This window comes from Saccoglossus kowalevskii, chromosome 20 (genome assembly GCF_978046115.1).
Source record: "Saccoglossus kowalevskii chromosome 20, keSacKowa6.1, whole genome shotgun sequence".
NCBI classification, from domain to species: Eukaryota; Metazoa; Hemichordata; class Enteropneusta; family Harrimaniidae; genus Saccoglossus; species Saccoglossus kowalevskii.
The window spans coordinates 9,121,334-9,178,662 of NC_140660.1; the positions used below are offsets into that span (position 1 = coordinate 9,121,334).

General features: G+C 36.4%; 1 protein-coding gene across 1 annotated transcript; it reads right to left on the reverse strand.

Annotated features, from left to right (window-relative positions):
* Window positions 1–636: 636 nt before the first annotated feature.
* On the reverse strand, window positions 637–47,463 carry LOC100376596 (dolichyl-diphosphooligosaccharide--protein glycosyltransferase subunit STT3B-like). The gene is made up of 18 exons (XM_085494602.1): window positions 47,288–47,463; window positions 40,078–40,186; window positions 39,030–39,139; window positions 38,618–38,706; window positions 28,552–28,640; window positions 27,291–27,356; window positions 24,639–24,738; window positions 21,098–21,196; window positions 19,494–19,640; window positions 15,567–15,615; window positions 14,986–15,140; window positions 14,188–14,411; window positions 13,750–13,937; window positions 10,457–10,628; window positions 7,965–8,138; window positions 5,959–6,072; window positions 4,879–5,091; window positions 637–4,008 (listed from the first exon to the last, which is right to left on the reverse strand). The coding sequence occupies exons 1-18, from the start codon at window positions 47,461–47,463 to the stop codon at window positions 3,922–3,924; spliced, it is 2,361 nt and encodes a 786-aa protein (XP_085350728.1). The 3' UTR covers window positions 637–3,921.
* Between the last annotated feature and the right edge of the window lie 9,866 nt (window positions 47,464–57,329).

The following is a 57,329-nucleotide window of genomic DNA, read 5'->3' on the forward strand; positions in this document are numbered from 1 at the left end:
CATATAAGTGTGTTCCGTTCATCCATGTATAACTCGTAGTTTTTTTCTAATACCATATCATTATACAGTAGAAGTAACATTGCAATCTCGTTTGTTTGTGTGTTAAATGATATGTACGTTTAATTGCCCAATATACTGACCACATAGTAGCTTGAATTAATAATATTCTTATTCACTAAACGTCTAACTTTAGGTTTATTCAAACAGATCTAGACTAAAACAACATAGACCGTGGTTATTCCCACTACTGTATGATCTTAGTCACATTATCACAACTGATACAAATACTACACAGGGTCCATAGCACCAAGAGCCAAATGATTTCCAAGAATTTTCCAGACCTTTTCCCAAACTTTATTGCAAGACACTTTGACCCTTAAATTCAGACCAACATCATCATCAAAGTTCCGAGGATATAATAGTTCCCTGGAGAAAACGGGTCTTTCTAAAATGTATTAATAACTATGAGGAAATTTAAAGACTTTTGAAAGATTTTTTTATTTTTCCTGTAATTTAGAGACAATCAAAGACTTTCAAGACCTCAAAAAATCAATAGACTTTCTAAGGATTTTCCCAATGATATAGACCCTGCTACATAACCAAACTAGAATTTGAAAAGAATTAACAAACTTCATATTTATGGAAACTTGTTTTTTTTTAATATATCTAGTGTACATTTCGTTACAAGAAACAAAAGTTGTACATTCCTCCAGATTCATTTAACCAAAAACCTCTCCATTTTCCCAGCAGAAATAATATTTCCCTATAAAAAACATAACTGTAAATTTTACCCCCAAATTATAACACATACACCTAAGCAAAGAGACAACAAAGAAAGCAAAGTCACCTAAAATTATTATTGGGATGTGCGTTTTGCTCCATTATATTCAGAAACACACTTAATTTTGTTTATATTTGTGAGACAATGTATCTAAATGGGATCTCATGTTTCATAAAAACAATAGGCCTTTTGTGGAGCGAGATATCATGTAGACCAAGACCTCTTGATGGTTGAGATATTATGTTGAGTGAGATATTGTGTGCAGTTTCACTTCTTGTAAAATGAAATATCCTGATTCCAGAGATCTCTCGCTGAATGACATCTCATGTTGAAAGGAATTTCATGTGCAGTGTTAGATCTCATGGTCAGTGAAATTTTGTGTTGGAATGTGTGTAGTGAGACGTAATATGGAAGTAGTGCAAGATTTCCACTGTCCCATTAATAACAATTTTGTTTCAAACTGACGATTTATGTTTTTATGATCAAATGTTTTCACAGGCTTCATTATGTATAATGATTTATATATCATATTTACATACCAGAATATATGAATTTTTCTCCTGGACACAGGATTTGCGCGAGTGTCTCGGCAAGATGAGTCCCACTTACAATATTTTAAGAAATTGAAATTTGACCCTGGATAACTTTATTAGAGATTGGACCCCAGCTTGCCTGATAAACTGGGTCCCTCTTCAATAGTTGGAGTCCGGGAAGCAAAATATGGTGTTAACACAATCCATGTGGACATTTTACAAATATAGGGAAATACAAAGAATAAGTTGATACTCATTTTTCAAATTTTTAAGAAAAGAAAAGCAAAGCCATCTATGCCATCACTATTTCATCACTCAAGTGTGAATAAACAATTCATGGTGAAAAAAAAGACAATAGATAATTTTCTGCCGCTAAGATTCTGCGTTGTGTGTGAACTCAGGAAAAAAACAGGACAAACAAAGGTCATAGCGTCCTAGTGGCATCAAAACATGGGATTTTCTGAACACAAAACTATATTTCCAAGGCATTTTTCTGTTATACACATTCGATGATGGTAAATTTTGATGAAGTAAACGATATTTCAATGGTACATTGCTTTTTAATGGTAAGTATTTTGACATTGAACTATTTAAAAAAGTCAAATTCAAGTTAAAAGTTAAATCATTTAATTTTTTGCGACAGACCGATCTGTATCTTTCACACATTACGCAGAGTAAACTAATTTTAGCACACACAAAATACAGGACATGTCAGGCGAGATATCAATGGCGTTTTGTGTGTATAGTGACAATAATGAACCAGAAAGTGAATGAAGACAACTGCGAAAAAACTGAAACAGATTTGTGAAAACGTAATCCATAATAAAGAAGCACTTTGTCACCGATTTTGCCTGACCTCTAAAGGTCACACATCCTGGTACTTTCAGGGGAGTAGTTTAAAATTTAAAATACTTTATTTCAATTTCTAGCATGATAAACTGAACCCTAATGACAGTGTATCTGAACCTATGAAGAACGCGGATGTGTGACCTCTAGTAGTCAGGCATGAAACTAAGAAAATGATTTATTTTCAACGATTTTGTGGTTTTACAAAAAACAGTGATTGGTGAAACTCCTCAACCATTTTTCATTTCGCTAAAACTAAAAATGACCAGTGCAAGGAAAGTACAATGATGCATTGTCACAAATATATGCAAATATAGTCAGTTCGTTAAACAAATCAGAAATCAAAACAGACCTATTTTAAATGGAATACATAGTACCACAGAAATTTGCTGGGATAAAAAAATCTGGTCGCCCTGGACAACCACTTTTGTGATGTAACAACCAATTGGGCCATGAAAATAAATCCAAAAATCTTACATAATAGTACTCAGTTCAGTGTAAAATTGTCAAACAAGTAAATCATATTTTCACTGAAAAGTTTTTAACATTTTTTTTATCTGTACATGTACATACGGTGCCAACAAATGTTCAGATTTGTTTGTAAAAGATGATAACACATTTCGCTCTGGGACAACTAGTTTTTTAGAGTGGAAACCAAATACCGTAAAATCTGTATCTGTGGCTACTATTAGGGTTGAGGCTTCTATCCTCATTCCAAATAGTAGCTGCACATACAGTCTTTATGAACAATTGAGAACCAACAATTTACCATTTCTCAGATGTTTAAGTGCTCCATTATAAGACACATCCCCTCTGTTGCATTGTAACATTTTAATAGAAGCCATGACTGTAAAATCTGTATTAGAAGCTGCAGCTTCTATTAAAATAGTATATTGCAACAGAGGGGATGCAGCTTCTATTAGAGCATCTACACTTGTGAGAAATGATAAATTTTCGATTCTCAATTATTCAAATATAATGGGTGCGACTTCTATTAGAGATGCGGCTTCTAATACAGATTTTACGGTAATACAGATTTTACGGTAATATAGATTATTGTTTTTGACCCTTACATTTGATGACTTTGTTGAAAAAGCTTTTCTTTATAGTTTTAATGCGACAAAGGAGAAATAACCTCATGATTTTTGTAAAAAGTACATTTTAATGGCTTGAGATCCAGTGTGGTGTATGATACCAGAAAAGTAGGAAACTCAATTTGTGTGGTCTCCGTTATTCAAATGCTACAGTCATCACACAGCGTGTATTCAAATTTCATGTGAACAAAACAATGTATTTTATGCACATTGCAAATGTTGCCATGAGTCCCATATCGAATATGACACGGCATGATGACTGTAGCGATTTGACCTCAAGGGATGTGTTGAATTACACGTTTGAACGCATAAAAGATTAAAAAAATATTTTACTTCCAAACCCTGTGTGTAGCTTCGAAAAATATGATAATTTTGGTAGATCAGCCTGATTATTATACAGCAGGGAATTTCTATCTTTCTATCAAAATACCATAGCTATGAATACAAATGAGGTGATTAACATATATGCAAATTAGTTGGGTATTTTCCCAAGAAGAGCAATGGTAGCAGCACGCGGAGAAAATACCAAACATGAGTTCCTCTCATTGCACAATATTACCCGAAAGAATGGAAATCTACAATCAAATGACAATTTTTAACAACATAGGGGGTCCTCAAAGGTTTACAATGAATAAGGACGACTTATCCACACTGTTTTCCCACTCAATTACTTCTTAGATTTACTTTTAAGCTTCCTTTTTCCTTTCTTGATTACAGGTTTATTTTTAACGTAGCCACGCTTCTTCTTGTTTGTCTGAAAAAAGTTTGATGAAAAAGAAAAAAAAAATTAAAATTTTGAAAATATGTTACATTAATTTACTGATTTCCATCGACAACTAATTTTGTAAATTCTTCCAACTGACAAAATTTTACAATCTTAAGACAGTCGCTCAAATAAACCTGGCGCTGATGCAATAAATTTCTGTCACCTCCATATTGTCCACTGCAATTCAGCGGTCCCACCAAGTGGGGGAGAAAAGGTTCTCTCTACCAGGATGTGGAGTTGTTGATAATTCTAAATTAAAATGGAGCATTCTATGGCTTTCTTGGGGCCAAAATTACTATCCGACAGGTCCCAGTTGGAGACTGTGGCCACACTTGATCCCTGGTCAATCAGAATTTTATGGTTACCAGAGGATCTGCTCCCCAGGCACTGCGCCCCTGTTCCTTTGTTTAAAACAACCCTGCAACTAGTTAGGTCAAACCACTTTTACGAGGGGTGTGTTGTTTGCCTGAATTGATTGATTGTGTCCCGAATTCAAATTTCATTTATCCTTTCCACCACCAGTTCCCTCTTTTCATCACAAATTCAAAAATGATTCTGTATATAGTCTGCACTTTCCTTCAGAAGATTGGGATGAAAATAACCAAATTTCTTGAGTAAAAAATGAATATTTACTCAAATTGTGTCCGTTGGCTCCAAAAAATAGGGTTCATTTCTAGAAATATTGAAGAATATGAGAAAAAAGTGCAGAAAAATTTGGGCGAAAAGTCTGGTGGTAAAAAGGTTGAACAATGCATTTTACACATGTTGCATATGTCGCTATGGATTCAATATTCAATATGCCAGCAAAAAATAAGCAGTTTACAGTATTTTTTATATGCAAATGATTAAAAGTTTCACCTTTTTTGATGTAAATCGTGTTCTTGGTTTGATTCTAGAATTCCTGACTGGTTTCCTGAGTGGAATTCTGTTGTCTAATTCTTTGACTTTATAGATGCGGACCAGCCAGTGTTCAGAAGTGTACGCTTCCTCCAAGTGCTTGAAGTCGATGTCTTTGTTGCCGATTTCCACATTACGCGTTCTGTCGAATCCTGGCGGAGAGCGGAAATCAAGCTGCAATGAAGCAAAACTTGTGTTTATTTAACAAAATATGTAACTCGGTAAATTTACGTCTGAATTTACTCAACTTGTCGCCATAAGCTGAGTGAGCGATTCATCACTATGTGTTACCAGTTATTGTGCATATCAATTCCTGAATAAGCGATAGAGGTGATGTAATTCTATTTTTATATGCGTAACCTAAATAACAACGGGCGAGGGTAGGATAAAAATATAAAGGATCAAAATGATAGACAAAACTTCAGACGAAGACAGCTGTATATTTGAAACAGTTTTTCTAACATAAAAAATGTGAATTACCAGTGGAAAAGAATTATTTTTGTATAAAAAACGAACTGAAAAGAAGGTGGTATGCTTGCGTTTTGCTGAGTAAATATGATCATGACATAGTTTTTCAACCAAAATATTATGCTGAATACTCGTAGTGTGCAAATTTTCAGAAGGTGATTAGTTAAACATGTTAGTTGAAAGAACTTGTATTTGAGAGGGGGGTTTTTACACTGCGAGTTGGAGACACAGATGAGCGGTGTACCATGACTCTATTGGTAAAAATATGTCCTACTTTCCGGTTTGTTGACCACAGGTCACACACTATGCAGAAGCACACCAACGATAAATATGCAAACATTATCATTTCAGGAATCAGAAATGGTTGATGTAACAAAGATTTACCATGTCAATGCAATGTTTTTCCTCAAGCATTATAGACTAGGAAACCAATATATTCAATTACCATAAAATTAAATAAAAGAAGTGATCTATTGTTATGCAAATTTATTTTTAGTGAAGTTTATTATTATTAACCTTATTAATCCAACAGGGTCTTAAATGTTACCACAATGGCACATAGGAGCTACTAACCTGCATTTCTCCAAATCTGTAGTAACACAGTTTATACATTAAACAATTTAATAATGTTGGAGATCCAGCACTGTCCACACGAAATTCACCGTTGGGCGTGTAATAGTCACTCTCCTGCAATACACAAGAAATACAATTATGAATCAAAGAAAGCTTAGAAAGAACTCCCGTGTGCTGAGAGTATTGAATACACATTAAAAATTAATTCAAAATTACTTGTACACGAGATATTGATGGAAAAGCTGAAAACTAATTATGTAAATCAGGTAACTAATATGAACAGAACAAAAAAATTATGAATTATTAACAAATTTTAACCCAAAATTAATCAGGCCTGTCTATTGTCCTAGAGTATTTATGTACCAAATTTTATTCAAATGTGATGATCAGTAATTGAGATATCAGTGTTAATAAATTAAGTTAATTGGGTGATTAATAAGCATAAATATTTACCAAAAACTAATTGGGTCTCTGCATAGTTCTCTTTAAAAGTTTCATTAAAATCCAATTTGTGGTTCTTTATATGTCAGTGGAACATTATGCAAATTAGGTAATTAATATTCAATTAAAACTAATCAGGTCTCTGCATAGTCCTAGAAGATCTATGTAGCAAGTCTAATTGAAATATGATGATTAGTACTTGAGATATCAGGCAAAAAAGCTGAAAATTAACTAATTATGCTAATAAGGTAATTAATATGCACAAATATTTACCCAAAAACTATCAGGTTTGTGCAGTGTCCTATGACATCTATGTACTAAGTGTCATTGAAATGTGATGATTACTACTTGAAATTTCAAAAGCTGAAAATTAATTAATTATGCAAATTAGGTAATTAATATGGACTGATATTACCCTAAAAACTATCAGGTTTGTGCAGTGTCCTATGACATCTATGTACCAAGTATTATTGAAATGTGATGATTAGTACTTGAGATATCAGTGGAAAAGCCAAAAATTGATTAATCATTATGCAAATTAGGTAATTAATATTGCACAGATTTTTACCCAAAACTAATCAAATCTGCACATTAGTTTGGAGCATCTATGTGCCAAGTTTCATCAAAATCCAATGAGTGGTTCTTTAGATATCAGTGGAACAGTCATGGACCAGCTAAAAATCAACTAATTATCATGCAAATTGGGTAATTAATATGCAAATTAATGGTAGTGTATGCGTCAGTTTTAATCCGAGCAACTTTTTTCTTTTTCAATCTTGGTGAAGTGCACCCACCACATGGGGAAAAGTTTTGTTTTGTTTTTAGATTATTTACTAAATTGAACCAGATTCGACATCATTTTTTATCTCTGGGACGAGAACAAGCTTTTTTTAGCAACATTCGGTTGACCAGCAAAAAGGCTGACATTTAATTTCACTACTAGTATTTTGATATTTTGAGCAATTTCACCGAGTTTTAAGTAAACAAACCTGGCAGAGAAACAAATGCTATTCTACAAGTTCACATAGATTTTCATTTGAGAATCTCACTTGTCAATGAAAATATCAAAATATAAAACCAGGGAATAATTAATGTGTTCACAGTAAACAACAAGCAACGTGTTGTCCTACAAGAAATATTTTACAAAAGGACACTATCTGGATATAATAATAATATTTTGTCCTAATTCATTTTGAATGTTTTAATGTATAATATGACCTAAAATTCACGATTGTGATATATGGCGAGTGCCACATGTGGAGCAGGATGTGCTCACTCTTTTCGAAACACCTGACATCACCTCTTGGTTTGTGTCTTGAGGTCCATGTTTCACCGATTTGACAGTGTGTTGTTTGTTTTGTTTGTTTGTCCCCTTGTGTGTTCTCGGATTTGTAAATATTGCCTTTTGACATTGATTGTTTGGCTTATAGTTGGGTACTGTTGCTTGGATTTTTTCAATATTTTATAAAATTGTTGATTCAAACCCCCCTTCATACACATGGTAGCCTAGCAACCGGAAAACTCCAGGAACTTTGAGAACGACAAACTGGTTTATTATAACTCACCTTAATATCTTGTGGGTGTTCCCCTTCAGCTATTCGAACCATCCACAAGAACTTGTTGATGTCGTCTCCAGAGTAACCAATCACACCACCAAATATAACCAATACGTAGTTGACGTCAAGCATTCGCATGATTTCGTAAGCTTTCGGTTCGGTGGATGACATGGCTTTACCAACCTATGTAAGATAATAAACAATATAATTTTAACGAAAAACATTTTATTAAGTTGCATGTAATACAAGGCTAATGCAGGCATAAGAAAACTACGTACAACAACGTTGTCACCCGACATGTACATAAATTGATGCAACCGCATACAGTAATACAGTTAGCATAATTTGAGGTATCCAATCAAAGGCTAATTTTCAATTTACTGCAAGATTTGGTGAATTTTGAGAAAAATGCAGACCAAACATCTGCCGCAAAAATCAAATGATTTGATTTTCATTTCAGTTGCAATTTGTTTTTTATAGCTGAATATCGAAATTTCGATCATGGAGCGGGAATTACTTTCTTTACTTTACTTTTTACGTACTTTTACTTCATCAAAATTAACTATCACATAGCACATTAATAAGCATGGAAATATACCCAAAATATTTCTGACTTTTTGACGCCATTAAAACACTATGATTATTGTTTATCCTGTTTTTACGTTCGATTTCACACATAATGTTGTTCTCACATTGAACGGGAAGTGGTCTATTATTCACTCAACTAATAGTATTATGCAGGCGTGAGAAAACTATGTACAACGACAGCGTTAATCGACATGTACCGTAAAATTCGTAATAGAAGCCGCACTTTTATTAGAAGCCGCACCCCGACTTTGCTACAATGTATCAAGTCAAAAATTACAACAATTGAAACTTGCAAAACCCTGTAATAGAAGCCGCATTGGCTTTTTGAGACTTGTCAATTATTGTGTGCATCGCACCGCTGTGTTGACAGTTACCGCTGACGGCCAAAAGATCCGCCCTTTGATTATTTTCAAAGGTAAACGGCGACTGGACGACCTCACACGCAGAGAGATAACGGTAGAAGTTCAAGAAAAGGGATACATCAATGAATCTCGTAAGTATTTTTTTTTATTTTGTTCGTGCATGAAGCTAAAAAAAGTTGTCTTGGGCCCGGTTCTCATGATCATGTCCTGATACACTACACTGTACCGTCCGTGTATCATTGCGTGTACATTTGGGTTTGTTCACTGTTTGTAAATGTGATCAATAAGATTCAAGATGACTGCCGCTCTGTGTTTCCACATAAAATATTTTTCTTTTTTTCTCTTATAAATCTGTTTTCCATGGTTCCCAGTCAATATTATGCATGACCGGATCGAGTCACGTCATATCAAAAGCCATGGCGTGCCATTCAAGATGGCTGCCACCTTGTAAACGTTGTGATTACGTTTTTCTTTTGTTTTTCGCATCATTATTTGCTATCTAGTTTAATCATCATTCCACGGAGTTAGCGGAATTTTTTTTTTATTTCCATGTTTTGCCTGTAGTTAATTATTTTTTATTCTTTACTTCAGTTTGTTTACCGTGGATTTGAAACACATTTCCGAGACGGAACGATGACTCTCGGCGGCTGCTTATATGGGACTCATGTAGCGTACACCTCACGCCCGCTGTCAAAGAGGAATTGTATTCTCGGAACGTGGACATTGCAGTGATTCCGGGAGGATTAACATCACTTCTTCAACCGCTAGATGTGGGCGTAAATAAGCCACTCAAAGACTATATGCACGCCGAGTGGGATGAATGGATGAAGACGGGCGAAGCACTGTTCACACCGGCTGGTAAAAGAAAGGCCCCTGCTAAGAAGACGGTACTTGAGTGGGTCGTCTCGTCGTGGAACAAAGTTACGCCCCAAACTGTCATCAATTCATTCAAGAAGACGGGCATATCTAATGCACTTGATGGCAGTGAGGACAACTTGGTGTACGAAGATCTCGAGGCAGACGACGAGGCAGTTGGAGAAGAGATCGCCGAGATATTTTATAGCGACAATGAAGACGATGACGAGTTCCTTGGATTTTAGCCAAATCTCCGTGGTTTTCAGGGCCACCACATCCTCCAAAAAGAGTTATACCGCTATCATGTGTGTGTGTGTGTTTGTATGTTATATAGTATTTATTGAATAGTTTGTTTCTTGAGTAAATATTTATTGAATATCACTGAAAATTGCCCTTGATTTAAACATTTGTAGCTCCATGATTTAAAGTAAAAACTTCATACATTGTTGCAGTTTGGAATTTGCGTGCATCTCATTAGCATATTATTAACTAATTTGCATATTTCACGTCCTGGCACTTTAAGATTTTAGACAATGCTTCAATAGAAGCCGCACCCGGACTTCACCACTTTTCCTGGGGAGGGCAGCCATTTTCTTTTTAATAGAAGCCGCGGCTTCTATTACGAATTTTACGGTACATAGATCAATGCAACCACATCGATCTTTTCAAAACAATGAGCAAGTTGAATAAACTTACCAGTGCTATATGGCTATTATTCCACGTGTTGTTGTCGACTAGCGTCGTTTTGTTACCCATTCCAGCGATTTGATACCCATAATCCCACCATGACATCACTCTCGCATTGTCGTCGGTATTCTCGCGTAACCAATAATAAGCTTCACGGAAGTCATCTAATATATTCCTTGATCTGAACAGGAATGATACAAGACATGAATAATTATTTGGTGATCTTCAATACCTGACTAATAATAGTCATGCTGTATTTTTGAGTCCCTATAGTTATTTTTTGTTGTTGTTTGAATGTTTTTCTACAAGGCGACAGTTACGGACTTTGAATGTCACTGTTGTCTGCCCTGACTTTTTTTTTGTATGTGCAAATTGCAAATAAGAGTGCTGAAGCTATATTTATGTTTGGGACTAAATGAGAGGACTGTGAGCTATATCTTTATCAAACGGAAATTCAATGCGCTATCAACCAGGCTCAGTCGAACACAAGCACCTGCGGATCTTAACCAAGGTTCCCCCAAAGTCGCATTCGTTAGTAAAAGTTATTTTTTATTGTGGTGCTTATTGCAAGTGCATGTGTGCAGACCAGTCTCACAAATTTAATACGGCATGTTTAGAAGGCAGGGCAGACTGTACTATGATTTATGCTGCAGAGTAAACACTCAGCTCTGGTAATCAAATGTAGAACCAGTCTGATGTGAGAAGAACCACTGCTGTTATTTGCTTTCTTGAGAATGCAAATGTAAATGCATTACACCAATTGCAAAGTCGAAATTGCTTAAGTCTGTTTTGTACCCGACAACCACTTTTACCACGAGTTGACCAACTTGACCCAACTCACTTGACTCCCCCTTCTAAAGATTTGATCAGATAACTTGAGTTGACAAGGATCGGTGAAATTTTGATGTAAAAAGCGATTGGTCAAGGCTCATAATTAGACTTGGACCTCTTCCATATCAGAGGTCTGACATGCCAACCCACCCCCCCACCCCCCCACCCTCACCAAAAAAAAACAAAAAACGATCAGTCTCAGTAACATGAACACGGTTCTGAAACTATCCCAGGTATTCGGGTCCCAATTAAAACACACGAACTCGGGATAAAGCTCTGAATCCCGAACACATTCTAAACAATGGTAAAATTTGCTATGTGGCAATTTCCGCAAGATCGAGTTGATTTTTTGGGCTACGACCCAGGAGGTAAGAAGCTCTTCTTGGAGTGCCTTCTACTCCATTCAAACTACACTAAGAAATGAACAAGGCACGCACGAGTGGAACGCAATTACAGTTGAAAATGACGCAATGAAGGCCTAGAGAAGTGGTCTAATGCGTCAGAGTTTTTTTTTTCGAAAGGTACAAAAAGAACACAGGGCCCCCAATAAGTAAAATTTTATCCTACCAGACACAACGTCTTACTGTTTCCAACAGTCACAAAAGGAGTACCTCAAAAAACTCTGACGCTGACTAAACCCCACCGCTTTGCTCAGATGCACACTCGGTGCGGAGAAAACAGCGAGTGAAGATGGGTCAAGATGGCTCTGGCCTTGGTCACATGTTGCATGACGGGGAAGAAAATCTATGGGGGTAAATGTGGACCAGCCTGGTAGAACGTGAATACACACCTGACATTGACTTTGAATCACACAGGTTGATATGGATTATTATGCAGATTAGTAAAAAGTATAATTATATACAATCCAATAATTCCAAAAATACTTGCACACACAAACAAGCAAAAATGATCTTTTTAGGTCATCTGTAGTTATCCAGGCTCATATAAAACCCTGAAACCCGGACAACGGTATATACAATGAACAAGCAGCCTATCGGCTGAGATAGCTCCGCTGTTGGCAATGCACATTTCAATTAAAGAACTGAAGATATCATTAGAAAATGAACAATATGTATAGTATCAAAGCAATGGGACTTGTTGTTTTCAACAAGAATTCAAAAATATCATTTTTCACCATAAATGATTGTGGTTTTTAACAAGAAGAAAATATCACTTTTTACCAAAAATGACAAAAATATTCACCAAAATTAGAGAATCAAAGATATCATTATAAAATGAACAAATCTGAGAGAGGTCCACATGTAGTACCTATATTTGTAATATCAAAGCAATTGGATTTGCGGTTTTTAACAAGAAGTCGAAATGATCACTTTTTACCAAAAATGACAAAAATATTCACCAAAATTAGAGAATTTACGATATCATTACAAAATGAACAAATTTGAGAGAGATCCACGTGTAGTACCTATATATGTAATATCAAAGCAATTGGACTTGTGATTTTTAACAAGAAGTTGAAAATATCACTTTTTACCAAAAATGACAAAAATATTCACCCAAATTAGAGAATTGAAGATATCATTACAAAATGAACAAATCTGAGAGAGGTCTACATGTAGTACCTATATACGTAATATCAAAGCAATTGGACTTGTGGTTTTTAACAAGAAGTTGAAAATATCACTTTTTACCAAAAATGACAAAAATATTCACCAAAATTAGAAAATTAAAGATATCATTACAAAATGAACAAATCTGAGAGAGGTCCACATGTAGTACCTAAATATGTAATATCAAAGCAATTGGACAAGAAGTCGAAAATATCACTTTTTACCAAAAATGACAAAAATATTCACCAAAATTAGAGAATTGAAGATATGATCATGAAATGAACAAATCTGAGAGAGGTCTACCTAAGGTACATATACACCAAGTATCAAAGCATTCAGGCTTGTAGTTTTCAAATATAAGTCAAAAAAGTAAAACAATGACACAGACAACGGACGACGGCGGCGGATGACGGACAATCACTCATATGACAAAGTCGACAGTGGAGCTAAAAAATGATTTACTCATTCATCGATTATGAGCTGTGTCCGAATCGTAAAATATAATTTTTGCCGATTTTAGTTAACTTTTAGCTCAGCACACATTCTCAATGTCAGTGTACCCGTGTTTCGGCCCCTCTATATCATGACCATCAGGTTGTGACTCAATCAGTGCACCCAAAGCATCCCCATCAATGTCAGTTTTTGTCTGTGCATGAGATTCACATATATTCAACAATTTGGCATGATAGAGCTTGTAGTTTTTAAGAAGAAGTCGAAAAAGTAAAACATTGACACGGACGACGACGGACAATCACTCATATGATAAGCTCCGCTCGACAAAGATGACAGCGGAGCTAAAAAAGTTCAACACTATGATGGCAAACTATGTAATATGCATTTCTGATGTGTCATGTACACAGTGGATATATGCACGTTATACACGTGATAAAGTTCACTTACCCGTCATTGTTATACGATGCCAATACGATACTAGGACTGGAATATGCATTACTTGTGACCCACGTGCAATGCACTGCAAACATCATCAACATCATTATTATCGCCATGACAACAATACCCTTCAGATTCGTACCAAGGCCTTCGCTGTCCTCAGCTGGACTAGACTTTATCTTGCGTATTTTTCCAGCCTGAAATACATACACATCGTAAATCATCAGTACATCGCCCACATGCATTTTATTAGCAGCCTTTAAACTGTTAATTTGAAAAATGGTATAATTATATAATTTTGCAAATTTGAAAGTCCACCACCAGAACGCAATCTATTTATTATAAAAGTGCAAATGACAGAAAAATCCCTGCAATACGAGTTCTCAGTGTATTCAATGTATTAGAAAACCAGAAAATGCTGAAAACAACTGGAATGGCCAAATTTACCTTATCGTAAAGATTTTTCCTGTTTCTCCTCTCAGTGTCATCCTCTTCATCCTCGTCAGCGCTATCTTCATCACTTTCTTTTTTGGGAGTATCGTCAAGGAGATAATGGTCTAATGTTTTTGAAAATGCGATTGCCGCTAAGACGACCACAACAGGAGTCAGCGTCAGCATAAGACGTACCATCACACCAGCAAAGTAGACAGCACTGATAGCATATAACACAACTAGAAGAAAAAAAATTAATTCACTTTTCCTGTTGACTCAAAATTTTTGCCGAAAAAATTGTTGTCAACAGTGAGCTCTCTAGACATTTGAGGCAAAATATTGAACATTATGCAACCAAACATAGTTAGATTTGTCGCCATAGAAATAATTAATTCATAGAAAAAAAAATATACTTTCTCTTGGTAACATATTACATCGTAATTGTGAAAATAAGGCAGGAATAAGGCACCTCGGCTCCTTTAAAAATGACTAATTGTTGAAAGGGAGCACATCTAACTATCATACTCTCCCTCTTGCTTGACAAATCGAACGAGGAATGTTGCCGTACAGTTTGAAATGCTGCTACGCATAGTTGAAGCCCAAATTGACTCCCCAACATTTCTATTTAACCTTTTTGGCTCACAAAAGTCACAAGTCACTGTATTAGACAAAAAAAAATTCAACAATTCAAAAAATTCAAAATTCAAAAATTCAAAAAATTCAACAATCTTTTTTAGAGAGCATACCAGCCAGCAATGTGTTCAAAGAGATTAACATGTATGTAAAAAAAACTATTTCTAGAAAAATACTTACTGAAAACTCTCTCGTTGTTGATATTTTTAATAACAAACCACAATCCAGCGGGGAACGCACATATTAGTATGTGAAGGTCAAAGAAAAACGACACCCACGTTGTCGGTTGATGTTCGGATACAGACGCTATAATAGGAATGTGAATCTTAGCATACCTGCAAAAAATCATCATAAAAAATTCATTCAACCAGAAATAACTGTTTTGATTTTGTGAGAGAAAATTTTCGGGTTAGAAATATAGCGAAGTTGCTAATGGCTTAGGACTTGTTTTTTGGCATTCAAGTAGCATTGTTCTTGTCGTCTAATTTTCCTGACCTCAGTAACAATCTAATTGAAAAATAGTGAACTTACAATTTTATTTTGGTTGACGAAATGCTTCAGTAAAAATGAAATCCAGTGAATATACCTTTTTTCCTACATTTAAAATTCAACCCATCAAAAATCAAGGAAAATAAATTTCCCACTTAAACACCCACAAAGTCCCTTCATTCTGTTTTTGCAGGCTGCACTTTTCACAAATTTTGCAGGATCTTGCAATGAACAAAAAATAACTTAGTGACGTAATGTTTATGTCAACTTACCCAGTGTCGTAAAGTGAATAGAATCGTCCACTCCAGGGGGCGACATAACCTGAAAACAAAAATACAAACACCATTAAAAATTACTGCATTATCAATGCGTACAGTATCGCCTTCTCCTCGTAAGCCATGTTCCACAAACAGGGTTTTTATAAACCAGGGAACAGGGGCGCAGTGCCCTGATACTCTCGGTTGGCACCCTCTTACCAAATTGCCAATTGAACTTTCAAGTCATGAATATATTTCTTGAGCCGCACACTTCTGTGCTGCCGTACAACATGAAATCTTTCCCAAATATATTCTTCTCCATGAAAACTTCCCAGCAACACCAGCTGACAATGTAATGACTAAAATTATTCCAAAATTATTTCAATGGTGATAATTACACCGTTAAAACGACACAGAAACCTTCCGATATGACCTTTTCAGGTTGATCGCCTCTGTGTGCTGTATTTTTTTGAGAAAAACCCCTATACATGTACAACCCCGCATTATGAGCACTTTCGTGTCTGTGTCTTCTCATTAGACACTCAGTGTATGTACAGTACATCGAGGCAGGAAAGACGGACTTAACATCCAAGCTGGCTATTAGGGTGGCTTTTCATAAAAGTATCATTGTCATCAACAATTACAAATGTGTTTGTTTTTTTAAATGTTTTTTGTGCTGGGCAACAGTTCCGGACATTGAATGTCACTGTTGTCTCACCTGACTTTTTTTTTGTAAGTGCAAATTGCAAGTGCTAGTGCTGACACATGAAGTCATATTCATGTTTTGAGACTACATGACAGGGCTGTGTGGCTATCTCTCTATCGAATGGCAATTTTAATGTGCTATCCTGGTGTCAACCAGGCTCGGTCGAACACAAGCACCTTCGGACCTTAACCAAGGTTCCCCAAAGTCGCATTCGTTAATGAATGAATCTCGGCCAGTGGAATTGGCCTTCCCATTGAGTCTGTGGTACACTCACCCAGGGTCGGGGTCGACCCTTTGATGTTCAGCCTAAGGTAGGATTTGAACTTAAGTCTACCACCATGCTATCAGTGACAATTGCAATGTTACTACCGTTAAAGTCCTAATATAAACCGCATACGTAATAGTAACCGCACCCCCAATTTCGGCTTCGGGGTTAAAGAGTTCTTAACAAAAATTGAAAACTTCAAAAGTACCTATTACTAACCGCACCCCCAATTCAACAAGACCGTGACTGACTTCATTGTTTCAACCAGCTGTTCCAAAACGGCATTGTTCCTAATCCTATTCATTTGTTTCGACAACATGCCAAAAAATATTCACACCTATTTATTGTTCAGCGGTGATAAGATGTCAGACCACCAGCGGTCAGACAGGCAAGGAAACTGCTTTTGTTCTGGCGGCGACCTCTGTCAATACTCTTTCTGAATACGTCTGCGTTTCGTAAGTTTTAGACAATGAGCTTTTATCACCGTAAAAGTGTTAAACTGAGCATTGAAGAATAATTTATCTTTCGAAAATAAATAATTTCTTGATTTAAAAAAAAAATCATGCCGTTTTCCCATGGAAATCAAAGGCAAAAGATCGCGCTACATTATCGGTAAATCTCTTCCGTGTTGCGTTCACCATGAGGTCGCTGAACTGTCATTAACATATTCAAATGAGCTATGTAATTTAGACACGTGGGCACCATCCAGCATTTTGATTGGTTAATTAGCGACTTGACCTATCCGGTCAATAATACGTCACGTGAGCATTCAAAAACATGCTGGATATCGTATCGGCTGTTTACATGTGACTGAAATCATTCGCTTACGGGGAAACTAAGTTGAATTTTACTTGCATTTTATAAAAATTCAACGAATTTATTTGTCGTGCGTTATTGTAATCACTACTAAATAATAATCACCAATATCAACACTTCGAAAACAAGTAAGTTATTCACTTGTGACCCGCAGCATGGCCGGATCGAGCTACCGTTATGTGATCATTTGCTACTAAGCAGTGCATTCGTGTTTTTATTTGAAACTTCTGTTAGAATATACTTTTCGTTACCAAGAAAATTAAAAAAATAAATGCATATTACATTAAAAATACTGAGTATTTTTTGTATCGTGTGGAATTTTTTTTTGATTGACTGTAATTTTTCAACATTTCGTAACGCCTATTTTAGAACCAAAATAAGGCCTTTCACTCTTCCCCGACGCCTATTCAAGAGATTGTATGGTGTATTGTTTGTTTTGTGCACGTGTTGTGGACAAAAAATGACCACGCCCATTTAGTGATTGCAATATGTACGTAATAGAAACCGCACCCCGAACTTGAGCTTTTGATCCCAATTTTTAAATTGATACATTGTAATATAAACCGCGGTTTATAATAGGACTTTAACGGTAATATTTAGGCAGATTATTCTGGAAAATTTAGATCTTTCAAAAGCAAGATAAGCTTAAAAATACACTCAGACTGTACTGTAGATATAGTATACTAAATCACTAAAGTTCTACAGTCATTGCACTGTGTTGTGTTTGATATGGGTCCCATAATGATGTACTGTAAAAGGATTAATTATTTACTGGGTTTTAATTTTGCTTATTTCGCTGACTGGAAAATGCGCTAAATTAATATGTGAATATGTAAAATTTAGCATAGAATACATTATCTATCGGTAAATGATAAAACCGTGAATTTAAAACCCACTGAATATGCCTGAAATGCTAAATCATTGAAATTTAAACCCAGTGAAAATTAGTCATTTTACAGTATACAACACATGTAGAATACAATGACTGTAGCACATTTATGCAAGTGCATGTAACAGAGCAATAGACCATTTTCCGTTCACTGCGAGAATCGCGCGTTATGCGTTAAATCGAACGTAAAAACAGGACAAACAAAGGTCATAGCGTCGTAGTGGTGTTAAACATCGCGTGGGATTCGACAAACGCGAAAGTATTTCGGGGACATTTCCATGCTTAATAATGTGCTGTCCACATTTGATGATAGGCAATTTCGATTAAGTAAGGGTATTCGGAAGCAATATTCCTGTCGAATATCGGTTGGTCGACGTGAGCTCCGAAATAAAGAAATTCAAGTTCAAAATCAAATCGTTTGATTTTTGCGGCAGACGTTCGACGCGCGTCTTTCATGCATCTCGTGATCTTGCAGTTCAACAGAAAATCACCTATTACACCACATGTACCCAATTTATCTGACAGATCACCCACTGCAAAATATCGCCCTCGGGTGACGTTTCAGCACCTGGACGATCTTTTGATGCCTCCACATGCTCATAGTTACGTTTATGTCGTTTGAAGTTAACTTTTCTTGAAATAGTATTTCAGCAATTAGTAGAATCAGCAAATTAATAGATTTTACGGTACCGAGTGTAGATTGTACTTTTTATGAGAATGCCAATCTGATGTGAAAACAGTTAATTGTACAAAACAATGTTGAAAAAAGTTCCAAAACATCCCCCTGGGACATGTTTCAGTTCTGGTGACCTCCCACAATATGACCCACTATCCAAAACATCGCCCAGAACTATCCTTCAACAATATAAGATAAGTCTGAGATACAGTTCTGCTTTGATGCAATTTTATGTATGATAACCACTGGACATGCCACAAAGACAGAACAACACACAAAGTAGTTCTGTTAATTTCCACCATCCGGTGGTCATATTTTCTTCGCATACATGCAAATTTTTGAAAAAATCAGCAGATCTGAAATGTTCATTCATGCAACCCAATCACATGATAGGATTTTTTCATAGGATATTGGTTAATTTGCATAAATTAGCATAACAATGATTCTTAGGTATTCCAATCAGAAAATTTGGGATTTACACCCGCATTCACTCATGTGATAAAATCTAGTGCTTTTATTTTTGCCCCAATTTGATTGGGTCACTAATTTGCATAATCAAGTTCAACAACTATCAGTTTGATTTTACTCACCTGCATACGTTAGGTACACAACACAAAGAAACAAGACTCCAGCTACTGAGCTAATTGCAAAGAAAAACAATGACTTGAATTCTTGTTTCGTTAAAAAATCTTGAACATACTTGAGAGCGGCATAGGCCTGGATCAAAGCAAATGTGCCTGCAATAAAAGAGAAGAAACTAGTAAGTTCAACGCAATTGGCGATTTTTCGTTACTGTAAAATACTTTATTTTAGCTGGAATTAATTTTCGCTGAAAAGACTTTTTGGGTGTTTTGTATGGAATTTATTTTCACCGATTTTTGACGAGTTGAATGTTAAATATAGAAAAAAAGGTATATTCGCTGGATTTTATTCCTTCAGCGAAAATAGCAAAAATTAATTTCAAGCGAAAATAAAGTATTTTACAGTATATGTGAAATTGAACGTACAACCAGGACTAACAAATGTCATAGCATCGTAGTGGCATCAAAACAACGTGCGGGATTCGAGAAACATGAAACTAATTTTTGGGCATTTCCTCGCTTAAATAATGCGCTATATGACAATGGTCCATTTTGATGAAGTAAGAGTATCTCAATGTTATACTCCTCTCTTGGAAAGATAGGAGTTTGAAATTGAAAAATATCCAAGCTCAAAATCAAATCATTTAGTTTTTTTGGCAGATGTTCAAACCACACGCATTACACAAGATCCCATAATTGAACTGAAAGTAAAACATTGAAAATCACATTGAAAACCAACAGTTTGCCAGAGTAATAGCCCAACCATAATTATTACAATTGCAACTAATTATTTCTGATCTGAACATACTATTGTAATTGTACCTATCAGCCCTAACCTAACTCATCCCAATCGCCCCAAAATCAATTGTATATGCCCCCTTGAGATGATTATAGGTATCCTTGAGAGGAGCAATATACAATTAAATAGAGGAGCAGTGGAGGGTAGAGGTGGGGAGTACAAAAGTAACTTTTTCCCCCTTTTTAACGACATGCCCATATTTTAATGGCCTTAATTTTTGTAGCCATTTCACAAGGATAGGAAACTGGAAAACATACAACATATCAATATTCAGACTCCGGTATTAGTAACATTGTTGCCAAAACTATACACACGTTATTTAAACCAAACATGGCTATGGCTATTCATCATGTAATTTTTTTCATCCTTACTAATAAATTAATCTATAACAAGAAAATATTTTACTTGTTTGATTTCTTTATGACTGATGTTCAGCATCTCATGAATATTCATGACCCAATAACCTAACATACATGAATATTCATGAGCTGATTAATATTTTAACACTCATGAATATTCATGACTCTACTTACCTAGAGTCTCATAAATATTCATGTACTGAACAACCTATGGCTTCTCATGAATATTCATGACCTGAATAGCATCTCATGAATATTCATGACCTGAATAGCATCTCATGAATATTCATGGCCTGAATAGCATCTCATGAATATTCATGGCCTGAATAGCATCTCATGAATATTCATGACCTGAATAGCATCTGGCATCTGATAAATATTCAAGACCTTATTAACATCTAACAAGTACAGCATACAAAACGCCTCAGAGAATAAAATAGTTGTTGTTTACTTACCTGCTGCAGCCATGTGCTCACTGGTTCTAACTGGTTGAAATCCAACAAATGGTACTTGCATTGATAGTAGTGTACCCAGTATATAAAATGTTGTATAAGCTGGAAAAGATCACATGATAGAAAACGTCACATGAACATTTTTGTTTACTGCTTAGTGAAAATTGGATCTAAACTCTACTTTAAGTTGATAATCTTTCTTTCGTGTTTAGCACTGAGCTCCCTTGTTCAGTACAACAGCAAATATTCTGTTGGTGTCCAGAGAGGGAACAGCGAACACGCCTTTACAAAGAAAACATGATTACTCTATAGATTATTTAAACCGCGGGTCTGGGTGTATAAAAGGAAAGATGGCCGCCACTTTTCAGTATGCAAATGACACTCAAGCGTGAAACAACTCTTCGGGGTGCTCCGCAAAATCACTCTTTTCGGCAATCTTAACGCCTGTGGTGCTTTATATTCATGTCGTACACAAACATGAATATGTCCGCGATACAACTGCGATGTTAATTTACGAGTTCTGTGCGATGTCAGTGTGAATTCCGCGTAAAAGCGACGGAAAAGCATGATTCAAACAGTCGTTTTGACTGCTCAAACTGGCTGTCAGTCATGGGTTTATGCAAATGTAAGGTGTTAATCCCGAGTTGTTTGTTCAATCTCTAGGTATGTTTATGTAATTACGGAGTTGATCATGTAAGTGATATCGTGGAGCTAATAAGAAATGATATGCTGTGAGCTGTTTGTCCGTCCGCTCATCTCAGGGGACATCGTCGGCGCTTCACGAAGCGGTCCGACCCGCGCGAGTGCGAATCGCACGAGCTGGGGTGTGTGCGAGAGGAGAGAGACTTTGAGTAAACATACCAAAAATTTATGTAGTGTGTGTGCGCAAAGAAAGACATTCGCGATTACAGGGCTGGGAAAATAAAAAAAATGGTTTACACTCCGATATCGATGAAAAGAGTCGAGGGAGTTCCAAATACGTCCCCGACAATATGTCGAATATGCTTCTCAAATTTCTTTTCGTTCTCGAAATAAATAAATTGAAAGGTCTCACAAAAAATTATAATGTTCCCTGAAACATGTCCCCGCAGTGAAATATTTAGCCCTTTTTGTCACGTACTAGTATGAGCCGCGCATATATTTAGGTATGTTTGGCGTCTGACCCGTGCCGCACAGCCGTATACGTATAATGAAGTTTTGTTTGCTTTTTTTTGACGTTGCAAAACGTCATTATTGCCTAGCCGACAAGACACATTGTGGCAAACGTTGTACGACAACTACATTGTGTAGGTCATTCAAATAAACTACAGTTATTTCATGATGCAAGGAATTGGCAATACGGTAGTTCTCTTTTTGGAATATTTGTTGGCCCTGAAAAGGGCCGTTTGGTTCGTTTGTATCAATGAAAGACACATATTTTTTCAGTACCAGAGATGACCCATATAAGGCACGCCTGGGAGATTGGGATACAGTCCGCGTATCTGTCTTATAACACACTCCAGCATCACTTCTCTTTGTGTGACCACAACGTCATCAGCCATCATAAGTTGTGACTTGCGCTGGATGTATCTTTCGTCAGTCCACGCATTTCGTTGTCCGAGCATCGTCCAATACTTTTTGAAATAAACGACGCCTAATAGCAGCATTGTTGTCACACGGACCCTGGCCATTTCCCAACCAATCTTGCCTGTTTGTTGTCACACAAGGTTGACTAAGACAAAACCCACACTCGTTTTGCCCGACGACTCTCTCAACAACCAGATCAGGCTCCAATCCACTATCATCTAAATCTAGTTCTTCCTCCGCCTGGTTCTCGTAAACTAAATCCCAATCAGAGTGGGAGAATAGAGCGCGTATCGCGGCCTCTTGTGCTTCCGAGACACGTATCGTTATTTTGTGCATGTTGGCTGTTACACGGTAAAGGTGCAATCAAATGTCCAGCCAAACACGTACACTTGACTTCAAGTACGCGAAGTTCTGCTATGCTTCCGGAAACAAGTGCAAATGGGTATAAACAATAGTTTCCCTTTTTGGACAATACGATTTCCTGACAGTGGACGTTAGAAGTGTGAGACAACATCACAACTTTGCCTATTTAGATTGTTAATAATAACTGGCTTGTTGCAACTACGTACTCATTATATTTATAAATAAACCCATGGCAACATAGCACAGTACGTAGTATGAATACATCACGCTCGTAATGTACGGGTTGTGAATGAATAAATACATTGTATAAAAAGGTCGCACTTGTAACATATTAGTACAATTAGTAGCAAGAAAGCAAAGGCATGAGCTCAATTCAGAGAGAACCTTACAATGCCGTAACGCCATTTACAGAAATTGTGCTTTACAGTCGACCACAAGCGAAACAAACACAGAAAACGGCTTTCAAAAGAGTGCGTAGGCCCAGTGAACGTCGAACAACGGGATTCAGCAAGTCCTTTCAAATCAGATTATAGCGTAATGCACGATGTTAGCTTACGGAATTAACGCCTTCAGTTGAAATGTAAGCAACTGGGCGGACCATGCAAATTACATTTCCCATGATACACTGGCGCAATTCCTGGGATTGCGGAGCCGCGCTTTAAAAACTCACATGTAATATTAGGTTTTGAGGAGTCCAAACAAGTACACTAAATGAACCAAAAAACATGCGTTTAGAGACATACCTACGCAGGATTTGATTTGCCGGTATTTAATCCATTTTTAAGACCTTGTCTACTCTATTGACATTGGCTCTTGAGATGACTGGTAGCAGACGTTCAAAATTGGCAGATCATAGTTTTGTCTGATAGCAGGGATTTTATATTCACTGAAGACAGATATCTAGGTATTTTATGAAATTATTTTGTGTAGTATATTATGTGTAATGTATGCATGAACTGAAGTATATGCTATACTTTAAGGATATAATACTGTAAAATACTTTATTTTCGCTGGAAAGGCTTTTTGGACGTTTTGTATGGAATTTATTTTCACTGATTTTTGATGAGTTTAATGTGAATTATAGGAAAAAAAAGTATATTCGCTGGATTTTAATTTCACAGAATCATCCCTTCAGCGAAAATAGCGAAAATAAATTCCAAGCGAAAATAAAGTATTCTACAGTTCTTTGACATCGATTGTACAGCAATAAGTCTTATGAAATCTCATATGCAGGTCAATCAAATTTATTTGAATGGTTTTTATTCAATAGCATCACAGAGCAGTGTACAACCAAGACGAATAAGTAAACCAGTAAATAATGCTAAATAAACGGCATGGTAAATACTATGCCAAATCAAAGTAAACATGTACTGCATGCATAACTCAAACCAACGCTTACATACGGCAACTAATCACCTAGCTTCACGTCAGGTCAGGTCAGGTCACGTCTTCCCCTCAGCCACTCGGCAGTTATTTTGGGTTTGTGATTTGAATACCTAACATTGACCAGTCAGGCCCTAGTCGGTTAATTTAGGTGGACAATTGGAGTTATAGGGCAAAGTTAATTAACAATGAATAAAAAATAAATCTTATTAACCTAATAAGTTCTACTCACCTACGTATATTTTTTCAGAATATCTACCCATTAATAAAAGTATAAAAACATGTAATGGTATCAGATTTATGATAAAAACATATCCACCCCATGCAGACACCTGTAGAGAAAAACAGTCAAACTGTTAATGCCTTGGTCTATCAGAATATTGTACACAAATTATGCTTAAAAAAAATAATATTTCTGGTCAGCGTGCTCACTTAAAACATTAAAAAAAGTGCCGTCGATATTTTTTTCCTCATTTATTTCACCACTGCATAGCGCCCTCTTTTGACGAATTGATAAAACCTGCAAAATTTGTACTTCGTCAAATAGTTTAGCAAAAAAAGAAACAATCGCCAATTGAAAAACACTGACCAGAAATGTGTTTTTTCCAAGGCCTTAGTTGGGAAATTTTCTCCAATAAGAAGGGCTTTAAACCTTGACTAATCAAACTGTTATGTTCATAAACCAATTAAAAAGGCAGCTGTTGTCCCGCCATTTAATTTTGTGAGACCTTAATTTTTACAAGACAAGTTGAAGTTGTGGCTCAGGGATTTCCATAAAATTTATTTCCAAGAAATGTTCCCCACTGCAGTAATGACAAAACTAAACGTCCTCGATACTGTGAAGACAATTAACTTTGTTTAGCGAACTTAAAAGCAAGTATATTCTCACAATGAGATGGTTGGCACATAAGCTAAATTAAGATCATGTTAATTCATGCATGGAGTGAAATTCACTAAAATGGCATGAAATTATTTCAAAGTGTTTAGCAGTACTGTAAAACCATTTATTTTCACTGTCATTTAATTTCACTATTTTGATGTTTTGACCAAATTCACTGTGTTTTAATTTCACAAACTTATCAAGGAAACAATGAGTTTTGTTATTATCTCGCGTGTTCACAAACATTTAATGTATCAAGTTTTATTTATCAGTGAAAATAACAAAATTAAAACCAAGTGAATAATTAATGCATTTACAGTACATTGTATGCATGAAGTTGATACAAAAGTCACATTGTCTCAAGTAATATCTCTGATCTTGGGTTTGCAGTCACTTGTCAAACACCATTTTTTTAGAACAAGAATCTATTTTTCAAAATAATTAACAATAATCAGGGTTCTCCCCAGGGCTTTTTAGCTCCGAGGTCCGTGGCGCTATACCTGTGAATCTCGGCGCTTCACTTGGGACCTCGGCGCTATGTGTTCCCACCTCGGCGCTTGATTTCATATTTGACATGCCAATATCAGATGTGAAAAATCTTTGTTTGCCGCGTCGGTCGGCCCCGACCGTCACTCAAAATTAGTGTCCACCACGGAAATGCTTCCGACGAGGACTATTGTCTGATTGTTAGTATAATTACGTACCGACCAACACGCATCCTGTCAGTCGTGGATTATAATTTATAAACAATAGACCTAGTCGCACGATACGTAGCGGCTAGTCAAATTTGTGGAATTAGCACCTCTTTGTTTGTAAGTAAATACTTTCTGCGATAGACACAGTCTTTAGATTGAAAGCTAAAATTATTTCAAAATCAATTCCACCTCGATATAACATGGTCAAATCGGAGTTCACGATCAGTTCACGCTACTCAAGAAAAAAACGTGTTTATTGCGTGATTTGGTAAAATACATTTGAACTGTTATCATTGCGAATCATGTAAAAACTCTTCTTTCAAGACCTAATTTACCTTTTAAAAATTGCAAATCACCTATTTCGAAAGCTATCATGCAGTTGTCAATTGAAATCGATGCCAACACATCGTGCTCCGACATCGCTTTACTTCCGCAATGTAATCTTTATGATCACTACCATTCGGAAAACTTCGGGTTCTACGGGCATTACCATGCAGCATTTTGATTGGTTAATGGCATTCTTGACCCATCGGGTCAAAGGACACATGCTAATGTTTCACAAACATCATGGCGGGTCTGGGTTTTTTTACCGAAGCGATCAAGTGATCAAAAATAATCGCTCCCGATAAAAATAAGTCGGATTTTACTTACATTTCATATCAAAAAAAAAAAAAGTTAAATTTGTTGAGGAATTATTGCTATAACTGGTGTATAACATGGCCAAGTAAGTTATGTCACGTCGTAACTTTGATGATCGTTTTGAAGCTTTATTTGTTCGCTCATTACTGTAATTGTAAACGTTTTAGAAGTTGATGGTACGAATAATAAATTACAACAATACGTCAATTAATTACGTGATCGATTTTTTGAAGGAGAATGTTTTTGGAGTGAATAAAATTATGAGATTCGTGAACATAAATCTGGCTTAACGTGTTGAATGCGTTTCTCTCAAGGTTTTACAAAACAATTAAATTGCAACAATAATTTATTTGTGTTTTTAGTCTGCAGCATTTGTATTTCGAGAATGTTTCAAACTCTTCTAAATTGTGAAACATAATGTGTTGATTCCATTAAAAAAAGATTTGCCCTGTGACTGAGCTCACTAATATTCATAATTGTAAATAATTTCTGTTAATCAATGAAGGAAAGATATGTAAATGATATGCAAATTATTATGCAAAGTAGCCCCGGCGCTATGCATTTTTTCTGGGGAGAACCCTGATAATCAGTGAATTTAAATTGCAAACAATTCTAAGAACTACAAATAATAATGAGCATGATATAAAAAAATAATGTATGATTTACTGACCATGTAAAAGTACGAGAACGCCGTCATCGCCGCCCAAAACACTGATCCAGTCTTCACTGATTTTACCTGCAGAATAAAAGGCAGATAAAAAAAGGGCAAACAACTTAGATGACAATCAAGAATATCTCAGAATAATGCTCCAGTCAATGTCAACCCTAACTCCTCCCACCCCGGGCGATACGGGACAAATGTGGTACATTAGACGGCGTTTACCGCCAAACTGTGGCCGTGAAGGTGGGGGTAATACTGTGAAATACTTTATTTTAGCTGGAAAAACTTTTTGGGTGTTTTGTGTGGATTTTATTTTCACTGATTATTGAAGAGTTGAATGTAAAATATAGGGAAAAAAAATTATATTCGCTGGATTTTATTTTTGCTGAATCATTCCTTCAGCGAAAATAGCGAAAATTAATTCCAAGCGAAAATAAAGTATTTTACAGTAGCCGTGTTTCGTGTCCCGTCATCGCTAGCTGCACATGTGTATACGTTCATTGAGTACTTTGGACATGCTTTGTCAGTTTTCATTCAAATTTAGTACATAGATCATACATGTTAGGATACATGTCCTGCGGGAAGTGGTAATAGTGGGGGAAATGTGGGGAGTTTGTTTTGGGTGGAGATTTGCCTATCCTTCTTGCCCCAGGAGGTGGGGAATTTGGCAAATTTTACAACAATAATTTCCAAATCCCCCACTACATCCTGAGGTGGGGGAGGGTGGGAGTTGACAATGACTGGAGCATAAAAGACAAGCAAATAATAATGTGGATTGAATAAGGTACTGTACACAAGCTAAATTGTCTGTTAGATATCGTAGTAAACTTGTAAATAACATGATATACAAGATAATTAGGCCGAAACAAAAAAAACAGTTTTGCTTCTCAACATTACATGCACCAGCCTGAAAACTGCACCTCACATTTTTTCCTCCAATTTCACATAGAGTACTAATGAAGTGCGCCACCAATGGCAGAATGGGGAAATGTTTGTTTTAAAACATCAGAGAATGTTTTAATAAATGCTACATTGAAATAATAAATGTTAAATAATGAAAGCATATCTTCTTGTTGCGATATTCAATAATCATAAAACAAAAACAAATTAAATCACATCACATTTTTCAATTTTATTTGCATTGAAAAGCAAAAACTTTTTTTTTTATCTAAAGAAAAGGAAGTTGTTATAATGTTGATTTCACTGAAATCATGCACTGGTGCAGCCATCTTAATGATTAATGTATTGTTGTCATGACAACGGTACTTACCCAAAGGTAGTATGTGAACTGGAGGGCAAAGATAGCTATACCTTCATTATCAAAAGAACCCGCCACGGATCGCGAAATATATCCAGGCACTGAAAATAAATAAAAATTAATTAAAATGTGACATAATATTAGTGTGAACACTTGACGTTTAGTTGGGACCACGACAGAACCAGAACTTGAACTGGACGTGTATGATACACAGTTTATGTTGAAGTTAAAAGTTCCGCCACAGAATTGTGCATTCGTTTGGCAAACATGCTGTACAACTGCAGTACTCCACTGACGAGATGACTTTTGTTGACAGCGGTTGTCGCTGAGCTGCATGCTACAACTTCGTGTGTGATGTTGCTTGCTGGTCGTGGATTGACTGAGTCTTGATTACCGGTTAAAATGTTGCTCTTTTGGCGTTGGTAATTTTTATTTGGAACTGAGTAACGCCGCAACGTCGCCAGCAGAAACCTGGTATCTCGATTGCTGATGGTTGCGGCTGCAAAGTAATCGCCGATTTTAATGCTGGTGGATCTTCAAAGTTTATAAAACTCAGTTTCCAGGTGGTCAACATACATTAAGTTCTCCCAATCGTAGTATTCCATGTGATGTACACCTAACACGTCAAAAATGTTGCCTGACATTTGAATCGAACAAAAATAGCAGACAAAAATGTGTTTACAAAATAAAAATAGTTCAATAGCCGAAGGAAATACCATGTTCATTTGCATATCCGAAATACCGAAAACATTATTGCATGGGTGATATGCAAATTAGTTTTTGTCAAAATAAGTGACTGGCTGAAGGTACCATTACTGGTGTTCGAATTTCATTTCACTCGGCAAGTATATTCATGCACCACAAGTAAAAAATATTGTACTTCTTAATATTGTTTATTTCTGCTATGTTTCGAAAAACGGTACTCCTGAAGGGACTACTTTGTTTGTTCTCAGACCTCATTTGCATATGAAGTGTTGAAATACTGATTTTGATTTCAGGGACGAATCAAAATAAACTGCAGTACATATGTAATAATATGTTCTACGCTAAATTTTACATATTCACTAGGTTTTAATTTAGCGCATTTTCCAGTCAGCGAAATAAGCAAAATTAAAACCCAGTGAATAATTAACCCTTCTACAGTATATGATCTTTGTGTCTGGAGACATTAACATAATATATATAAATATATTGGCTTCTCTAACTCTTTGATAAATGAGGCTGTATTTCCAAGAAATGGCAATCGACACATCTAAATATATAAAGATGGTTTCCCATGAATCTTTGCTGCAATTCCGGGAACTATTTTGATATTTGAACCTATACACAGACTTTCCAGTGAAAACAATATTTTAAATTTACATTTTTATACATATACCAGCAATAGCATTAAAAACCATTTCAATTTCATAAAAATTATTCCCACTTTATATTATATGCAGAATATCTCCCACTGATCACAATGAAAAATGATAAAATCAGTTGCCATGGCAACAAATCCTGAAATATTGGAGTATAGAAGCTAGCTTGCACTGAAGAGTTGTATATAATCACAAATAAAAATCAAAAAATAAAAATAATTAATTAATAATTATAAACCAATCAAGGCCCTATGGCTTGTTAAGGCAGTTTAAATACATCATTTAAATAAATTGCGCCCTCTACTGATGACGTCAATGGGTGAAGGCATCGTTTTGAAGCCCATTGTCATGAATAATTTCAACTTATTCTTTTTGTGGTGTCTGAAAATTTTACTGTAAATGCATTAATTATTCACTGGTTAATTTCGCTATCTGATAAGTAAAATCCGCTAAATTAAATCTAAGAGAACATGTAAAATAAAAATAAAACTTAAAAGTTTCCTTGACAAAATTTAGTGACTTTATTCATTGTATTTTTCAGTGCTTTATTTCTTGTAATTATTTTTAGAGTATTAAAGCCAGGAGCTTTAACTCAATATTTTGGTGTATGTGTATTTCATTTCCAGCACTATTGTCTTGTCTACCCAATTCTAGCAGCGAAATAACCCCCTGTCCAGTGTGAGTTCAGTGGGTGGCCTTCTCAATTGTGATAAGCAGGCCTTACACTGTGACAGTGAATATGCTTAAAAAATCAAAATGCATCTAGTGAAATTAAATATCAGAGAAAATAAATGGTTTTACAGTATTAATATGAGACATATACAGACAGGTTACTCTGCAGTTTAGATACATGTCAGTTTTTAAAGCAATCTAAGCTTATATATATTTTTTTTTCTTCTATAAAAATGCTAAGGTCAGACTTTTTTTATTCCTTATTTCTCGAGTTTTTATAAGGTAATTTTTTTGAGGAGGGCGAAAAAAAAATAAAATTAATTCTTTTTTTCCATTAGATTTGTGTGATTCTCAAAGAATTGTAAGTGAGGTCATTGACGGAGAGAAGAAATGAAATAAAATTCTATTCTATGTATAACCTTGTTTTTCATCTGATACTCCCACGAAAATGCAACTTTGGTTTGTTATGCGGCGAGCAGGAAAAAAATGAAGATAAAAGTTGTTTTTTTTTGTAAATTTTTGCACTTACAAGTCGCGGGCGCGAGAAATTACGCTGACATAAAATTTAATTTTTATTTCATTTTCAGCTCCTGTTCATTTGGCATGTTCGCGAAACAAGGGATAATAAAAGTCTGGCCTGATTAAACTTAAAAAATATTTTATCAACATTTATAAAAAATATCATATTCTGAATTTTTTTTAAATTTCAGAAAAGTTCTCACTACTTTTTTCTATGTCAAGAAAAATAATAATTTGGAAATATTTATGTTGTGGTTTTGACTGAAAGGACTTGATGAAACAAAGCATAGGAACTATTGATATGATGTTTGATTGATCTGAATCTTGTATCGCTATGGTAACATAAATGCACCCTTTCAAACGGCGACATCCCACGTCATATCTCACGTTATTAATTCACCAACTGTCAACAACATCTCAAGTATGCATATTTCATTGACCTCATCACCACTGTTTTCAACTTGTGTCCATCCATCAAGTAGTTCCTCATATAAAAATTTGTTAACATTAAAAATTAGATATTTTCACGAAATTTTAATAAAAATATATTAAGCTTTATAATTCCAACCAGTATGTTTTAGAGAAATAAAAAATTTAAATATGAGAAAATTTGTTGAAATATTTTGGCGGGAAAACAGTTTGGCTGTAGGTGAGATGAAATGAATCATTATTTTTTCTTATCATACTTTTCCCACTCTGTAATAATATTCATATTTTATGGAATATAAAGAGTTTTATGAATAAAGAAAAAGTATTACGTTTAATTTCTTTTCAAATTTTAGCATAAATTTTTAAAATACAAAAATATTAATAAAAGATAACGATACTGTAAAATACTTTATTTTAGCTGGAATTAATTTTCTCTGAAAAGACATTGTGGATGTTTTGGTAGGAAATTTATTTTCACTAATTTTTGTCGAGTTAAATGTAAAATACAGAAAAAAAAATTATATTTGCTGAATTTTGTTTTCACTGAATTCCAAGCAAAAAATAAAGAAATTAGTAGGAAGTAAAATTGTACTGCAGTATTTTAGTATTTCAGTATAAGCCACTCCGGTTCTTTGTTTTTGCTTTTTGTTTTTGTGTACGTGACATTTTATTTTAGAAGGATATATACTGTATCATATACTGTAAAAGGATTAATTATTCACTGGGTTTTAATTTTGCTTATTTCGCTGACTGGAAAATGTGCTAAATTAAAACCAAGTGAATATGTAAAGTTTAGCATAAAACACATTATCTAAATGATAAAACCGTGAATTTAAAACCTACTGAATATGCCTGAAATGCTAAATCAGCAAAACTTAAACCCAGTGAAAATTAATCATTTTACAGTAATATAAATATGACGTCACTATATTCAGTTCTGAGAAAAGGAAGTGAAAATACTGTACAAGGCAGCTGTAACTTAACTCCTGCGATGGCTCCCGGCAAGATTTGCCATTTCATAAAAACTTGTATTTTTCTCAATACATTGTCTGTTGAATATGTTTTTTTCCCCATTCAATTTGGGTTTCTGTGATGGCTTTCCAGCAGACGATAATTTTTTTCTATTTTTTTTTTTTTATTTATTTTTATTGTGCCAGGCGACAGGTTTGGACATTGAATGTCACTTTTTTTGTACATGTACAGTACAGTTCTCGCGGAAGCTTTGGCTTTTGTGGCATCATTGTCGCCTACGCATGGCTTCATTGTCGCCTCAGCATCGCATCATTGTGGCATCAGCTTCGCGTCATTGAAAATTGAAGCTGTGTTCGCCTCGCTATTTTGTGGCATCATCGTGGCCTCAGCTTCGCAGTCTCATGGCATCAACATGGCATCAGCTTCAATTTATTATGACATGAGTATGACCTCATTATTTGCACGCAGAAGGGCAGTAGACAAAAACATGTACAGAAGTTCGATATGTAATCGATTTGAAATTCAAGGCGAATAAAATAATATGATCAAGAGTAAAATGACATTTTAAAAAGATATCTTGTTTAATTATTTTAGTGTTGCGAGTATTGGGCACCAAAAACTTTGCGAAGTACATTACAATCGGCAAGGTGACGAGTTTCATATTGACTGGCAGGAAAATCGTGATAAATTCAAATCACACGATGCAATCGTCGTTCTGATACAACACAATTTGCTGTATACGAAGTGAAACTGTTCTTGTCATAAAATTTACCTTTTTTCGCTCATTTTATTTGCTGCTAGAAGAGCAGATTCAGATTCCTCATTTCGGTGGTATTTTTCTATGTTTCGTTTAGTTTTAGCCGAGTCCGACCCCATGCCCGGACTACTAAAACATGCAATACACACGTACGCCGCCTGGTGCGTCGGCGTCGTCGCCAGTCATCTTGATACAAAGTTCCAAAACAAGTGCGTACATTTCCAACATATGATTGGATGGTTGTGGTGGCATCGGTCTGGTAAAATTTGACAACCAATTCTCAAAGTTAAGTCACGATCAGTGATCTGAGCTCAGTCTATACGTACTTTAAAAGTATTCTCACAAATATATTTTCGAATGAAAACGAGCCACATGCCCTGTAAAAAATCGAATAGCGCTTGACATGCAGAAATAATTTATTGGGCTTCAGAAAAAAACGTGTCCATTTAGTGTGGCCGTAAATATTTGGTGACCAGCCGATGAACAATTTGAAAATCATGATTCACACGGAAGTCCTTCGATACTGAAAATCATCGACCCCAGGCTGGTTTACCTTATTTCCCAACTTGTAAAACTGATTTGTATCTCAGCCCTGTTTTTTTTTTCTTTTTTTTCTTTTTTTGAACTGAGGTAAAATCCCATCCGTTTGTCAAAATATACCGATGTTTTTCAGTGAATAATTGCGAAGCCTGTCACAGCACAAAAAAAGAATTGTGAATCGACGATGGAGATTGGATGGTACGACGACCCTTCAATTTGCGTTAAATATGTTTTGTTACAACATCATTGATTGGCTGAGAGTCACCTGATCGGAGCACGACCTGGGTCACAGAACCATATTTGTCCGTATTATCAACAGGACTTTGCGAGAAAACCACACCCACATTTTCAACCCTTTTAGCGCGGAAGTTGCCAACAAATGTCGAAAACTCGTGAATTTTATGAATTCGAATAAAATAAAGCTAGCGATTCGTAAGACTGGTTAATAATATATCCCCCAATGCTCTTCGATTTTTTTATTTCAAGGTGAGAAATGAATACTAGTAGTTGAAGTTCCATCGATTTCAAGGCGACTATTTAACCGCGACAACTCTACGCTCTGTTGTAGTTTCGCAAGGTAAAACAAAAATACAATAAATAGTACTTGTTTAATTATTTGGTTGTACAGCCCGCAAATTACGAGACATGATCCCCATGAACTGCGATAAATAAATGCTGATTGTGTTGAATGACGGACGTCGGGACCGTTTGGAGAAACAAATTACGGTCGGTAGACATTTCAAACAAATGAAATTATTAACGAAAGACGAGATTTTTCTAGGTATTTACGATCATACGGTCATATCAAATATATACAAAATTGACAAATACACAAAGAGGTGTAATAGTAGGTCATTTTTATTTTAGCCTTAGAAATATTTTCTTTCACTCAGTCCACGTCCATGCGTGGGAATTCTATTTAGCTTCATGGTCCTTCGGCTTGTCTTCTGCTTGGGGGGAAACAACAATAATTATACAAATCGTAAACTCAACACAATCAGGAAAAGAAACCCAGACAACCATGTTGTACTTCTGTTGAATACATTTTGTAGCAGTGCGTCACGTCGGAATATTGTCTAAAATAAAATATTCAATCCCAGCCAAATCTAGGTCAAAGGGTCAGATTGCGTGCATATAATTATAGATAGTTAAAACAAAAAGTATTTGAACTTTTGACGGTTGTTCAACATCTATGCACGGTTACTAAACTAGTAACCGTGATCTATGAAAACCAGAAAATTTTTAGTAGTCCGAATTTTTGCACGGTCGAAAATAAAACGGAAATTGACCGGTCAAAAGCGGAAGCGGTCAAGAGGTTTGGAGGAAATGAGTACAGTACTTCTTTGTTTGATGAAGCGATGCTGATGCCACATTGTCGCCATAATGAGGCCACAATGAAGCCAAGCGATAATCGCCTAACTTTTTAATGTCGCGACATTGAAGCGATGCTGAAGCCATAACAATGCCATAATGATGCGATGCTGAAGCGAAGGTGAAGCTGAAGTGAAGCCAAAGCTTCCGCGAGAACTGTACTGTATGTGCAAGATTGCAAGTGTTGACACATTTTTGCCACAAAAGCCATAATCATGTTTGGGACTACATGAACCAATTAAAGAGAATTAAGTTAAAAAAGCTTAAAATCCATTGAATTCCTAGATTTGTATTTTTTTTAAATGTAATTCAAGATTAAACTAAACTATTTCCTAACAGAATCTCTAACACTGGCTTCCTCCCCTGGCTCTCATTATTCATCAACCTCACATGCCCTGCCTTCTTACAATAGTAACAAAAAGGTCTTCCCCATACTCTCTTGTTCTCAGCTGTTTTAGGTGTTAGAGACTGACTTTTAGTACTCTCACTACTACATATGTAGCTCCAGCGCAAGTCGTTCTCTGCCTGAGCAAACTGAACAAATGTCTGCCCACTGGTACGCTGCAAATGCCTAAATCTCTGTCTATAAGCTTCAGGCACTAACTCATAGGCCAACTGAACTACAGTTTTCACAGACTCATAATCCTGCTTGTGTGTCTTTTTTATCACAAGTCATTGTCAATGACACGTCCCCGTTCCGTTCATATTTGAGTGACATATACATTCAAAGCAGATCATGACCGAAATGCACCTGCATATGTACAACACATTGTGCTAAATCTGAACAAAATCCATCCATGCATGACTGAGATCCGGTTCTGGAATTGTGAAAATACGTGATTTTGATGCATTTTCGGCCTTAAAATGGCCATCATTTCGCTATTGTTAAGCAGATCATGAAACAAAGGCACATATCTATTTGTGACATGATGTACCATGTGTGTGTGAAGTTTGAACTTGATCAATCCAGACATGTCTTGGATACGGATCCAGAACTGAATTCTTTAACAAAATGGCCGCCAGTCGGCCATTTCAAACTTGATCCGAAAAAAAAAGACGTGCATCAAGGTCCTATTATGTTTAATGTATGTACCAAATTTGAACAAAATCCATCCATGCATAACTGAGATACGGGTCCGGAATGGTGAAAATGTGCGATTTCAATGCATTTTCGGCCTTAAAGCGGCCTCCATTTGGCTATCGTTAATGAGATCATGAAACAAATGCACATACATATTTGTGACATGATGTACCTTGTGTGTGTGAAGTTTGAACTCGATCAATCCAAGCATGTCTCGGATACGGATCCAGAACTGAATTCTTTAAAACAAAATGGCCGCCAGTCGGCTATTTCGAACTTGATCCGGAAAAAAAAATGACGTGCATCAAGGTCCTATTATGTTTAATGTATGTACCAAATTTGAATGAAATCCATCCATGCATAACTGAGATCCGTGTCCGGAATGGTGAAAATGTGCGATTTCAATGCATTTTCGGCCTTAAAGTGGCCGCCATTTGGCTATCGTTAATGAGATCATGAAACAAATGCACATACATATTTGTGACATGATGTACCTTGTGTGTGTGAAGTTTGAACTTGATCAATCCAGACATGTCTCGGATACGGATCCAGAACTGAATTCTTTAAAACAAAATGGCCGCCAGTCGGCCATTTCGAACTTGATCCGAAAAAAAAAATGACGTGCATCAAGGTCCTATTATGTTTAATGTATGTACCAAATTTGAATGAAATCCGTCCATGCATAACTGAGATCCGGGTCCGGAATGGTGAAAATGTGCAATTTCAATGCATTTTCGACCTTAAAGCGGCCGCCATTTGGCTATCGTTAATGAGATCATGAAACAAATGCACATACATATTTGTGACATGATGTACCTTGTGTGTGTGAAGTTTGAACTCGATCAATCCAAGCATGTCTCAGATACGGATCCAGAACTGAATTCTTTAAAACAAAATGGCCGCCAGTCGGCTATTTCGAACCCGATCCAAAAAAAAAAAAGACGTGCATCAAGGTCCTATTATGTTTAATGTATGTACCAAATTTAAACAAAATCTGTCCATGCATAACTGAGATCCAGGTCCGGAATGGTGAAAATGTGCGATTTTGATGCATTTTCAGCCTTAAAATGGCCGCTATTCGGCTATCTTAATCGGATCATGAAAAAAATGCATGTGCATATGTCCCATATAATGTGTGATGTATGAGTGAAGTTTGAACTTAATCGGTCCATGCATGTTCGAGATACAGGTGATCACGGACGCACGGACGCACGGACGCACGGACGGACGGACGGACGCACACAGGGCAAACCATAAGTCCCCGAACGGGGACTAATAATGGCAATTTAATGCGCTATCCTGGCATCAATCAGGTTCGAACGAACACAAGCACTTGCCTTAACCAAGGTTCCCCCAAAGTCGCATTCGTTAGTGAATGAATCTCAGTCAGTGGAATTGGGCTTCTCAGAGTTTTTGGTGTTTAACCTGAGGTACATGTACGATTTGAACTTGGGTCTACCGAACATGAGTCTGATGCGACAACCACAATGCTACCAGTGATTTCAATAATTTAATCTTAGATTGCTTTCAAAACTACTACATATCTAAGTTGCGTAGAGTCATCTGTCTGCATATGTCTAAAATTAGTAACATTGGTAAATACTACAATAAATCAATTGAAATTATTTATGAAAAGAATGATCAGTTTACAAATTATAATTTTTGTTATGAAAGGGCAAAGCCAGCTGATAGCCAAATTAGAAGCTGATTTACTGTAGATACATGGTAGTCTCGAAAACTAAAACAGCTTATAGCTAACTAAATGTTAATGGGCGGTGGTCGTCGCATCGCATCCTGTTCAATATGAGACTCAGAGATGTATACAACACATGTAAAATACATTGTATTGTGCGGTATGTGGCCTAGTATAATGTGTGGCATGGCATGGCATTACATGGATTGGCATTACATGGATTGGCATTACATGGATTGGCATTACATGGATTGGCATTACATGGATTGGCATTACATGGATTGGCATTACATGGATTGGCATTACATGGCATGGCATTACATGGATTGGCATATTGTGGTGTGGCATTACATGGATTGGCATTACATGGATTGGCATTACATGGATTGGCATTACATGGATTGGCATTACATGGATTGGCATTACATGGATTGGCATTACATGGATTGGCATTACATGGATTGGCATTACATGGATTGGCATTACATGGCATGGCATTACATGGATTGGCATATTGTGGTGTGGCATTACATGGATTGGCATTACATGGATTGGCATTACATGGCATGGCATTACATGGATTGGCATATTGTGGTGTGGCATTGCATAACATGAAGTTGCATTGTGTGGTGTAGCATAATTTAGTGTGTTGTTGGATGTAAATACTGTTCTATTCAACTTACCTATTGAGATGAATGCTGCTGCTAGAAGTCCAGCACTGGCGTTCCATAATTCTTTAGTTAGCAAGTACGTGGCTAGTGCTGTTAAACCACTGAAATAATGAAAAAATATGATTATACTACACAGTTCAGTATTTACTACAACTTCCAAGTGCAACAAAGTTCAAACTACACAATGTACAAAATTAGTATATTGATAGAAAAGTCCTTTCTCGTCATAGTTTAGGGGAGTCAACTTGTGACTGGAATAGTGGTGCTAAGAATACACACATATCTCTGATGTGATAGGTCTAATATTTACCTGAATAGTGGAACTAAGTACACACATATCTCTGATGTAATAGGTCAAATTTTTACCTGAATAGTGGTGCTAAGAATATATGCATATCTCTGATGTGATAGGTCAAATATTTACCTGAATAGTGGTGCTAAGAATACACACATATCTCTGATGTGCACTGGTATATTCAATGCATTCAACACCCAATGGATGCCGCCAGCCGTCATCATCAAACCGGGATAGACCTGAAAAAAAACAATATCATAAATAGTTGACCAGACAGACAGAATGGAAATTAATAATCTCCATTATGGACTTCATCTGCATCAAAAAAATTAAAATAGTTAAATATATAACTCGTTCTTATATCGAGGTCATCACTAAAAAGAAACTTTTGTTGAGAATAAATTATCAGTATTGTATTTGTGCCTAGAAAACAAATTGTGGTATATAAACCCATCAAAGGCCCTATCCTCGGGGGCGAAGCTACGTCACGGACGTTCTACGTTGCTAAGACGCGCACCACTGCACCACGTATTTCTATTGGCTTTGTGCGTGCTGCTGTGGAACGCCGGTGGAGCCGGTGAAAACTCGAAAAAACAACACAAACTCAACTGTGAAGTAATCCTGAACAACCAAATTTATATATGTTACACACGTAGGGCTAATCTTGTTACACTGTTCAGGGGACTCTCAACAACCATTGCAAAGTACCGTTTTCTGCGAGTTTTGGGTCTTTGTTTTCACCGCGAGGGTTGCCAGGCGGTAGAAAATGCCCGGATGTCTGCCCCCGAGGATAATCTGTTAACACATCATTTCCCTAAATCATGCCCTCTATCAACGGAACGCTTCGTAAAAACTTCCGCATATCTAAACTACGCAGACTAATCCTTACAAATATGTCTCATATTAGCAACATAGGTGAATATCACATGTACTAAAAATCAGTTGAAACTATTAGTGACAATGACACTTATTTCAAATATTATAATTTGTTATGAAAGGGCAAAGCCAATTGATAGTCAGATTAGAGGTAAAGTTATGCCAGGACTGTATGGTAACTTGACCACAGACATACCTGTCATTTCGTAAGTGCATGCATTACGCAAAGAGCTATTACAGTATCCGTAAAAGCTATTACAGAACGGACGCTAAATAAACATTGTGTCTTTTAGCTACTCACCGTTCCACCAACGATTCTTCCGAGTGGATACCATGCTCTCTCATCAAACCAATTTAGAAAATTATAAAAACCATTTGTCACTAGATGATGCGTTGATCGGTAATTGAACCTGAAATGAATCAAAATGATACGTATTTACATAAAAATTGTGTGTTGTGTTGTGTGGTCTTCATAAAATCTCTCAGTACTTACTAGACAACTTTGAATTTCTCCAAAATGGCTCTACCATATAGAGATGCAAGTTTACTGTTCTAACAAAATCAATGTGTGACCATCTTCCTATCATAATGGCATTATGGTAATTTAATGCATACATACACACAATGCATGTTACTGTGGAATACTTTATTTTCGCTGGAATTAATTTTCACTGAAAAGGCTTTTTGGGCGTTTTGCTTAGAATTTATTTTCACTGATTTTTGATGAGTTTAATAGAAAATATAGGAAAAAAAGTATATTCGCTGGATTTTATTTTCACGGAATCATGTCTTCAGCGAAAATAGCGAAAATAAATTCCAAGCAAAAATAAAGTATTCTACAGTACCACAGAAACCATATTCTATGTTTGGGACTACATGACAGGGCTGTGTGACCATCTTCCTATCATAATGGTATTATGGTAATTTAATGCATACATACAGTGCATTTTACTACAGAAACCATATTCCATGTTTAGGACTACATGACAGGGCTGTATGACCATCTTTCTATCATAATGGTATTATGGTAATTTAATGCATACATACAGTGTATTTTACCACAGAAACCATATTTCATGTTTAGGACTACATGACAGGGCTGTATGACCATCTTTCTATCATAATGGTATTATGGTAATTTAATGCATACATACAGTGCATTTTACTACAGAAACCATATTCCATGTTTAGGACTACATGACAGGGCTGTATGACCATCTTTCTATCATAATGGTATTATGGTAATTTAATGCATACATACAGTGTATTTTACCACAGAAACCATATTTCATGTTTAGGACTACATGACAGGGCTGTATGACCATCTTTCTATCATAATGGTATTATGGTAATTTAATGCATACATACAGTGCATTTTACCACAGAAACCATATTTCATGTTTAGGACTACATGACAGGGCTGTGTGACCATCTTCCTATCATAATGGTATTATGGTAATTTAATGCATACATACAGTGCATTTTACTACAGAAACCATATTCCATGTTTAGGACTACGTGACAGGGCTGTGTGACCATCTTCCTATCATAATGGTATTATGGTAATTTAATGCATACATACAGTGCATTTTACTACAGAAACCATATTCCATGTTTAGGACTACGTGACAGGGCTGTGTGACCATCTTCCTATCATAATGGTATTATGGTAATTTAATGCATACATACAGTGCATTTTACTACAGAAACCATATTCCATGTTTAGGACTACGTGACAGGGCTGTGTGACCATCTTCCTATCATAATGGTATTATGGTAATTTAATGCATACATACAGTGCATTTTATTACAGAAACCATATTCCATGTTTAGGACTACGTGACAGGGCTGTGTGACCATCTTCCTATCATAATGGCATTATGGTAATTTAATGCATACATACAATGCATGTTACCACACAGTTTTTTTTCTTTAAATTCATGTATTTTTTATATATTTTCAATTTATTTGCTGGTAGATTTATTTTTAAGTTTTGATGAACGCAGTAATGCCTAAGGTAGCAATTGGAAAACATGAGAAAAAAATATCATTTTTTTTTAAATTTTTGGATTATGTGATGTAAATGATAGATCATTTCAGTTTTTTCTCTAAAACCTAGTTGTGGGTGAACAGTCCACCTTACAAGCCAAGTGACAAACTAAAGCAATGAATTCATTTTGCAGATATATTGAAGCTGTTTCACATAAAAGGTATTGAATGAATGAATCCAACAGTGCGATCACCACCTTGTTTGAACTATCACTCACTCACTCTCGCTGAAATTGATCAGTTTTGTCACTTCTGGGCGACAGCCTGCCACGTTTTTACAGAATAACAATCCTGAGTGAAATCTAGTCTAGGCAGCAGTTAATATTTTGCACATATGAATGTGCATAGTTGGCATCCTAAGGTATGGGATAAAATAGAATGTAAATTATTATATATCTGTCACCATAAGTTACAGTGTGCCGTAATTTTGCAGTATCGCACTGGATATTTTCATATTAGGAAACATGAATTCCAAAAACGATTATGCAGTAACTTTTGTAAGCGTCCTCTACTAATAAAAACAAAAATGGCTGCCTCCAGTGTCTAGAAGTTTGCTAAATCTGTTCTGAACGTTTAGGATTTCAGCATTCCGATGATGCGCTCCTGGAAGGAAAAGATGTATAACAATAAGGTTACTGTGAAATACTTTATTTTAGCTGGAATTAATTTTCGCAGAAAAGGCATTTTGGGTGTTTTGTATGGAATTTATTTTCACTGATTTTTGACAAGTTGAAAGTGAAATATAGGGAAAAAAGTATATTCGCTGGATTTTATTTTCACAGAATCATCCCTTCAGCGAAAACAGCGAAAATAAATTCCAAGCGAAAATAAAGTATTCTACAGTATTTTGGGAAATTGTTTAAAATTTAAAATAATAGACCATTTTTCCAATGATCTCGCAAGTTACGTGTCAAGGTGAACATAAAAAACAGGACAAACAAAGGTCATGGCGTTGTTGTAGCGATTTCAAAACAATTAGACGAGAGTAAGGATATCTCAATGCAATATTTGCCATTTCAAAGAACGGTATATCAATATTAATCTACATGTATAAAAAGAGAAGTTAAATTCATAATTCAATTTTGAAATTTAAGTGATTTACAGTAGGTCAACAGCAAAATACTCGTCTAAAGAAAAAAAATCAAATAAAAGTCCAAATAAAGTAAAAGTATTTACAAAAACAAATTTGTTAGATGGATTTTATGGCACAACTGGAAAACAGAAGCAGAGGAGGGTCCTCACTTCCTGTTTCTATTTTGCATGCTGGGTAGTTTTTCAAATGTTGTCCATACATTTAGATCATCACTGCTTATTCAGGTATTATGAAAATTTCATTTGCAAAAATGATCTGTATACCAGTACGAACCAACTGATTACAATTAAAGTTACAGGTAGAAACCTAGTCATAATTTTTGACAAAATTGGTCATAAATCACATGACAATGTTCATTAGTATATTATGTAAAATCATTAAGCTATTGTCCCATGGTACAATGAAATATCATTCTTTTGTGTGTTACAGTGACGTACTCTGAGAAACTTGTCCCAATATTTTCCAATAATCATTATTTTTAGAACAATTGAATAGAATAATAAAAAAAAAAAAAGTACCCCATCATTCACAATACATGTATATTTCAGCCTGTCACCAGTTTGCAATTTGAAATATGGCATAAAATAAGGTTCCCTATGGTAAAAGCGTTATAATACTGCCAAAATGGCAACTATACACTAAAATACAACCATTATTTTCTCAAAAATTAGGCTGGCGACTCCCACTTTTTTAAAATAAATATCCTTATATTGTATGTACAATTTATTGCTATAAATTAAATTAAATTAAATTAATAATTAAATTCTGGGTATTTGCATTTGTGAGTAAATACCTCATCTGCTGAACACCGCTGAACACAGACGTATCAAAACTCAGTAAGTAAGGACGTCAGCAAAATTAATAAAAAATCTAAAAAAAATATTTCCATCTGCGCATCCCATTTTTGCTTTACAATGTTATCAGAAACACACTATTTTATTTATGTAACATATTGTATTTTGCTATGGTCCAATCAAGCATACGATATTGGCCTCGTTTAAATTTTGTTCCATATTTTTTTTATTTTTTATTTTGATGCAGTGTTCTGATTGGACAACCTATCTCGCTACAAAATAAAGAATTAGAAGAATGTTCTCAACAGGAATTAACTGTTACACCATCAGATTTTCTCTCCAAAATTTTTCTGCACTGGGAAATGAACCCTATTTTTGGAGCCAACAGACAAAATTTGAGTCAGTTTTTACTCAAAAAATTTGGCTATTTTTTCCTAAGCTTCTGAAGGAAAGGGAAGACTATAAACCGTAGTACATGTATTTTGTAAATTTTAGATTTTTTTTTTTCTCTGATGCAGTTTTCTGACAACCTACTAGTATCTCGCTAAAAAGGGAAGAATTCATCAGGAATTAACCTTTTCACCACCAGACTTTTTCACACAAATTTTTCTGCACTTTTTTCTTATATTCTTCAATATCCCTGGAAATGAAGCCTAATTTTGGAGCCAACAGACAAAATTTGAGTCAATTTTTAGTTTTCACCCTAAAAAATTGGCTACTTTTGTCCCCATCTTCGAAAGTGTAGAAAATTTTGTGCATTTGTGGTAAAAAGAGAGAACTGGTGGAGTGGAATGTTCCATCAGTTCAGAAAGTACGAGACCAATTCCCATCCATGTGAAACTACAAACAGAAATAAAGTATTCTGTTCTCCTTACAGTGGAGACAGTGAACTCAAATGTTTATTATGTTATTTTATAATATTATTTTATTCTACACATATAAATTGTTACTAGTCTTCAAATCATTTTTTGGTAATGGCTCTCTTGAACTGACAGTACAGTCCTGTAGATTGTGACCATTATGGTCGCTATGGTGATTAAATTTAATCAATGGCAATTAAAAATAAATTTGTAGGTCACTTATTGGCAATCTAAACAACTGGCAAATTCTCCAACATAAAACAAAATAAACAGCTTGGTGCCAAACTTTTACCCACGTTTCAACACTTTGTACATGTGCATTTTCGTCACCCGTCATATTCATTCATTGTTAAGTTATTTTTAGTGACATACTACAATACATGTAGCTGCATAAACCGTAAGGGACATTAACATAATTGCTGTTTCTGTGTTGTCTATTATGTAATTGTAAAACAAATTCTGACGACTACTGAAAAATATGTATTAGAAGCCGCGACTATTAAAATGGTACAATGCAACAGGGGGGATGCGGCTTCTATTAGAGAATCTACACATATGAGAAACGGTGAATTGTTGGTTCTCAAGAAGAATGTGTGCGGCTTCTACTAGGGATGCTGCTCCTAATACAGATTTTACAGTAATACTTTTATACTTAGTTACTGAATTTCTCAGTTGGCCACCAACATTTTGATCTTGGTTGTCAATTAATTTAGCTAGATTCCATGGTGATATTTTTTCCATTATATGCAATGGGAGGTTATATCCCATGATGCATTGCATACATGTGCAGTAATATGCTCAGTACCGGTAGTGCGAAATTTGAATTCGGCTCAATACGCCTTAATCCAGACCACGAAGTTCTTTTTTTCTTCATAGTTGCCATTGGCAACCAAGTTCAATTTTGTAAAATGTTTTCATATTAGGATTTATGTCAAGTGTATGACTTTTTTCATTCCATGTCACGGAGCAATATTTTGAGATATAAAGAAATAATATCACCATAGAAACTAGTGTAATAAAGTCAGTTTGACAACATTTTTTATAACAATTTAGAGTCTTGAAACTTGAAAGAAATTGTTGGTGACCTTAATTTTTTTTTTTCATTTTTGGTATTCTGATGGCATGAACCCATACTACTGAAAGTATGATGAACAGGACAGTTTTTAATTTGGTGTGAACTACTTTAAGGAGAGTGAATACGAGAATTCCATATGGATTTCCATATGCGCGAGCATTTTTAGCACAAATTGTTATCGTCTCTTAGAACTTGATTCCTTTGCATGCGCAGATGATGACCCTCAATGATTTTAAAAGTAGTCGTCCATTTAAACTGACGCATGAAAAACGTTAAATCATTTGATTGGGAAATGATAGATAATTTTGTATGTGTCAAAATTGCAATATTAAACTACGCAACAGACTACAAGCGAACACGAGCCATTGATGTTTGACTAATTGAGCTCGCCTGGGGAACTCCAAACTCATCTATGCATTATATCACATTTTTTTAACTAAGGCCACACCGACTTAATTTTATGGATGACATCCGAGCGTGCATTAGTTTTCGCCTGCTCTCCAAAAAAGAAAAAAAAAATCTCTGATGACGAGTCTCTACAGATCGGTTTTCTGTGCGAAACTTGCCGACTCATATTGTTGCAAAGCGCCGGTTGTCGTCAAAACTCGTTTTGGTCTTCCTCAAAACGTGCCTACTTTGTCGTAAATGATCTTCTTATTGCTGGGAATTCCAACGTGGCGCCACCAAAATACAGAAACATAAAAGTTCAGAGGTAAAACGGAGGAATTGTTGTAGACTGTAGAGAGGAGCAAGCAAGGACATTTCTGTATCATTGCAATGTTTTGTTAGTTATTGTCATAAAGTAGCGATATGTACATCCCGCCTTGACTTGTACTGAAAATGGTGTTCATGCTGTACCTTGAATGCAGTGTTTCTGACTGAAGGTACTTCATCATGACTACATGTACTAGAGCTTGTCTGAAATGGTTATACCTGTGACAGTAATACAGTACGAGATGTGTATATCAATATGTGTCTCCTACAAATAAAGACTTCTGTTTTTATGATACACTGTTTTCTGTGGTTCAATTTCTGAATACCAGCTCCGTAGTCCTGTGGTTTTAGCAGCATTTTGGGGGGGGGCAATAAGTGAACCCATCAACATTAAAAAAACATCACAAACCACCCATCCTGTGTAGGTGAGTACTGAAAAAAAACGACTGACCAGTTTATTTTAAAATTAATTTAAACTAAAAAAAGGAGATGAAATTAAGTCGTATCCACGTTGAGTGACTTAACTATCGTACACGTGTTAATCTGATAGACATTTATATACAATATAGTAAATCCCGGCGATGCCATAAGGTTTCGATACACTGACTAAACGGACTACTTTGAGCACAGATGTTCACTCGTTGCTCTGTAATCCCACAGTAGGTCTGTATGTAGTATATTGCATAGACAAAACTACACACAATAGAAGCAGGCCGATCGCCGAGTAGACGGCACATGAATAATTACAAAGCATGCAGTCGCTTTATGCAATTAAACGACTATATTTCCTGCGATTATACACCAGAAAGTGAGCACACTTAGAACACCGTCGGTGTTTCTTTGCAGGTCGCCGGTATTTATAAAAACGCACGCTGCAGGCAGGCCGTCCTGTGTGTATGTGTTAGTGTATATGTGTACCAACTCACCATGGGTCAAACTCGTGTATGATGCTCTCGAATCGGATGACGGCAAACATTCGTGATGAAAATCCCACCAGCCAAGCCAACGCCAGGATAAAGAAAGTTAAAAGTCCCAGCCATCCACCTGGGTTTGTCAGCGAATTTCGTATATCATGCTTCTCCCTGCTTTCCTTGTCCGCCATGTTGAATGACTGGCGCCATCAGCGACCGCGATTTCTAAACCAATGAGAAAATGACATGTGTGCACGTGATCGCATGCTGTATTTTGTTCGAGGGTTGGTTGGTACATTGTGCCACGAACCGTGGTTGTACAGATTGCGTTTTTTTATTGTCAGCACACAAAAAAAAACAAGCAATATACGGGTAAACCTAAGTAACAGTATTTCTGTATCCGACAAACTGAAGTATTTTAATTTAAAAATAAAATAACCTAATATTTATTAATTTATTCATGTAAAAAGTTCTAGTTCGTGCCTTCATTAAATTAATTATTGAAAATAAAAAATGAACACGGTTTAAATGAGGTTCGCGACTTCAAAATGTGTCGCTTTACTGGCACGATTTTTTTTTAAATAATTCATCCCAGTTTTTCAGATACGTATACCACAGGATGCGCCGTTAGAAACTCTGGGGCTAAATTATTATTTTTTTTACTGGTTGATTTTACAGAACTAACGACGCTTATATTGTTTTTTCTTAATGGCTGCTGTCTAAAAATAGTCCCGATGTGTAGGTACTTTTAACATCGACTACCAGTACGTCGTTCAATTGTGGTTTGAGACCAGACAAATCATCACTCGCCGCCTGAGACAACAAAAGCGCCCCGGCTTAAACATGTTGTTGTCTGTGAGGGCGCAAATAGCCAAGCAAGAATCATCGATATCGAACCAATTTGAACTACAAGTAATTGTTCATAACCCGTATCATGGATGAAAAACTGTTCAAAATAATTATAATAAATGTTAATCCTAATTAAATACCACTCATTTCATTACAAAAGCGATTATAATCATTTAATTAATTAATTGTACGAATATTGGACTAAAATTATTAAAATGTTCAGGTTTTAATCAAGAGTCGAAGCATGTTTCAGCAAGTCAACGTGTCACGTGACGGCACGATTACTGTCTCGTTTGTTCATTCCGGTCGCGCTCGTCGATCCGTGATCGCTATATTTCGAGTTTAAACTACTAGTACATACATGTATTTAAACAACATGATTACTCCACCCTCCCACGAGTAAACAGACCCAGCAGAAAGAAGTTCTTTCATCAACTTGACTGAACAGAACATGTAAATAAATACCACGTATCAGACTCACTGGAAGTTTTCTTCCGTCTGTTGGCGATTGCGGGTTTCCCTTCCATATCTGTCCACCCAGAAGTAATTGAAAGAAGTACGCCTTGCTCACTAGCTAGACTCGGATATTTGAATGATCCAGTGTACAATATCGCATTTACTCTATTTATAGTTGTCACACGCAACGTGATATTGCCGTAATTGGTATAGTACAGGTGTGATGGTTCAAATACCAAAATGGCAACAGTAACAGAAAGACTTCCCTGGCGGCGATGATAAAATACGAACACGGAGCCAACAGATGAGGTTTCAAGTACAATAAGTACATCAAGTACAATAACGCGGTAAAACTCCACTACTCCAATAACTAGATACTTAAACTCCAATACAATTCAACGAGATCTCCGATCTGAACTCAGTGCTGAACAACTCCCCTATATATACCCACACTGTCTATAAATAGACCATTACATCAGCATACATAATGAGTCTGGAACTTACTACCAATTTCTAGAATGTTCCATTACCTTCTATTGCCTCCTACAGTGTTCTATTACCTATTCAACCAGTTTCTAAACAAAATCTAGAATATTCCACCCAGACACAGTACGGTTCTAGAATATTCTCAGTGACACGGAAGTGGTACATAAGTCGTATGCGACAATAGTGTGTGAGCTTTGTTTAAAATCTATCTGACAATCACAATTGCTTGTAGAGGCACGACATTTTGCGTGGGGGCGAGATGATCTTCTCACCAGCCTTGCGCCCGGCCCGAATGCGCGAATTTACTAGGGGTCCGGGGCATGCGACCGCCCCTCAGTTTGCTCATTACCCCATTTTTATGAATTCAGTATATAACCATGTACAGCAAAAACACTATTTTCGGTTATGCATAATATTGTACTAAAATATACATTTACATGCGCCCTTTCGTGGTTAAGCGATTCTATGACGTAATTGGGCGACACGAAGACTTTCAAAGCGTCGGTATCGTTGTGACATGTGGTTATCCGTCAATGTAGATTATGATTGGGGAGAAATGTTGTATATTTGAGATGACGAACGACTACATTAGCAAACACAGTTGTCGATTTGAACGACGTTGCTGTCATTCATTTACGGCATTATGACGTCACAGAATCGCTCCACCACTACTTGTAGGAATATCCATATTAGCTGGAATAACTGGAGCAAAACAAAACTCTTTGTGACACGCAGTAGCTTGAAGTGTGTGATGACATTTTCAGTATTTATTCTCTTCAAAGTTTTTTGTTGTTATCTCATTCAAAACTGTCATTACCATATGTTTTATTTTCTGAGTTACCTAACAGTGTAATTGGCGACATCACTGAATCCGCGATTTCCAGAAAACATTGCAATATTTCCAACTGAAATTTACGTCATATATTGAGCGTTAAGTCACAACATAAAGATAAACACGACTTTTACCAAACATAGAGATATTGTCGACCCGTATTATTTTTGCGGTAGGGGTGCGACTAAATCCCGAAGAGTCGTATTATTTTTATGTTTGAGGAGCCACATCCGGGTACGGTATTGTTGGTACCCCGGATGTATGTCTAGTAACATACAATAATTTACTATGAGGGATTTGAAACTACAACTTTCCACAACAAGTCTGTCCGTTGCATCCGTTACGTTTCCTGACACGTTCTGTGTGACACCACAGCGTCTTCAATCGGGAGGGGGGTTCTCTCAAGCACGTCAACAGGCAGATACAGCAAGAATCTCTTGGTCGTCTGTCAATCTACATGTACCATTATTGTGTTGAACTACTAGTATTTCCCGAAATGTCGGGCTACATTCTAATCCCGGCCACAGCTTTTGCTTCTAGAGAAAAAATAACAGCGGTGGTAGTTCCAAAAATAAATTTGTCGACGAACCGGAACAACTGGAGCAAAAAAAAAACTCTTTGTGACACGCAGTAGCTTGAAGTGTGTGATGACATTTTCAGTTTTTATTCTCTTTTTTTTTTTTTTGTTATCTCATTCAAAACTGTCATTACCATATGTTTTATTTTCTGAGTTACCTAACAGTGTAATTGGCGACATCACTGAATCCGCGATTTCCAGAAAACATTGCAATATTTCCAACTGAAATTTACGTCATATATTGAGCGTTAAGTCACAACATAAAGATAAACACGACTTTTACCAAACATAGAGATATTGTCGACCCGTATTATTTTTGCGGTAGGGGTGCGACTAAATCCCGAAGAGTCGTATTACTTTTATGTTTGAGGAGCCACATCCGGGTACGGTATTGTTGGTACCCCGGATGTATGTCTAGTAACATACAATAATTTACTATGAGGGATTTGAAACTACAACTTTCCACAACATGTCTGTCCGTTGCATCCGTTACGTTTCCTGACACGTTCTGTGTGACACCACAGCGTCTTCACTCGGGAGGGGGGTTCTCTCAAGCACGTCAACAGGCAGATACAGCAAGAATCTCTTGGTCGTCTGTCAATCTACATGTACCATTATTGTGTTGAACTACTAGTATTTCCCGAAATGTCGGGCTACATTCTAATCCCGGCCACAGCTTTTGCTTCTAGAGAAAAAATAACAGCGGTGGTAGTTCCAAAAATAAATTTGTCGACGAACCGGAACAACTACATGTATATATATTTTCGGGTGTAAAGCGGTTAATACATTTATATTGGAAAAATCTGTTAAAGTAAAATACGACAAACATTTCATTTGTTCAGTCCAGGCATATTGTTTTCCGACTTCCCATAGAGACGATTCTCTCCGCCCACGCTCCTCGAATAAGCGCAAGCGGCGCTTCAACGCACGCCTGTCGTTCCACGCGAGATGACGTCACTCATTGTTCCAAAGCGACGCGGAGAATGAAAGGTCACAATGATCTCTATTTTAAACAAACGCGGCATTGTTAGGACATAATGATTGGATGAAAGTTTATTTATTGACGCGATCTGTTTATTCGATTTGTGTTTTTTGATCTTTATTTGTTGAAGTTGATTTTAAATAACGCGTCTCAGGTTTTTTGCTCCTGTTATAAGGTAAGAAAAAACATTGTTATGGCATTTACAAGACAGTGTATACGGGCATGCAGTGACAGGACATATAACGACAGTGTGTCGGTAACATGTCCTAATCATTTGAGACCGCGGCGCCCTCAAAAGCCCGGGACTTTGGACACTGGTCGACAGCAACCCCCCCCCCCTCCATACAATGTCCGCTCCCGGTACTGGAAGAACATGTAAGTGGGTGTTACAGTGACTTCGCGGTTTGCCCGGATTTACTCGAGAACAAGACCAGACCCCGATCAGACCCCGTTTCGCGCTGTACGCAAAACTGTAACGACCCCGCTTTGTTGGGCAATATTTTTTTGATTTTATCAGCCCTGCATGTTTTGTTAAATGTCTACTTGCGACGTATCAATAATGGTAATATCTAAATGGACGATTACGTCCGATATTCTGTCAACAAGGTTTGCCCATTTATAAGGTCATAGGGAAAGAATTGTATACACTGCATCGAATTAAATTAAATTAAATTAAATTAATTTTGTTTAAAATATCGTACACAATTATTAATTTAAAATAATTAATTTTAACTATAAATTTAAACTTTTTTCGCGGTAATCTATATTGAAGCATTATACTGTTAAAAACAATAAATTTCCTAATAACACGCGTCAACAATAATTGTAAAGAAGAAAACCACCCAGGGAAATAAACCTGATATAGGCGCAAGGTAAAGACGCTGGTATCGTAGAGGCCGTTAAGGTCACTAGTTGTAATCCAATTATTTTATTTTATTTTATTTTATTTTATTTTATTTTATTTTATTTTATTTTATTTTATTTTATTTTATTTTATTTTATTTTATTTTATTTTATTTTATTTTATTTATAATACCAATATAGGCCCGAGTCAAAGCCTGTCTTAATCTGAATTGTCTAATATTTCTGCTTAAAACGATCTTTATTTTTTAAAATAAAGTTGTCTACACGACAGAGACATAGATCTAAAATTTACCAACTGTCTACATACAATTAACGTTATATATCATTTAGAGAAAAAAATGCTTACAACTACCTAAGTAGTTAATTCTAAGTTAACTAGTGTTGATTTATCAATTTACTGACTTCGACAATTTATTTTGGATATTTTTCGCGTGGATACGGAAGAACTTTTGCTTGGAAAAATTTTAGATTTGGTTATTTTGGTTTTGCTGAGTTTTGTAAAAGAAATTATCGATTATAATTTATCGATCGGGTTTCTCAGGGTTACCCAAATATGCGTATTCCGAGTGCGGCCAAAATGATATATGAGTTTATAGTGGGTTAACGGTGTGTGGATGTAAGCTGTACGTCTAAAATGGATAGGAATATTTAACAAATAATTTTAACGTATTTCAGTTCTAACGGCGATTAACCATTTTTAAGTATGCACTTTTGAGGCAGTTCGGACTGAATTTGAATTAAATTATTTTCATTTTTTTTAAGAATATGAAGATTCGTTTTAAATAATGATGATAAATGAATTGTTTGTTCATTTTATGTCACGAGGCCGAGAAAGATTTTCAGATATGAAATAAACCAGTGTACCGAAAATTGAACATAACATTTCGGACAAGTATCTCGAAAAATAAACTTTTTTTTATTTTTGATATTCTATATATAAACGAGCTGCTCACGCCGATAATTTCGCCTTGTTTGGTGACGTAGACAAACTGATAAGAACCTTCCCCGTTGACGTCATAAATCGGAATAGTTCTCGTGGAGAAGACGAGACTTTGTATGAAGGCGTTGTTAGGAGCCGGGATCCACTGAAACTTGACGTAGTCACTGACAGACGCCCAACCCGCCGGGTATATACCAATCCAGTCATGTGACGACTGCGTCACCAAGTCGCCGACACGATAGGATACAAATATATCCTCGTTCGCTAAATAATATTCTGAAGGCTTAAACTCGCAATAATGAAACTATGACAAACATGGCATGTAATAGCTATCGGGCTAGGGGTTGTGGTTCTGCGTCAGAGTGGCGGGTGCGGGTTTGGAGGATAGATCGTTGTCAGGGGAATGAGTGAGACTGTCCGCGTTGAATTCGGGCTTTGAGAGTATCTTCTGGGATTCGCATAGGTGCTATCCCTAGCTGCTAAACAATACTTACACAAGTCGCTGTATGTCGTTTTTAGAGGCGGCGGCACGAAATGTTACATGGGGGGGGAACTGATCACCAGCCTGAGTATCAAATTTTGCGACGCCCCCAACATTTGTTTCGCGGGGCGACCGCCCCTCTGCCCCCCGTACCTCCGCCACTGGTTTTCATCATTTATGATAAAACACACACCCAGAGCTGCACGTTCCAGGGCCTAATTGTACGTCGGTGAGTGGTGAGCCGATGCTCTCTTATACGACTGATCGACCGTCGTCCTGCTCGTCAACCCCTCTCGTTGTCGACCTAATTATCAAACATCCTGTCGCCAACCTCGCAGTCGACAGACCTGTAGTCAACCTATAGACCACTTTCCCGGAAGTAGCAAAACTGGGGTGCAAAAATACTCTTACTTTGTCATGGCCGAAAATACAAACAAGTCAGTTTGCTGATAGACGATAGAAGGAAATTTCATTTTTGTTACGTCGATTGGTACACCCAGAAACACAATATTACGAGTGCAAGTTTACGTTACACCCCAAAAAGACATGCGCGCGCATACGAAACGCCGTATCTTCGACTTCCGGGAAAGTGGTCTATTGGTTAGGCCACACCGACTTAATTTTATGGATGACATCCGCGCGCGCATTAGTTTTAGCCTGTTCTCAAAAAAAAAAAAAAAAAAAAAATTCCGACGACGAGTCTCCACATATCGGTTTTCTGTCCGGAACTTGCTGACTCATATTGTCGCAAAGCGCCGGCTTGTCGTAAAACTCGTTTTGGACTACCTCCAAACGTAATAGTAGTTTATAATATCTTCAATATATCATACCTCCAAACGTGCCTATTTTGTCGTAAATGATCTTCTGCACATGGGTATTGCGTTGCCGGGAATTCCAACATGGCGACTGCGCCACCAAAATACGTGAGCATAAAAGTTCAGAGAAAAAACGGAGGGATTGTTGTTGACTGGTACGCAATTGACGTCGGCCAGGGAGAGTCCTGTGGATTTAGCAGGATTTTTTTTTTTTGGCAAGATTTTTTCTTCTTCGCCTTCTCGCATTAGTTTTGGAGTCTCCAGAGGATGTCATCCATAAAATTAAATCAGTGTAGCCTTAACTGGATGTGTCATTCTCGTTGCATTGTGGGATGTATCGTGTTACCCTGAAATCACTACGCTCTTTTGCGTAAGGTCAAATGTTTTGTTGCCCTTAGTCACCGACCGGAAAATATGAAATATCGGGTCGCGTTTTTTTTAATAGGCCCAAATATTAAAAACTCACCATTTTAAACAGTAAAAAAGTGTTTCCTCCAAAAATTAACGATCCCGGGCCGTTGTTTTATTCCCTGGGTTCCAAAGGGATAAGTGGCGACTTTGAACCTCGGGTTGATCTGTATTTTTCTGACATTTTCCGAATACCATGATGTCTGAAGAGCAAACACGTCTTTTGCATTTTTGGCCATTTTCAGGCACAATATTAAAAATATCGCCGCACCAAGTATTTTCTTAATTAAATAAAAACAATATTTTGAATCAAAAGCAATACGTTTGTTGTAGTAAATATAATTTTTAATACATGAAATGCACAACATTTTATTAATTTACAAAACGTGACATTTTATATTAAACTCTCATCCGCTTACATCACAAACAAAACAACGGCTTTTGCACGTTGTTTTAACGCTGTCAGTATTCTCGCTTCCGGGTTTGTCACCGTGTGTAGGAGGTACATGTGTACAGCGGTAGCGAACATGGCAAAGACGTTTACTGTGTGCATGACAGCAAAAGCTGGATCAACTATTAAATTTTAAATTAAGTTTAGAAAAAAAAACAAGTCCGACCGACCTACCCAATTTTTCAATTTTCCGACTTGAGGGCAACATAAGTTTTGTTTTGTTTTGGGCCTAATCGTGCGAAATGAATTGCGCCCGCAGCGACTGAATTAAATTAACCTCTGCGATTGCCCATATCCTCGGGGGGGGGGGGGGCGGACATCCCGGCATTTTCATCGCCTGGCAACCCACGGCGGTGAAAACAAAGGCCCAAAACTCGCAGAAAACGGTACTTTGGGGTGATTGTGGAGACTCCTCTGAACAGCGCAACAAGATTAGCCCTACGTGTTTAACATATATAAATTTGGTTGTTCAGGATTACTTCAAAGTTGAGTTTGTGTTGTTTTCTCGAATTTTCACCGGCTCGACCGGCGTTCCTCAGCAGCGCGCACAGAGCCCATAGAAATGCATGTACAGTGGTGCGCGTCTTAGCAACGTAGAACGTCTGTGACGTAGCTCCGCCCCCGAGGATAGCCAAAGGGAGTACTTTCATATACTTTTAGGTGTTTTTCAGACTAGTGACATAATCTTCAACAGAGCATTCTCCGTTTACTGCGAGATCCCGCGTTATGTGTGAAATGGAACGTAAAACCAAGACAACGAAAGTATGGGGTATTTCCACGCTTAATAATATCCTCGGGGGCGGACATCCGGGCATTTTCTACCGCCTGGCAACCTTCGCGGTGAAAACAAAGACCAAAAACTCACAGAAAACGGTACTTTGCGATGGTTGTTGAGAGTGCCCTGAACAGTGTAACAAGATTAGCCCTACGTGTGTAACATATATGAATTTGGAAGTTCAGGATTACTTCAAAGTTGAGTTTGCGTTGTTTTCTCGAATTTTCACCGGCTCCACAGGCGTTCCACAGCAGCGCGCACAAAGCCCATAGAAATACGTGGTACAGTGGTGCGCGTCTTAGCAACGTAGAACGTCTGTGACGTAGCTCCGCCCCCGAGGATCACTATAACAAATGGAGGTCAATTTTGATGGAGTAAAGGTCTATCAATGCTATTTTCCTTTTTGAAAATTTGGTATTCCGACATTGGGCTAGGCAAAACAGAAATTCATGTCTAAATCAAATAATTCATTTCCAGTCGCAAACAATTGATCCGCACACGACGCGAGATCTCGCAGTGATTGGGAAATTCACTATTCGGGCTGAACATTTCGACCTATTTATCATATAGTGTCAATTGTGTCACAATATTATGTTTCAAAAGTACTACTATATCTAGTACAAGTCATGGTTTTTAAGAAAATCTTTTAATTCAATGCACAAATGGGAATTTTTGGAAATAATCTTTCTAGAAATTCATGTAAAGGCATCATATCATGAAAAATAAATAATATTCCCCCAGAATTTCCCAATGATTCGTAAATATCAGAATTATATAACGACATACTATTTTATACTATATGTCACCGAAAGGTATAAAAATTCCTTTTTTCCCTGTCGTTGTTTTTATGGATTTTAAAGTATTTCCGTGGCCGTATAAAACCATAGTAATAATACTTGATATTAACAAATATATTTTTTTTTCATATATTTCAGATTTTAGATTTAGTATGGCGGCCCTGAAGCATGCCAGCTCGTGCAGTTCGGCTAGTTCTAGCTCGAGTTCAGAATGTGAGGCGATCAACTCATTATTCGAACTAGTGGAGTTCCGAGACGTACACAATTCATATTTGGCGAACGAGGATATATTTGTATCCTATCGTGTCGGCGACTTGGTGACGCAGTCGTCACATGACTGGGTT

Coding starts and splice junctions, on each gene's coding strand:
- LOC100376596 (XM_085494602.1), bottom strand. CDS start 47,463: ATGGCGGACAAGGAAAGCAGGGAGAAGCATGATATACGAAATTCGCTG. Junction 19,641..21,097: donor TGAGCACATGGCTGCAGCAG/GTAAGTAAACAA, acceptor CTTTTATTGCAG/GCACATTTGCTTTGATCCAG. Junction 10,629..13,749: donor GCATCGTATAACAATGACGG/GTAAGTGAACTT, acceptor ATTCCTGTTCAG/ATCAAGGAATATATTAGATG.